The sequence below is a fragment of the Neovison vison genome, chromosome 7, assembly GCF_020171115.1.
Source record: "Neovison vison isolate M4711 chromosome 7, ASM_NN_V1, whole genome shotgun sequence".
NCBI classification, from domain to species: domain Eukaryota; kingdom Metazoa; phylum Chordata; class Mammalia; order Carnivora; family Mustelidae; genus Neogale; species Neogale vison.
This window is the reverse complement of record NC_058097.1, coordinates 58,089,135-58,159,591: the sequence shown is the minus strand read 5'-3', so window position 1 is coordinate 58,159,591 and position 70,457 is coordinate 58,089,135. Positions and strand designations below refer to the sequence as shown.

The 70,457-nt window shown below is 44.6% G+C and overlaps 3 protein-coding genes and 1 long non-coding RNA gene across 6 annotated transcripts in view; all 4 read left to right on the top strand.

Moving 5' to 3' along the window:
• The first annotated feature begins 11,977 nt into the window (after window positions 1-11,977).
• On the top strand, window positions 11,978-24,683 carry LOC122912101 (zinc finger protein 211-like). Of its 2 annotated transcripts, XM_044257452.1 has the most exons (4): window positions 11,978-12,223; window positions 12,805-12,843; window positions 13,699-13,825; window positions 22,682-24,683. In XM_044257452.1, the coding sequence occupies exons 1-4, from the start codon at window positions 12,191-12,193 to the stop codon at window positions 24,148-24,150; spliced, it is 1,668 nt and encodes a 555-aa protein (XP_044113387.1). In that variant the 5' UTR covers window positions 11,978-12,190; the 3' UTR covers window positions 24,151-24,683. The 2 variants fall into 2 exon arrangements, with proteins under 2 accessions (XP_044113387.1, XP_044113388.1); XM_044257453.1 differs by lacking the exon at window positions 12,805-12,843.
• Window positions 24,684-45,364: 20,681 nt separating this feature from the next.
• On the top strand, window positions 45,365-47,286 carry ZSCAN4 (zinc finger and SCAN domain containing 4). Its single transcript, XM_044260125.1, has 3 exons — window positions 45,365-45,760; window positions 46,308-46,473; window positions 46,559-47,286. Exons 1-3 carry the CDS (start codon window positions 45,365-45,367, stop codon window positions 47,284-47,286), a joined length of 1,290 nt encoding a protein of 429 aa, XP_044116060.1.
• A 3,593-nt stretch (window positions 47,287-50,879) lies between these two features.
• LOC122912105 (zinc finger protein 154-like) lies at window positions 50,880-57,129 on the top strand. Of its 2 annotated transcripts, XM_044257465.1 has the most exons (3): window positions 50,880-50,975; window positions 53,525-53,651; window positions 54,965-57,129. In XM_044257465.1, exons 1-3 carry the CDS (start codon window positions 50,943-50,945, stop codon window positions 56,371-56,373), a joined length of 1,569 nt encoding a protein of 522 aa, XP_044113400.1. In that variant the 5' UTR covers window positions 50,880-50,942; the 3' UTR covers window positions 56,374-57,129. The 2 variants fall into 2 exon arrangements, with proteins under 2 accessions (XP_044113400.1, XP_044113399.1); XM_044257464.1 differs by lacking the exon at window positions 50,880-50,975 and having other exon boundaries at window positions 51,207-53,651.
• A 10,762-nt stretch (window positions 57,130-67,891) lies between these two features.
• LOC122912124 overlaps window positions 67,892-70,457 on the top strand; it is a 7,188-nt gene continuing 4,622 nt past the window's right edge. Inside the window, exon 1 of the long non-coding RNA XR_006385549.1 lies at window positions 67,892-69,059. This is a non-coding gene — a long non-coding RNA (uncharacterized LOC122912124). The remainder of the gene's footprint in view (window positions 69,060-70,457) is intronic.

Below are 70,457 nucleotides of genomic sequence, written 5' to 3'. Positions count from 1 at the left end.
CTTAATCTGTAGAAGCGGGAGACCCAGGTGTTGCAGTGGAATCAGTTTTTACAGTTTCACATGCCATATACTGCACATACACGAAGTGTGCAATTTGTAATCCTTAATATCTGTATAAACGTAAGAAATCACCCAGCCGTTGTATTGGGCATATCCACCTCCAGCGTTACCTCATGGCCCTTCTTAAATCCCTCTCAGTGCCTTTCTTGATATTTCCTATCCCTTCCGTGAACAACCACTGATTCACTTTCAGCACAGATTAATTAGTCTTTTCTAGAGTCTTAAGTAAGTGGAATCTTAGAAGTTTATTAGGGTCCACTGCCTTCCAGGCAACATTATTTGGAGAATTCGTTGTGTAAATAGTTAATTCTCTTCATTACTGAGTAATCCTCTGGATATCCTGCGGTTATACCCCTTTATTATATTTGCGTGTGTGTACAAAATGCCGGTTTTATTGAAGCTCGGGGACAGGACCTGGGGGCAGAAAGAGCTGCCCTTTATCTTAATTGACAGCCCCCCACCTTGCAAATTCTAAGTATTAAAAACAGCTACTGCAGGGGCGCCTCGGTGGCTCAGTGGATTAAAGCCTCTGACTTTGGCTCGGGCCATGATCCCAGAGTCCTGGGATCGAGTCCTGCATCCGGCTCTCTGCTCAGCGGGGAGCCTGCTTCCCCCTCTCTCTGCCTGCCTCTGCCTACTAATGATCTCTGTCTGTCGAATAAATAAATAAAAATCTTTAAAAACAGCTACTGCAAATATTAATGTACAAGTCCTTATGTGGACACTCAGCTGAGGAAATTTCTAAGCAAACATTAAAATGTGTGTGGCCTTGTTTATTGTTTATGGTAAAATGTGATAGGGAAGAGAGAAACATACGGAAGAACTATTACACAGAAAGACCCCAAGATTTATGATTTGGGAAATTCTTATTTCATCTTAATTGTAGAAGACATTGAAATGTAGCTATACAGCCTTTTGTAATATCTCAGCAAGATCCAAAGACAAGTGTATTTAGTCATGTAAAATTTCTTTGAAGAGATTGTGACTATGCAGGACTCCTCAGTACAACCAGAGACCATCTAGGAAATTTAAAGTTATCCCTTGGCCATCTCAGCAAAGGCCAAAAAATTGATAGAGGATTATCCGGGGAAGGTTGGGGTGGGGGGATGTGTGAACCAGCCTCTTGTCTAATGGAATGAATCTCTGTGGTATATACAGAGGAACCACAATGTTCTTGAAAATTCCTTTCTACGAGAAACACCTTGGATCTTAAAGGGACAGAATATGAAATTGGGACCTTCAATATTCTGCACACATGAAACCAGCTAAGAAAATTACTAAGCTGCAAACCTTTGTTACCTGTCATAGAAAAGGAGGTGGAGGACAGTAGAATACAGGATGGGGACCTGAGGCCAGAGTCCTGAACTATAGAAGGTTTTCCCAGGCTTTGATACTTCATGAGTTTACTAAGCTTGATTGCAGCATTTCTTGGAACTTGTGGCTACTTTTTCATTCCCCCACCCCTTGAAACAATGTATATAACTATTACCCTATTTCTCTTCCACTGTCTTATTTTGGGAGCAAATACCTCGTCTTCTAGCTTTACAGATATACAGACAGGGTGTGTGTGGGGTGGACTATATCCAGAGCCTTGGCCATATCTGATTTAGACAGTTAAGGTGATGAGATTTGAGATTTGGGGGCTGATGAGATTTGGGCATTGAGTGGCTACTGTAATAGAATGAGACATTTTGTGATCTTGGAATGGGTAGAATATATTTTCCAAGCAGGACAGATAGGAATCTGAGGACCAGACAGCAGACTGTGGTAAATGGGATCACCGCTCCCAAAGATGTTGGTGCCCAATCCCCAGGACCTGTGAATGTTCCTGTAGATAGCGAGGGGGGCTTTGCATGAATAATGCACTTCATGATGAGACTTACCCGGAGGGCTCAATCTAATCACATGAGTCTTTATTTATTTTTTTTTAATTTTTAAAAAGATTTTATTTATTTGACAGAGAAAGCACAAGCAGGGGGAGCAACAGGCAGTGGGAGAGGGAGAAGAGGTACCCTGTTGACCAAGGAGCCTGATGGGGGCTTGATCCCAGGACCCTGGCATCATGCCTGAGCTGAAGGCAGATGCTTAACCGACTGAACCACCCAGGGGCCCCTCACATGAGTCTTTAACAATAGAGAACCTTTCCATCTATAGGAAGAAAGAAACAGGAAAGTCAGACAGGGCTGTATCAGGCTCTTTGATGTCCCATTGCTGGTTCTGAGATAATAACTAGGAGCTAAGTTGAGCACCATACCTCTGAGAGCCCAGCATCTCCAGTCCTGGCTCAGCAAGATCAGAGTATCGAGTAGTACCACAAAGAGCCCTTTGAAAAAATTGTTTGACTTTACAGATCACCTCTTCACAACCAGAAAACGCCCTGGAAGCTTAGAAGCAAACCTCAGTCCTACAACCATGTGGAACTGAATTCTGCCAACAGCACCTACAAGTAGGAATCCAAGTTCCCAGAGCCTCCAGAAAGCCAGCCTGCCGTCTTCGGGAGCAGCTGGAGCCCCAAGGACTGGGGGAGAGCCCCAGTGGCCAGGACACTGCATCAAAGGTGTGAAGGAGCTGGAGCCTGCCAGGGTAGGACTTGCCTGGAGAGATGCTTTGGTTCAGAGGGTAAGGAAGCCAGAGCCTTACATCCTGACCTGCTGGCTCAGAGGTGGGGTGTCGGGGGGTACCCAGGCAGAGTCCAGAGAGTGCTCTGGGCTAAGTGGCTGTACCTGTCTGGGCTCTCTGGCCCCCAGGCACCAGGTTCTGCTGCCTCCCACCTCTGCAGTCCCTAGCAGCCCAGCTTTGGGGCCTTCCATGTGCCCTGTAGGCCAGCCTAGGAATTTCCTCCTCACCTAATGGCTCTTTGGCGGTAGCACTGACTCCCTGGACCTCTTGCACTATGAAGACACCCAGTCCTAGTGGCTGTCCCTGTTGGCCCTCGGCAACCTGATCCCTCCATGGCCCAGCCTCTGTGCTGACCTCTGAACCACCATCCCCATGCTCTCCTCCTGCCCCTCCCCGCCCCACCGCATCCTCAAGGCTGCTACTTTCACCTCCTTATGCACCGCTGCCTCCTCTGCCCCAGGCCCCATTACCCACCTCCTACCATCTGGTCTGAGGCTCAGGCTGCAGACCCCTGGGCCCTATCGCTGGCATCTCAAGGTTTTAGCTTCTCTCTGACTGCTAAGACTGCTGCAAAATCACTCCTTCTCTGGGGCGCCTGGAGACTCTGGGTTAAGCCTCTGACTTCAGCTCAGGTCATGATCACAGGGTCCTGGGATCCAGCCCCACATCAGGCTCCCTGCTCAGTGGAGAGTCCGTTTCTTCCTCTGCCTTCTGCTCCCTCCCCTGGCTCATGCGCTTTCTCTCTCTAAATAAAATCTTAAGGGGCGCCTGGGTGGCTCAGTGGGTTAAGCCGCTGCCTTCGGCTCGGGTCATGATCTCGGGGTCCTGGGATCGAGTCCCGCATCGGGCTCTCTGCTCGGCAGGGAGCCTGCTTCCTCCTCTCTCTCTGCCTGCCTCTCTGCCTACTTGTAATCTCTCTCTGTCAAATAAGTAAATAAAATCTTAAATAAATAAATAAATAAAATATTAAAAAAAAAAATCTCTCCCTCTCCTTTACCCTATGACACAGAGGAAACACTGAAGTAAGAAGTGTAATCTGGGTGAGAGGAAATGTTCCAAAGGGCCCAGGAAACTGTGGACCTCTGGGTAATGAGATCATACTGGGGTTTGAGGGAAACCCTAGGATGTGCAATACAATACAATACAAGAGGGCTGCTTCTCACTCATGGGTACCAGGTAGGGACTTTTCCCATCACAAGCATACCTAATTCAGGGTGAGTTCTAAGGGAGGAGGTATTTTCCTGGGCACTAAAGTGATTCTCTAGGAACAAGTGAAGGTCACCCTCTGGGCAGATGCTCAAGTCTTTCCATCAGAAAGATGGCTCTCAGATGGTGAAGGTTTCATTCTCAGCATTCAGGTGTTTTTTTTTCTTCCTGGCAAAGACCCTCATTTCCTGTTTTCTGGTCGGTTTCTTTGGTCTTTGTTTCCCGTTGTTCAAGTATTAAGGAATTCTTCCGGAGATTTAGAGCTAGCCACTGGGACACTGTTTCCCAAATAGGAGTGGAGCCCAGTGATTTCCTGCCCTTAGAGCCTGGAGACCAAAATCAGGGTATAAAACTAACGTGACTAGAATTTTGGTGTGAAAGGTTAGGGAGCTAGAGATGAGGGGGCACAGGGAAGGAAGAGAGGCAAAGAACTGAGGAAAGATCCACTGAATTGTTGACTGTATCTGGATCCGTACAAGTGTGAGAGTAAACTGTCCGAAGTTTAGACAAGTACCACTAGAAGACAGTATATCAAATAATTCAGCTCATACAGGGCTGGGAATCATTTTTGTTCTTATCTGCCGGTGAATAGGTGAAACACCTATTTTACAGTATACAGAACAACAGGTAGAATCCTTGGAAATATATCACCTAGATAGTGGGACTTAATTAAACACAGGCTAAGATTTGCTCCGGACCCACCCTGAAAAGAATTAAAAGCAAACATTCAAAGGAAGAACTGCTACCATGTACCTTTACCTGAAAGCCATGACAAAATCAGACTAACGGGAGACAAGCAAATGCAACACTCAACAAGGTAAAATTTATCTTGTCTGGCACCCAATGAGTGATTTACTGGGCACACAGAGGAGCAGGAATATAAGACATACAGTGTATCAGGATTTTAAAAAGTGGAAACATGCACAAAAAGTGACTGAAATGATAAAACTAGATAAGAATATTAAAGAGCTTTTATAAATATCCTGTGTTTTGGGGCACCAGGGTGGCTCAGATGGTTAAGCTTCTGCCTTTGGCTCAGGTCATGATCCTGGAGTCCTGGGATCGATCCCCAGAGCAGGGAGTCTGCTTCTCCTCTCCCCACCCCTGTTCTCTCACTCTCTCTCTCAAATAAATAAGTATATATATATAGATATAGATATATAGATGTATAGATGTATACATCCTGCATTTGTTCTTGGAAAGATGGGGAAAACAACTTGATTAAGCAAGAACTAGATGTAAAAAACAGATACATGGTGGAATCTAGGGTTTTCTATATATTGTATCATGTCATCTGCAAATAGTGAGGATTTTACTTCTTCCGTGCCAGTTTGGATGCCTTTTATTTTTTTGTGTTATCTAATTACGTATGGACTTCTAGGACTATGTTGAATTAAAGTGGTGAGAGTAGACATCCTTGTCTTATTTCTGACCTTAGGGGGAAAGCTCTTTGTTTTCACCATTGAATATAATGTTGGCTGTGGATATTTCATATAAGGCCTTTATCATGTTGAGATATATTCCCTGTACTTTGTAGAGGGTTTTTTTTTTTTTTAAGATTATTTATTTATTTATTTGACAGAGAGAAATCACAAGTAGATGGAGAGGCAGGCAGAGAGAGAGGGAAGCAGGCTCCCTGCTGAGCAGAGAGCCCGATGCGGGACTCGATCCCAGGACCCTGAGATCATGACCTGAGCCGAAGGCAGCGGCTTAACCCACTGAGCCACCCAGGCGCCCCTTGTAGAGGGTTTTTAATCGTGAATGGATGTTGTACTTGGTCAAATGTTTTTTTCTTTTTCTTTTTTTTTTTTTTTAGCAGATTCTTTTTTTAGGTTTTTATTTGTTTATTTGACAGACAGAGATCACAAGTAGGTGGAGAAAGAAAGGGAAGCAGGCTCCCTGCTGAGCAGAGAGCCCAATGTGGGACTCCATCCCAGGACCCTGGAATTAAGACCTGAGCCGAAGGCAGATGCTTAACCCACTGAGCCACGGGCGCCCCTTCAAATGTTGTTTCTTCATCATTTGAAATGATCATATGGTTATTATCCTTTCTCTTTTTGATGTGCTGTGTCATTTTGATTGTTTTGCAAATACTGATCCATCCTTGCATCCCAGGAATAAATTCAACTTGATCTTGTTGTAAGATTTTTTTTAATGTATTGTTTGATTTGGTTGGCTAATATTTTGTTGAGGATTTTGCATCTTTATTCATGAGAAATATTGGCCTGTAGTTCTTTTTTGTATGTATGGTGTCTATGCGATACTGGCTTCACAGAATGAATTTGGAAGAGTTTCTTCCTTTTGCATTTTTGGAATAGTTTGAGAAGAATGGGTATTAACTTACCCTTTAAATGTTCGGTAGAATTCATCTGTGAAGCCATCTCTTGTAGGCAGCATTTGATGGGTCTTTTTTTTTTTTTTTCCTGTTACCCTATGTCTTTTGATTGGAACATTTAGTCCATTTACATTCAAACTAATTATTGATAGGTATGTATTTATTTCCATTTTGTTACTGTTTTGTTGTTCTTCCTATGGATTTTCTTTGATCCTTTTTTCTGCTCTTTCATGGTTTGTTGGCTCTTTTTAGTGACGTCCTTGGAATTCTTTCTTTATTCTTTACACATCTATTAGTGAGGGTTTGTTTTCTTTTTTAAGATTTTATTTATTTATTTAACAGAGAGAGAGAGAGAGAGAGAGAGAGGGAAAACAAGTAGGAGGAATGGGAGAGAGAAGAAGCAGACTTCCTGCCAAGCAGGAGCCCAACACAGGTCTCGATCCCCAGGACCCTAGGATCGTGACCTGAGCCGAACGCAGCTGCTGTTAACAGACTGAGCCACCGAGGTATCCTACCCTTGGCCTTTTTGTGACAAAACAATCATTCTTTATTTTTTAAAAACATTATTTCAAGGGGTGCCTGAGTAGTTCAGTCGGTTAAGCATCTGCCTTCAGCTCAGTCATGATCCTAGGGTCCTGGGATCAAGCATGGTGTTGGGCTCCCCTTGTTGGTGCGCTTTCTCCGTCTCTCTTTCTCAAATAAATAAGTCTTTAAAAAGAAAACCAGAAAAAATCCCAAAAAACCTTCAGTGTCTTCTGCTGACCTTCCCATGATACCTTATCATTTTTTTGGACACCTAAACTAAGGCTGTCCTCTAGTTATTTCTGTTCACCTCACCCTCTTGGATACGTTTATTTATTTATTTAAAAAGATTTTATTTATTTATTTGACAGATAGAGATCACAAGTAGGCAGAGAGAGAGAAGAGGAAGCAGGCTCCCCACGGAGCAGAGAGCCCGATGCAGGGCTCGATTCCAGGACCCTGAGATCATGACCCGAGCCGAAGGCAGAGGCTTAACCCACTGAGCCACCCAGGCACCCCTAACTTTATTTTTTTAAATAAGATTTTATTTATTTACGAGAGAGAGAGAGTGGACACACAGGGGGAGTGGCAGGCAGAGGGAGAAGGAGAAGCAAGAGCTCCGTTGAGCGGAGAGACAAACGTGGGGCTTGATCCCAGGACCCGAGGATCACGACCTGAGCCGAAGGCAAATGCTTAGCCACCTGAGCACCCAGGCACCCCTCTTGGACAACTTGACTATAAATGTTAAGAGCTATCAGTGTTATGCACAAATCACAGACGTTTTTCAGGGACGGTCTCAAATCCCTGTGCAGATACATCAGCGCAGTTACAGATGAAATGATAATTACTTTCCAGCAAGCAGGTGAGCTCGCTGAGTTTCCAACCTTTGACTTATTGTCCAGCTGACCCCTTGCTACACCTGTGTGAATGCTGCCCCTGAGGTCACCGTCCTGGCATCAACCACTGATTTGGTAAGTAGCTATCTTTTTCAAATACCTGTTAGACTCTTAGAAGAAACAGAATCCATCTAAGCATCCCACATTTCCAGTGGGAAACAGTGTACGGATTAAAGCCTTCTGCCTGTGGGCCGGAACGTGGACCCAGAACCAGGCAAGGTGGCGGTGTCCTGAGGGCTCTGGAGAAACAGCTGTCCCCGGTGTCCAGCTCCTCTGAGACTGCCAGGCATTACCCCTCCATTTTTTCTGTGCCCTGAAATCTCCTCCATCTTGTGGCCGACAAACCCACTGACCCTGCAGAGAGAGTGTTTGGCAGCTCCCACCCCCAGGGAACGCTGGGCGTCCGCGAACACTCGGTGGTGCTGGCGCCGGTTTCTTCATCGCTGGGAGCCAGTGCGCCTCACTGCTCTGTAACGGAGTGTCTCCAGAACTCCCGCCCTCAGTGGACCCTGGTATACTTCCAACTCCCCTTTTCAGAAATGATCTGCACAAACTGCAGCTTTGAACTGTGCTTTGGTGTCGCTGTTCACTGAGTCGCATCTTAGTCTGTCTGCACTCGCAGGGCCTCTGCGTCCGAGGGCGCTCCGGGAGTCGGCCCACCCGTCCACCCGCAATAATAAGGTGGCTTCTTATTCCCGCGTTCGGAGCTCTAATCTGCTGGGTGCTCTCCCCTCTTCCTGAAAGCAGGATGCTTTCCATGAAGGCCTACGTGGAAACTGATGAGCAGAGAGGAACTGAGCTTTGCCAGTCCTTAGTGGCGGATGGGATCCGTGACCACAGTAATTTCCAGACTCACGGGCTCAGTGGAATTAAAGGTAATGCAAACTTTGTTCATGTTCACATCAAGTCAACTGACCTATTGTCTAAATTCATTGCACGATTTAAAATAATTTGACTCAAAAAAGAAAAAATCAAATCAAAATCAAAATAAAATAATTTGACTCTTTCATTTCTCCCTTAGTTTGCTTCATTAGTTAATTCAATATTTTTATCCTAAATGTGCTTCCCTCTTTCTTTTTAAAGATTTTATTTATTTATTTATTTATTTATAGAGGAGGGAGGGACAAGCAGACTCTGCACTGAGTGCAGAGTCGGACACAGGGCTCCATCCCAGGCCACTAGATTGTGACCTGAGCCAAAATCAAGAGTCGGAGTCTCTACCAACTGAGCCACGCAGATGCCCCTCTTTTTATTTTAAGTGCTACTATGTAAATTAGAATATCTTCCAGAAAAGTTCTGTATGTGTTGTGTGTGTGTGTGAGAGAGAGAGAGAGACAGAAAGTGAGACTGGAGTAGATGTTGCTCTGTGAAGCCATTTGCAGCTCCCCATGTCTCCTCTCTATCCGTGTGGTGAGCACTGTTGTCACAGCGTGGGCTCTCTGAGAGGCATTTGGTTTACTTAGAAATACATGGTGCCTTCTCTCTTACTTGCCCTTCTGTCTTAATTAATCATTTTCTCATTAGCTCTATAAAATACACTCACTAAAGTCCCAGAATGCAAATCATTGCTTGGAGGATGTGTTGTCTCATACCCTCTGTTCCCACTGAATTTATCAAAATTCAGTTGATGCAGCGCCTGGGTGGCTCAGTCATTAAGTATCTGCTTTCAGCTCAGGTCATGATCCCAGGATCCTGGGATCAACCCCACATCTGACTCCCTGCTCAGCAGGAGGCCTATTTCTCCCTCTTCTACTTCCTCTGTTTGTGTTCCCTTTCTCGCCGTCTCTCTGTCAAATAAATAAATAAAATTTTAAAAAATTCAGTTCATTTCTTTGCCAAATTCTTAATTCCAATGTTACTTTTAAATTTTATTATTTATTTAATATAGTGTATACCAGTGGAAAGCAATTGCAAGTAAAAGTTTCTATTTAAGAGATTCCTTGGGGCACCTGGGTGGCTCAGTGGGTTAAAGCCTCTGCTTTCAGCTCAGGTCATGATCCCAGGGTCCTGGGATGGAGCCCCGCATTGGGCTCTCTGCTCAGCAGGGAGCCTGCTTTCCTTCCTCTCTCTCTGCCTGCCTCTCTGCCTACTTGTGATCTCTGTCTGTCAAGTAAATAAATAAAATCTTTTTAAAAAACTGTAAATGATTAGGATATAATATATAATCTATGACATCCTGTACTCAGAAGATCTATGAAACATTTTGAAATTTTTAGTCCACTTATTGTTTGTTTTTTTTTAAATCCAACTTTTTTTTTTTTTAAGATTTTATTTATTTATTTGACAGAGAGAAATCACAAGTAGATGGAGAGGCAGGCAGAGAGAGAGAGAGGGAAGCAGGCTCCCTGCTGAGCAGAGAGCCCGATGCAGGACTCTATCCCAGGACCCTGAGATCATGACCTGAGCCGAAGGCAGCGGCTTAACCCACTGAGCCACCCAGGCGCCCCCCACTTATTGTTTTTTAAACATTTTATTTATTTATTTGAAAGAGAGAGAGAGAGAGAGAGAGAGGGAGCACAGAGGGAGAGGGAGAACCAAACTCCTTGATAAGCAGAGAGCCTGATGCAAGGCCCCTTCCCAGGACCCTGAGATCGGGTCCCCAGCCAAAGGATTAACTGATTGAGCCACCCAGGCGCCCCTTTAGTCCACTTAAAGAGCTCTAGTAATTAAATAGTGATTGTATTTAATTCACTTTTGTTGGGGCGCCTGGGTGGCTCAGTGGGTTAAAGCCTCTGCCTTCGGCTCAGGTCATGATCTCAGGGTCCTGAGATCGAGCCCCACATCAGGCTCTCTGCTCAGCAGGAAGCCTGCTTCCCTCCTCTCTCTCTGCCTGCCTCTCTGCCTACTTGTGATCTTTCTCTGTCAAATAAATAAATAAAATCTTAAAAAAAATTTTTAATTCACTTTTGTTTTTCTATAAACACAAAGAATGGTATAAAATATTTATCAGGAGATCCATAATAAAAATTAGACCATATAAGAAATTATAGAAAATTAGTTCCTTAATGATGAAATATCAAATATAATTTATCATTTAACTTGTATTTTCATAAACATAATATCAGATGAGCATTTAATGTGTTTATTTTTCTCCTAAAAGAAGGAATGTTTATATTTCCTCCTAATATGTATATTTTCCTCCTAAAATACTTTTTTATAAAATTTGCAAGAATTTTTGTCTTTTGGGGCGCCTGGGTGGCTCAGTGGGTTAAAGCCTCTGCCTTCAGCTCAGGTCAAGATCCCAGGGTCCTGGAATCGAGCCCCGCATCCGGCTCCCTGCTCAGCAGGGACCTGTTTCCCTTCCTCTCTCTGCCTGCCTCTCTGCCTACTTGTGATCTCTGTCAATGTATAAATAAAATCTTTGAAAAAAAAAAAAAAAAGCTAAAGTCTTGAAAAAAAAAATTTGTCTTTTATCAAATTGATTAGTGGGGTACTGAAAATTGTCAGGAGAGCTTCCTATATACAATTTACATATTAAATATTTTAATTAGGTTGCAATAAAAAACCTTTCGGTATCCTTTTTTTTTTTTTTAAAGATTTTATTTATTGTTAGAGAGAGAGCGTGCAATAGAGCATCTCAACCATGAGGGAGAAGCAGACTCCTTGCTGAGCAGGGAGCTGGATTCGGGGCTCCATCCCAGGACTCTGGGATCATGACCTGAACCAAAGGCAGATGCTTAACTGACTGAGCCACCCAGGTGCCTCTCAAATGATATATTTCTTAAGTTCACTGGAAATGCTAGTAGCCATGCTGGACCTGATATGATTGATTGGTGCTATTTTCAGAATGTTCTTTTATTGACAAATAGATACCAAAAAAGGTCAAATGCTTTTCTTTGTCCCGGAACCAACGGACTGAAGCTCGAAACAATGACTAACACCTCAGGCCAATTGTGTGTAAAGACTGGTAAGACCATGCTCACTCGCTGCCCGCCACCAGTGGATGCTACCAGTGGACGTCTGCTAGAGCCAGCTTCATAGAGTCTGAAATAATGAGGAAACGCTCCAGTGATTGGTAGCACCAAAGACCCTAGAGGGCACTTTAAGACTCCCCAGAAGTTGTCCGCTGCCTCTTTAAGAGGAACCGAAGACCTTCCCGGACCCCAGAAGTAGAGTGTCATTTTCCTTGGGCCTGGCCTTCCTGTGTGATCTTTTCTTTGAGAGTTCCTGGTGTTGGGCGCCCCTCTTCCAGGCCTGCCTTGCCGAAGGAACTACATTACCCAGAAAGGCTTGTGTTGAGCGGCAGCCGCAGTAGTCCAATGAAAACCCAGAAAGGGGACACTTCCGGCAGGGCAATGCGCCTTGAGGCGGGGCTTCCGTCGTTTCTGTGGCGGTCATTTTAGCGGTTCTGGGGTCTTCGGGCTCGGTCAGAGGATCCGGAACACCAGTTGCGACCGATAGAGAAGGCACAAAAGGAGACTTTGTCTCCGCTGTAGAGAGGCGGGTCTGGGGTCGGGGACTTCGCCGCCTGCGAGGACCGCCTGGAGACCTCGGTGTCCGCGACTGCCGGGGCCACTCAGCTGTCATCACTTTGCTCCGCCGAGAGGCTCCGATGGCGGCGGCCGCTCCCAGGGACCCGGCTGAGGTAAACGCTCGTCTCCCGGGGCCTCCCCTCCGCCCCCCACCCAGACCCCAAAGGCCCGAGCGCGGGGCGCCTGCTCGCGGCCCTGCGGCCCAGGCCCCGGTGTCCGGAACAGGCAGGCGCTGGTGGGCGGGGGCGCGTGTGTGAGCGCCGGCGGGCTGCGTGCGGGAGCGGGCTCGGGGCTGAGGGGCCCCTGGGGCGGGGGCCGCAGGGGGCCTGAGGGGAAGGATTCTGCCCTCCCGCCCTCAGAGGGCGTGAGGCGGAGACCCCTGGACTGGCGGGCCGAGGTGCCGTACCTCGGTTCTGAGGGTCCTGGGACCTGTGGAGAATTTTGAGGAAAAGAGAGACGCGGTCTACGCTGGGATTTGAGTAGCCTCTTAAGTCTGCTCAATAGAAAAGTTGTAGACGGTGATGAGGACACAAGGGGAGGTTGAGTCTTTTCCTAAGGACACACAGCACAGAGGTTGGCCGGCCAGTCTGCCCCAGGTTACCTGGCTCTGGTGCCCCGCAGGGACACAGGGAAGGCCTGAGGCCCTGGAAAGTCGCCGTGGCCACATCTCTCGAAGACCTGCCTCTTCCCACAGGTATCCATGGTTGCAGAAATGCTTTTGGAACCTACACAGGTGAGTACCTGTGTAGGTACCAGTCCCTCCTGGTTGGGTACCAGTCCCTCCTGGTTCCGTACCACATGTTGTCCAAATCCGCGGCGTCATGAACTCTTCATCTGCCGTTCTCCCAGCCCTTGAGTTTGGGGACCCTGAAGAACCCGAGCTCAAAGTCGAGTCTAGGCCAGGACTTATAGGAAGGGGTTCCCATTTGGGCCGATCAAGGGAAAGAGATGTGTCAGTATGTGGAACTGCCTGGAGATGAGGCTCAGAGCATTCAGGTGATTGCAGGCCTCCTTTCTGGTGAGAAGAAACCGAGGCACTGCGCCAGAGTCGAGCTCGGAATGACTGCGTCTGAAGTTAGGCGTTCATCTGGAGGCAAGGGAAAAGTCTGGATCAGTGGAAGAAGGTGGTCTTTTTTTTTTTTTTTTTTTTAAGGTTCTATTCATTTATTTGAGAAAGAGGGAGAGACAGAGAGAGAGCACAAGAAGGCAGAGGGAGGGCAGAGGGAGAGAGTGAAGCAAACTCCCTGCTGAGCAGAGAGCCCCATGTGGGAGTGGATCCCAGGACCCTGAGATCCTGACCTGAGCCAAAGGCAGATACTCAACTGACTGAGCCACCCAGGCACCCCAGCAGGTGATCTTATATAGGTCTTAGCACATTCCATTTGGTTGCAGAATGGGAAACAGAGTGAACACAGCGATTAACGGGAGTTAAAGGAAAGAGCAGACACCAGTGACACAAGAGTCTGGTATCTCCTCTGATTTGGGGATCTTGAGAGGAGGAGGGACGTGAGATAGATCTGTGGGGATATGGAGTATGGGTCTTCAGGAGTGAGGCTTTTCGTGGTTTCACCTTTCTCTATCCTGGCAGGGAAGTGTGACTTTTGAAGATGTGGCCCTCTATTTCTCCTGGGAGGAATGGGATCTCCTAGACGAGGATCAGAGATGCCTGTACCATGATGTGATGCTGGAGAACTTTGCACTCACATCCTCACTAGGTAAGGCCCTCACACCTACCTCCATGCCCTGGGCGAGGCTCTACCTTTCTCTTTTCTGTAGGAGCAGCTCTGTCTCACCTCTGAATAATGGGTACTGCTGCCTTCCCCAATTCCTTGGGTAGATGCTGTAGTTTCTAGAGCTGGTCTGCATGTCCCCTTCTCTCCCTTTATTGCCACAACACCTATTGCTTCAGACCCTCACAGGGAGGGATTCAGGATCTGAATGGTCTTGGCCTCCTTGTAGAAAATAATTTGACCATATATGCAAGAGTTTATTTCTGGAGTGTTTATTCTATTGCATTGGTCTTTATTTGTCTTTATGGCAGTATCACAGTGTTTTGACTACTTAGCTTTGGAGTAAAATTTTAAATTAAGAAATGTGACTCCTTCAACTTTAGTCTTTTTCAAGGTTGTTCTGGCTTTTTGGTGTCCTTGAGATTCCATGTGAATTTTTCTATTACTACAAAAAAAACTGTACTCTTGATAGGGATTGCATTGAATCTGTAGATGGCTTGGAGTAGTATTGATAACAGTATTAAATCTTTCAATCCAGGAATATAAAATTCTTTCCACTTATTAATTTAATTCCTTTTATCAAAGTTTTGTAGTTTCTTGGGCACCTGGGTGGCTCAGTGGGTTAAGCCGCTGCCTTCGGCTCAGGTCATGATCTCAGGGTCCTGGGATTGAGTCCCGCATCGGGCTCTCTGCTCAGCAGGGAGCCTGCTTCCTCCTCTCTCTCTCTGCCTGCCTCTCTGCCTACTTGTGATCTCTCTCTGTCAAATAAATAAATAAAATCTTTAAAAAAAAAAAAAAAGTTTTGTAGTTTCTTGTGTTCATATACTTTACTTTCTTGGTTAATTTCTAAGTGTTTTATTATTTTGATACTGTTATAAGTGGAATTGTTTTTAGTTTCCTTTTTAGATTATTCATTATTAATGTACAGAAATACAACTGGGTTTTTTTTAATATCCTATTTGTATCCTCTTATTTTGCTGAGTTCACTTATTCTAAAAGTTTTTTAAGTCTTTAGGCCTAGTTTTCTATATAAGATATATTCACAAGCAAAGATAATTTTACTTATTCTGTTCGCTTTGGATGCCTTTCTTTTTCTTTTCCTTTTTTTTTTTCTGTCTAGAGCTTCCAATACCATTTTGGATAGTAGTAGTGAATGTTGGTATCCTTCTTCCTGATCTTGGAAGAAAAGCTTTCAGTCTTCCAGCATTGAATATATTAGCCATGGGTTGTGATCTTTTACTTTTACTATGTTAAGGTAGTTTCCTTCTGTTCTTAGTTTATTGACTGTTTTCATCATGAAAGGGTGTTAAATTTTGATAGACTTTTTTTTTTGCATCAGTTGAAATGATCATGTAATTTTTCCCTCATTCTGTGAGTGGGAGGTATTACATTGATTAATTTTTGTATGTTGAACTGTCCTTTCATTCTAGAAGTAAATCCCAATAGGTGATGGTGTATAATCCTTCAGTATGCTTCTGAATTCAGTTTGGGAGTATTTTGTTGATGATTTTTTTACCTGATGAGTCATCAAGTATATTATTGGTTTTCTGTGTGCTCCTAGTGGCTTTGTCCGTTTTTTATAAAGATGGGTGTTTGTTCTTCATTAAGTGGTTGGCAGAACTCACCAGTGCCAAGCTTTTCTTTTTCTTTTTTTTCCCCAAAGGAAAGCTGAATTTATTTTATTTTATTATTTTTATTTTATTTTATTTTTTTAAGGATTTTATTTATTCTTTGGAGAGAGAGAGCACGTAGGGGGAGAATGGGAGAGAAAAGCAGCCTCCCTACTGAACAGGGAGCCGATCCAGAGCTCAATCCCAGGACCCTGAGATCACCACCCAAGCCGAAGGCAGATGCTCAACCAACTGAGCCATGCAGGTGCCCCAAGTTTATTTTGTTTTTAATATTTTATTTATTTATTTTTAAAGATTTTATTTATTTATTCGACAGACAGAGATCACAAGTAGGCAGAGAGGCAGGCATAGAGAGAGGGGGAAGCAGGCTCCCCCCTGAGCAGAGAGCCGGATGCAGGGCTTGATCCCAGGACCCTAAGATCATGACCTGAGCCGAAGGCAGAGGCTTTAACCCACTGAGCTACCCAGGTGCCCTAATATTTTATTTATTTATTTGAGAGAGAGAGATATCACAAGCATGAGGGAAAGGTAGAGAGAGAAGCAGACTCTTCGCTAAACAGGGAGCCTGATGTAGGACTCAATCCTAGGACCCTGGGATCAAGACCTGAGCTGGAAGGAGACACTTAACTAACTGAGGGAGCATCCAGGTGCCCCAAGGCTTTCCTTTGTCAGGAGGTCTTTGATTAGTGATTCAGTCTCCTTCCTAGTACTCTCGTATGATCTCTTTAATTTCTGTAGACTTGGTAGTCATGTTCCCACTATAATTTTTAATTTTGCCACTTTGAGTCTTTTTTTTTTTTTAAGGCCAATCCAGGTAAAAGTTTGTCAAATTTTTTTTAGAGATTTTATTTTTAAATGATCTCTAAACTCAACGTGGGGCTTAAGCTCAACTCCGAGATCAAGAATCATGCTCCACTGACTGAGCCAGCCAGGTACCATAAAAGTTTGTCTAAATTTTGATAGCTTTTTGAAAGAACCAATTTTCAGTTTTGTTGCCTTTTCTTTGTTGTTTTTCTTATCTCTACGTCAGTTCACATCTTTAGTATTTCTTCTTTTTTTTTTTTTTTTTCCTACTAGCTTTGGGTTTATTGGCTCTTTTTTTAGTTCTTTAAGTTTGTAAAGGTAGGGGCGCCTGGGTGGCTCAGTGGGTTAAAGCCTCTGCCTTCGGCTCAGGTCGTGATTGCAAGGTCCTGGGATTGAGCCCCACATCAGGCTCTCTGCTCAGCAGGGAGCCTGCTTCCTCCTCTCTCTCTCTCTGCTTGCTTCTCTGCCTACTTGTGATCTCTGTCTGTCAAATAAATAAACAAAATCTTAAAAAAAAAAAAAGTTTGTAAAGGTAAGCTGTTGATTCAAGATCTTTCTCCTTTTTAATGTGTTTACAGCAATAAATTTCCCCCTTAGTGCTGCTCTTGCTGCTTCACATAATTATTGCTGATACCATCTTTTCATTTGTCTCTAAACCGAAGTATTTTGTGATTTCCCTTATGACTCTTCTTTGACCCATTGGTTGTTTAAAAATTATTTTGTTCTTTTTTTTTTTTTAAAGATTTTATTTATTTATTTGACAGAGAGGGAGATCACTAGTAGACAGAGAGGCAGGCAGAGAGAGAGAGAGAGAAAGAGAGAGGAAAGCAGGCTCCCTGCTGAGCAAAGAGCCCCATGCGGGATTCGATCCCAGGACCCCAAGATCATGACCTGAGCTGAAGGCAGCAGCTTAACCCACTGAGCCACCCAGGCCCCCAAAAATTATTTGTTTAATTTTCATAGGTTTGTGAATTTTTTTTTTAAGATTTTATTTATTTACTTGACAGACAGAGATCACAAGTAGGCAGAGAGAGACGGGGAAGCAGGCCCCGGCTGAGCAGAGAGCCCAGTGCAGGGCTCTATCCCAGGACCCTGAGATCATGACCTGAGCCGAAGGTGGAGCCTTAACCCACTGAGCCACCCAGGTGCCCCGGGTTTTTTTGGTCAATTTTCTGATGACTTTTCCAATTTTCCTTCAGTTTTTGATTTCTAACTTAACCCATTTTGCTTGGAATGATGCTTTGTATGACTTCTGTCTTTTTAAATCTAGTAGCACTTAATTTGCTGAGCATATTCTTTTTCCTGGAAAATGTCTAATGTGCAATTGAGAAGAATGTTTATTATATTGCTGTTGGACAGTATTCTGTATATTCTGCTAGTTATACTTGGTTTATTGTGTTGTTCAGGTCCTCTATTTCCTTACTTTGGTGTGTTTATTCTATATTTTTGAGAGTGGGGCATTGATATCTCCAGCTATTATTTTAGAACTGTCGGTTTCTCCCTTCAGTTCTATCAATTTTTATTTCATGGTTTTGATGGTCTTTAATTTATTTCTTTTTGTTTATTTATTTGACGCATCACAAGTAGGTAGAGAGGCAGGCAGAGAGAGGGGGAATCAGGCTTCCTGCTAAGCAGAGAGCTCGATGCGGGGCTCAATCCCAGGATCCTGAGATCCTGACCTGAGCTGAAGGTAGAGGCCCAACCCACTGAGCCACCTAGGTGCCCCAATGATCTTTAATTTAATAAGAGATCTTTATTTGGTTATAGGTGCCTAAATGTTTATAATTATTATCTTTTCTTGTGTCTTGAACCTTTTATTAATATATAATAACTTTCTTTGTCTCATAACCTTTTTTGATGTAAATCACTTTGTTGTCTAATATTAGTATAGCCACCCCTGCTCTCTTTTGATTACTATTTGCATGGTCACGTCCAAGCAGTCACTTTGAACTTATGTCTTTGGATCTAAAGTGAATGTCTTTTGGACCGCATATAGTTGGGTCACATTTTTTTTTTTAAGATTTTATTTATTTATTTGAGAGAGAGACAGTGAGAGAGAACCTGAGTGAGGAGAAGGTCAGAGGGAGAAGCAGACTTCCCATGGAGCTGGGAGCCCGATGTGGGACTCGATCCCGGGACTCCAGGATCATGACCTGAGCCAAAGGCAGTCGTCCAACCAACTGAGCCACCCAGGCGCCCCGGCTCACATTTTTTTATCCATTCCACCAATTTTGTCTTTTGTTTAGAGAGTTTAATCTATTTACATTTATAGTAACTACTGATGAGCAGGAACATCTGTCATTTTGCTATTTGTTTTCTGTAGGCCTTGAAGCTTTTTTCCCCTCATTTTCTGTATTACTGTCTTTTGCATTCAATTGATTTTTATTTATTTATTTATTTATTTATTTTTGGAGTGAAATGTTCTGATTTGTTGGTTTTGTTTTGGAGGGTTTTTTTTGGTATACCTTCTAGAGGGCTTTGTTTTTTCTTTTTTGGGTTTTGTTTTGTTTTGTTTTGTTTTAGTTAATTATGGGGTTACATTTAACATATAAAATTATAACAGTTAATTTGAATTTATGCCAGCTTAGCTTCAATCATATTTTTTTAAAGATTTTATTTATTTATTTGACAGAGATCACAAGTAGGCAGAGAGGCAGGCATGGGGGGTTGGATCAGGCTCTCTGCAGGGCTCAATCCCAGGACCCTGAGATCATGACCTGAGCTGAAGGCAGAGGCTTAACTACTGAGCCACCCCGGCACCCCTCAGTCATATTTTTTTAAAACTCTGCTTCTATAAGACTCTGTCCCTACACCCTTTCTTTAGTTACTGATGTCATGAAATTACGTCTTGTGTGTGTTGTATGTCCAGAAATTTGGATCAGTAATTGTTATTTATGTGTTAATCTCTTAAACATAGGAAACAAAGAGTGGAGTTGGTTTTTTTTTTTTTTTAAGATTTTATTTATTTGGCAGAGAGAGACACAGTGAGAGAGGGAACATAAGCAGGGAGAGTGGGAGAGGGAGAAGCAGGCCTCCCGGTGAGGAGGGAGCCCGATGTGGGGCTCAATTCCAAGACCCTGAGACCACGACCTGAGTGGAAGGCAGATGCCCAACTGACCGAGCCACCCAGGTGCCCCCCAAAAGTGGAGTTATTTTTTTTTTAATTTTTTAAAAAGATTTTATTTATTTATTTGACAGACAGAGATCACAAGTAGGCAGAGAGAGAGAAGGAAGCAGGCTCCCTGCCGAGCAGAGAGCCTGATGCGGGGCTTGATCCCAGGACCCTGGGATCACGACCTGAGCCGAAGGCAGAGGCCTTAACCCACTGAGCCACACAGGTGCCCCCAAAAGTGGAGTTATAAGCCCAAGTTATTAGCTTTTATAATTGTTTTTATATTAATTTAACAGAGATCTTTATTTAGTCAAATGGCTTTGAGTTACTGTCTAGGGTCCTTTCATCCTCAACCTGAAGGACCCCCATTACCATTTCTTGCAGGATACATCTAGTAGTAAAGAACTTCCTTGGCTCTTACTTATCTGCAAGGTCTTAATTGCTCTCTCCTTTTTTAAGGACATTTTTGCTTGTTATAGGATTCTTGGATTTTTTTCCTTCAATCCTTGGATATATCAACCCACTACCTCTTGCCTCTATGGATTCTGATGAAAAATCTGATCATCTTGGAGATCCATTGTATGTGATGAGTCACTTCTGTCTTGTTGCTTTCAAGATTCTCTCTTTGCCTTTTGCTTTTGTCACTTGGACTATAATGTGTGCCAAGAGTGAGTTTCAGAGTTTAGCCTGGTTGGAGTTCACTGGGCTTCTTAGATGTTAATATTTGTGTCTTCCATCAAATTTGGGACGTTTTCAGGCATTGTTTCTTCAAATAAGCTCTCTGTCCTTTTGTTTCCCTCTTCTTCTAGACTAATACATTGCATATATTGGTTTACTGTATACACATTTTATACCCATATACACATATACACATACTATATTACACATTGTATATATTGCATATATCGGTTTACTATACTATATATGGTATACTATAGAACACAAGAACATAGGTTCTTATGTTCTGTTCACTTCTGGTCAATCCTTTTTCTTTCTTTTCCTCAGATTTGATATCTTCAGGTTTGCTGATTACTTCTACCTACTCCAAGCTGTTTTTGTATCCCTCTAGTGAGTTCTTTCATTCAGTTATTATATTTTTCAGCTCCCAAATTTCTTTTTGATTATTCTTTATATTGCCTATCTCTATTGATATTTATGTTTTGGCCATGCAACATTTTCTTGAATTTGTCCATATTTTCTTTTAGCTCTTTGAGCGTCTTTTAGACAGATGTTTTAAATAAAAGTCTTTGTCTAGGGACACCTGGGTGTTTCATTTGGTTAAGAATCTGCCTTCAGCTCATGTCATCATCCCAGGGTCCTGGGATGAAGCCACACATTGGGATTACTGCTCAGTGGAAAACCTGCTTCTTCCTCTCCTGCTCCTTCTGCTTGTGTGCTCTCTCTCTCTCTCTTTCACTGTCAAATAAATAAAATCTTGAAGAAAAAAATAAAGTCTTTGTCTAATAAGTACACAATGTAGTCTTTCTCAAGGACACTTTCTCTTGTTTTTTTTTTTTCTTTAGAATGGATTAAACTTTCTTGTTGCTTTGTGTGTCCTCTGATTTGTTGGTGTTCTTGTTGAAAACCAAACGTTTGGAGGTTTTTTTTAATGGTTGTAGGGTGTCTACTGGAGATCAGTCTGAGGTATAAACTTAAGGTCTCCTCTGTTTTTTTCTAAGACTGTGCCTTTCCCTGGGCATGTATGATGATTTTCTCTATTCCTCCATATATGTGATTTTGAATATCCTAGTCTTGAATTTCTGCCTCCCAGAACAGGAATAAGAGAAACAGGAGGTGGTGGAATGGATAGACATCTGCCCTTTAAATCTCCTGTAAAATTGCCTGAGTCAGGGAGGGAGAGGTTTTGCAACAATGGCTGCCCACCTGTCTATTACACCTCTACCATCAGAAGCATAGATCTGTGATACTTGGAGGACAGAGTCCTTATTGCCCACCTGGACTCCAGCAAGCTGCTCTAGAAAAATGTGTATGACTGCCTGCTGTAGGACTCAAGAGTTAGACAAGTTGGGATGTGTATAACTTAACACATTGCTAAGAGCTGATATTGACCAAAGTTAAAGCAATTTAGCAAGTTGCAAGCATTCATTAGACTCTAGAGTTGCAAAATAGTTACATCAGATTGAGTCTATCAATGCATTTGTGGTCCTGGGTGAGGAGACAGGCTCCTGGTGCTTACTGCCCCACCATCTTCCCTCTAGCTGGGCATGGAGGTACTTTTTCTAGTGTGTTTTCTGTGATCCATTGTGTGCTGAGGTGTTCCAGGCCAGTATTAACCACTGACCTATACTATCTTATCCTTAGGATTTGGATCTTCCAAGTCCCATGCAGTTGCTCAGTTGGGGTTAGGGGAAGAGTCTCCTGTGCTTCACAGGATGGATATAATTCCAGTCTCCACAAGATGGGCCCAGAGAGGGCCTGATCTAGGTGAATGACAGCTGGGGGATAATGTGCTATCAGACCTTTGTTACAAATCACACCAGGAACCTGTTGTGTTTGACTTGTGTTTTGGTGCCATTGCTGGTGGCCACAACTCACTTCTACCTTCCCTTCTCCATTCTTGACACTTTGCTGACTTGTCATTTTTATTCATTCTCTAGCCCCAGGCCAATCTCCACCTCTCTGGACCTTTTTTCTTATTCATTCCTCACACTCTTCTCTCCACAGTGCTTTCCAACACTGCTGTATTCTAAAGTGTGTACATATCTTTTAATTTTTTTTTTTTTTTTTAAGAGAGGGGTGGTGGCAGAGGGAGAGGGAGAGAAAGAATCTTAAGCAGGTTCCATGCCCAGCGTGGAGCCTGCCCTGGGGCTCGATCTCACTAACCTGAGATCACAACCTGTGCTGAAGCCAAGAGTCAGACACTTAACTGACTAAGCCACCCAGGCGCCCCATCTTTTATGAATTCTTAAAGCCATTTACTTTGTTCCAGTCAGATTTTCCTACATGTGGACATAGACTTCTGTCCAGCATCACAGGTCACAGCAGAGGTAATTCTGCTAAAAGCCATTAACAGTAGAATGAGTTGTAGAACATGTGTTTCACCCCGGCCCAACCCTTTTCTTGTATCCTGTGCCTAATGAGGCCTCCCCAGTTCTGTGACCTTGGGGACCCAGTAGTATAATGTAGCTGTTTCCAAAACCTAATCCCAACTTCCTTTTCCTGAAAACAGTTCCTTATACTGGTTCTTTAATGTGTCAGATGTACATTTGTGATGGGTTTTGCCCCTTCCCAATAAAGTCAACATGTATTTCATCATCACTTCTTTGCTTTCAGGTTGTTGGCTTGGAGTGGAGGATGAGCATGCACCTTCCGAAGAGAGCATTCCTATAGGAGTTTCAGAGATTGGGACTCTCAAGGCAGATTCACCTTCCCAGAAGGCCCAGCCCTTTGAACTGCATGGCCCGATCTTGAGAAGCATTTTGTACTTGGCTGAGCACCAGGGAACATATCTTGGGGAAAAACCATATACATGTAGGAAACAGTTCTGTTTAGATGCCAACCTTCAGCAGTACCGGGGGCAGCACACTGGAGAGATACCCTTCAGAAATTCTGTGGACAGAGCCTCATTTATAAAGAACTGTACAGTCCACGTGTCAGGAAAGCCCTTTACCTGTCAGGAGACAGGGAAGGACTTCTTAGCTAGCATGGGATTTCTCCAACAACAGGTCACTTACACTGGGGAGAAGCCGAACAATGAGTGTAAGGCTGTCTTTCACAGTGATAAAAGTCATCACAACTGTGGAGAATGCAAGAAAGCCTTCAGCTGCGCAGACACACTTGTTCAGGACCAGGGAGTTATCACTAGAGAAGGACTCTATGAGTGTGGCAAATGTGGAAAAGCCTGTACCCGAAGATGTAACCTTATTCAGCACCAGAAAGTCCACACTGGAGAAAGACCTTATGAGTGCAATGAATGTGGAAAATTCTTCACCTATTACTCCAGTTTCATTATACATCGGAGAGTTCACACTGGAGAAAGGCCCTACGAGTGCAATGAATGTGGGAAATCCTTTAGCCAAAGCTACAGCCTCAATAGCCATAGGAAAGTTCACACTGGAGAGAAGCCTTATGAGTGCAGGGAATGTGGAAAATCTTTCAGCCAAAGGTCCAACCTCATTCAACATCAGAGAGTTCATACTGGAGAAAGGCCTTATGAGTGCAGTGAATGTGGGAAGTCCTTTAGCCAAAACTTCAGTCTCATTTACCACAGGAGAGTTCACACTGGAGAAAGGCCTCATCAATGCAATGAATGTGGGAAGTCCTTCAGCCGAAGCTCCAGCCTCATTCACCACAGGAGACTTCACACTGGAGAAAGGCCTTATGAGTGCAGTAAATGTGGGAAATCCTTTAAACAAAGCTCCAGCTTCAGTTCACATCGTAAAGTCCACACAGGAGAGAGGCCTTATGAGTGTGGGGAATGTGGAAAATCCTTTAGCCATAGCTCCAACCTCAAGAACCACTGGAGAGTTCACACTGGAGAAAGGCCTATTGAGTGCAGTGAATGTGGAAAGTCCTTTAGCTGCAAATCTAACCTCGTTAAACACTTGAGAGTTCACACGGGCGAAAGGCCTTATGAGTGTGGGGAATGCGGAAAATCCTTTAGCCAAAGCTCCAGCCTCATTCAGCACCGGAGAGTTCACACTGAAAAGAGATCTACTGAGTGCAGAAAATGCGGGAAATCCTTTAGCTCCAAATCTGACCTCATTCAACACCAGAGACTTCATACTAGAGAAAGGCCTTAGATAATTACACTGGAGGAGAGAAGTTGTGAGGAAGCCATCTACCTAAATTCAAGTCCATAAATCTGAAAATCCACAGTGGAGAGATCTCACTTTAGTATGTGGGAATCTATACAGGAGCTATGTCACACTTCTAACCTGTCCAGGGCTCTTGCCAGGTTTATGTCACTGCCAGTTTCTGTGGAAGAGTTGTATCACCTCTACCACTCAGCGTTTACAGTGTGCACTAGTGCTTCAGTTACCACCACAGTGTGCTCAGGGAAGCTGACCTCTTTCCCTCCCTTTTGCTGGAGGAAATCGTGATTACTCTTAGCCCTTATAGGGTCTTCATTCTCTTCTCTTGTAGAAGTTAGAGCATGGCCCAGAGGACCCAAGCTGAGTTCTGCTGGTAACTTGCCAAGAAGGACCATATTTTCAAGGATGTGTTTGTTCTGTGACACTCCTCTTGGATTTTCCTGACCTCCCAAGTCCCCAACCTGGGATCTCCCTGCCTCCTATTCCTTTAGATTTTGCAGTAATAAAGACTTTATTGTTAATCTTTGTTCTTGGGGTTCTCTTCACTATGTGAGGTGATTTGAAAATGGCTGGGTTCTGTTGGCATTACAGAGTGAACAGCTTTGTTGGGGTTCCTAATGCTTTGTGTGCCTCAGAGATGAGAGTCTGGAAAGAAAATAGCTCTCTTTCCACCTTTTCCAACAATTTACATTGTTGCCTGCGGTCTCCTAGGAAAGACTGCCAGGACTTGTCCTAATTTGTGGACTGGGTTTCAGGATTTTTTTGTGGGCTCAGAGAACACCCTGAAGAGTCAGGAAATTGTGACAGCCTTCAGTGGTTCTAAGAACTACAGGAATTGTTTTCTTTTTCACAGTGGATGTCACATAACGCTCAGTAGTGTTGAGTCTCTACCCCAGTTGCTACAAGGGAGCCATGTGCCCTGATACCATGGATTCATTAGGCAAGTGTCATGGTGAGAATACAGAGCCCCGGGGGAACTATAATTGGTACAATAACAATGGAGGAGTCTGAAGCAAAGTAGACGGCACGTGCCCCTTCTAGCATTGCATCAACAAATGCTCCAGTGACTGTGATTGTGCAGGATAGGTATGTATAGAAACTCAGGACCTCCAGGTTTGTGCATCTTTTGTCTCTGAGATCTTTGTCAAAGAAAAATAAGCTACTGGTTCTGGTATATTCACCTTAAGCCATTTCTACACACATATGAAAACAAGCATGCAGAGAAAGAAGATCCCTTAGTCCCTCGGTGTGGCTCTGTGACCTAGCCAGCATTCCTGTTCAGTGAGTGGTATGGATTTACTTAATCATAAGTATTCGCTACCACTAAGGCAAGGCTGCTTCTCCAAGGCCATCGGGAAAGAGATAGAGTCAATACAGGGCTGCAGAACCTGGTTTTATGAAAAGAGGGAGGGACGTCTTTTGTGTTTTTTTGTTTGGAACTATTTCATAGAACTTTATTCAGGTTTTGTTTTTGTATTTGTTTTGTGTTTTTTTGTTTGTTTGGAACTATTCTGTAGGACTTGATTCAGGTATCGTTGACATACAATATATTCCACCTATTTGAGGTGTACAGTTTGTTAAGTTTTGATGTACAGACATATCTTCAAAACTTCATCGTGATCATGATTTTGACCATGTCTATCAGCCCTAATTTGCTTCACATCATTTTATAATGTGTCTTTACCCTCTCCAGGCAACCTTTGATTTACCTTCATTTATAATAGTTTGTATTTTCTAGAATTTTATATGGACTGAGTCATAAAGTGGTTTTTTTTCTGGTTTCATTCATGATTTGTAATTATCTTAAGATAATTAATTAAGATAATTAATTCTTCAGTGTTGCTTATATAAGTGTTTCACCCTGTTGCTGCATAGTATCTTTTCTATGGATATACCATTTGTTTATCCATTCATCTGTTAGGAGCCTTTGGTACCTCGTTTGGGCGATTGCAAATAAAGCTGCTAGAACACTTATATATAATTTAATATGTACATATGTATTTTTCACTTCTCTTGGGTTAGTAACTCAAAGTAAAATGCCTGAGCCATAGGACAGGTGAATGTTTAACTTATTAAGAAACTACCAAAGAGGGACACCTGGATGGCTCAGTGGGTTGAAGCCTCTGCCTTCGGCTCAGGTCATGATCCCAGGGCCGCCCTGGGATTGAGCCCCACATCTCTCTGCTCAGTGGGGAGCCTACTCCCCCCACCTCTGCCTGCCTCTCTGCCTACTTGTGATCTCTGTCTGCCAAATAAATAAATAAAATCTCAAAAAAAAAAAAAAAACAACTACCAGAGTATCCAAAATGATTTTCTGTTTTTGCATACCCACCAGTAGCACATGAGCATTTCAGTTCTTCCACATCCTTTTTTTTTTTTTTTAAAGATTTTATTTATCTGCCAGAGATAGAGAGTACACACAAGCAGGCAGAGGCAGCGAGAGAAGCAGGCTCCCTGCCGAGCAAGGAGCCTGATGCGGGACTCGATCCCAGGATCCCGGGATCACAGCCTGAGCCGAAGGCAGTGGCTTAACCAACTGAGCCACCCAGGCATCCCTGGTTCTTCCACATCCTTGCCAATACATGGCATCCGTCTTTTTTTTTTTTTTTAAGATTATTTATTTATTTATTTGACAGACAGAGATCACAGGTAGGCAGAGAGGTAGGCAGAGAGAGAGGAGGAAGCAGGCCCCCTGCTAAGCAGAGAGCCCAATGCGGGGCTCGATCCCAGGACCCTGAGATCATGACCTGAGCCGAAGGCAGAGGCTTAACCCACTGAGCCACCCAGGCGCCCCGGCATCGGTCTTTTGATTCAGTCTTTGGAATTTACCTTTTTAACAAGCAAGCAGTAATTTTAATTACATTTCCCTAGGGATTTATGATGTTGAACATTTTTTTTCTTGTGTTTATTTGTCATCCATGTATCTTAATATCTGTTCATATCTTTAGCCTATTTTCTTTTTTATGAATTGTGGCTATTTCCTTTTTTGTTAAAAAAGTAATAGCTTACGTTTATCCTTCAGGTGTTTCTGTGGTAAGTAGAAGATAAGACTACATGCACCACACACTTTGAAGTTTAATCTGCATTATTTACATATTTTCCATCATGTTCTTAAGTCCAGACTTTCAGTAATACATGGAAGTCCTGGTTTGTAGTGTCTTTCAAGTTCGCTGGCATAAATACTCCCACTATGGCCGATCTCAAGCTGCCAGTGTGATGTCACTAAGCACAATTGGGAAGAATTGCCAGAGACATAGCATTCTGTTTCCACATTTCTAATCCAGTAGCTGCAAATAATTTGTAGAACATAGGCAATAATAAAACATACTAAACTGATTAAGACATGGGGCGCCTGGGTGGCTCAGTGGGTTAAAGCCTCTGCTTTCGGCTCAGGTCGTGATCCCAGTGTCCTGGGATCGAGCCCCGCATCGGGCTCTGCTCAGCAGGGAGCCTGCTTCCTCCTCTCTCTGCCTGCCTCTCTGCCTACTTGTGATCTCTCTCTGTCAAATAAATAAATAAAATCTTAAAAAAAAAACTGATTAAGACATGACAAGTTGAGATTTACTAGAGCTATTATTAGGAGCTATAAACTGCACCATAGTTAAGATATACATGTTAATGTTTTTGAATATCCTTAACACCCCTGAAACCAAAAATTTCATTGAAAACACAAAAGAATTTCTATAATACTGATGACAATTCAGTTAAATACTTCAATTGTTGAAGAAAAAAAAGCAGGCAAGATATTTGAAATACAGAAATTCTTGGAAAAAAGCCAAACTTTGAAATTGCTTTTCTTGCAAAGTATCAGCAGGAATGCAAACTAACAGTTGAGATGCAATTTCCCAACACTTTATTTTGGGGTTAAAGCATGTTTTTATTGTGAACTTTATATGAAAAATTTTTCACGTTTTTATTATGAACTTCATATGTTTTTATTATGAACTTTATATGAATTTATTATGAACTTTATGTGAAATTTATATCTTTGTTTTTGTTGACCAAAAAAACGTATGTAATCCATCATAATTCTCAGCTTGGGGTTCCATAAAAATGATTGGTAAATTTCAGTAAATTTGAAAACATTCAGAGGGAACATTTAAAGTGTTGTTATGCTCTCTACATTCTTGGTATTATCACCCATATTTTACTGAAGAATGAGTCTAATTTCTAAAGTTTTCCAGTGCATATAAATTAAGGTTTATTGAAATATGTCACATTTCAGTTGCCTGTATTTGGTATTTTTTTAATAACAAGAATGTTAGTAGCACTCATGTTTGGAGAAGATAATAGCTGTCTGTTGTCTCCCTGCCTCAGATCCAGGGCTGGATCTCAGAGAATACATCTCACTAGCTGTAATCACAGTTGTCTGCAGGCATCTGGCAGGGACTAAAATCATTTGTGTAAATTTGTCCTCATGTATTTAAATGAAAAATTTAAAGTAAGCACAAAGATGAAATAAGGAAAGGAAGTAGTAGGCAAAAGTCAGTAAGCAAAACAACAATTGAATCAATTGAATAAGAAAAAAGAAACTCGTGCCTGGGTGGCTCAGTGGGTTAAAGCCTCTGCCTTCAGCTCTGGTCATGATCCCAGGGTCCTCGGATTGAGCCCCGCATAGGGCTCTCTGCTCAGTGGGGAGCCTGCTTCCCCCTCTCTCTCTGCCTGCTTGTGATCTCAGTCTGTCAAATAAATAAATAAAATCTTAAAAAAAAAAAAAAACTGGAAAAGGGCCAGGAATCATTTTGAAGATATATCAAGAATATATATGTATATATATTTTTAAGATTTTATTTATTCATTTTTCAGAGGGAGAGAGAGCACAAGCAGGGGGAGCAGCAGGCAGGTGGAACAGGCTACCCACTGAGCAAGGAGCCTGATGCGAGACTTGATCCCATGGAGCCTGGGATCATGACCCAAGCTGCAGGGCACTTAACTGACTGAACCACCCAGGCGTCCCCAAGAATACATTAACATATAAATTAGGTAAGGTTTATTGACATATAGGATGTAACCAGTTTTGTTTATATCTGAGAAACCACAGTAGATTTTTTTTTTTAAAGATTTTATTTATTTGTCAGAGAAAGCGAGAGCAAGCACAGGCAGACAGAATGGCAGTCAGAGGCAGAGGGAGAAGCAGGCTCCCTGCCGAGCAAGGAGCCTGATGTGGGACTCGATCCCAGGACGCTGGGATCATGACCTGAGCCGAAGGCAGCTGCTTAACCAACTGAGCCACCCAGGGATCCCACCACAGTATTTAAGAATCCTCAGTGGAATGTCATTTCACGGTAAGTTACTACCACCTTAGTCCCGTCTGTTAAAATCGCTATACACACATAATTGAAATGAGTGAAGCCATCCAGTCGTCTGCTGGCAAATATTTTGCTGTTCTGTATGTTCTATTCAGTGCTTATTTTTTTTTTAAGATTTTATTTATTTATTTGACAGAGATAGATCACAAGTAGGCAGAGAGGCAAGCAGAGAGAGAGAGAGAGAGGGAAGCAGGCTCCCCGCTGAGCAGAGAGCCCGATGCGGGACTTGATCCCAGGACCCTGAGATCATGACCTGAACTGAAGGCAGCGGCTTAACCCACTGAGCCACCCAGGTGCCCCTCTATTCAGTGCTTATTTCAACACCCTTTCAATCACATTCAGTCTCAAAGGTGAATTCAACAGTTTATCACTTTACTCAGTTTCCCATGGGATACCTCAGAAGTTCAACCACCACATACAACCTCTACTGGCAAAACCCTGATTGGTTTTAGCTGTCCCCAGGCACCCATGTATTCCACTACACTGATGACATCCTCCTCTGAGGGAACTTGCTAGACACACAGTATATGCGAACAATCATTGTTGCACTTACAGAGAGCGAAGGCTCTCCCCCATAAAGTTCAAGGTCATGCCACCTCAGTGAGTCTTAGGTTCATCTAGTGTGCCTAAGGGCCACTGTACTCATGTTGTTAAAAGGCAACTTCTAATTTTGTCAGCTTCAGTCTTTTTTTTTTAAGATTTTATTTATTTATTTGACAGAAATCATAAGTAGGCAGAGAGGCATGCAGAGAGAGAGGGGGAAGCAGGCTCCCTGCTGAGCAGAGCGCCTGATGTGGGGCTCCATCCCAGGACCCTGGGATCATGACCTGAGCCGAAGGCAGAGGCTTTAACCCACTGAGCCACCCAGGCGCTCCAGCTTCAGTCAGTCTTGAGCGACCAAACCTAGTGAGTCTTTCTGGCTCTGAAGGCAACATATTCTCCATTTACAAATACTACTAAGGTTTATTATGCATTCACCCAAAAATTAGCCTACTAGTGGGATCTTTACAACAGAAAGCCCTATATTCAGTTCAGATGGCCCTACAACAGGCCCATCTTTTAGTTGCCTACTGGCAACGTGGTAGAAGTTCTGTGCTCACCTGTGTTTCTTAGAGTGTTTGGACCACTCGTGCTGACAGTTGGTTACCTGTAAGCCTTTCCGGTGCAGAAAGCTGCCTGTTTTGACCACACTACCTGCCCTTTGAGGAACAACTGCTGGTTGCATGCTGAGCCCTTTTGGAAATGGAAGCTGTCCCAGGACCTGAACCCTGTGACACTCTGCACTCAGTTACCCATTATTTCCTTGGTCATGAAGGCAACATCCCATAAACTCAGCATGACCATCAAGGCTTTGATAGGGGATGGAGACAAACCAGGACCTGCTGGTGGATCCCACCTGAAACAAGAGGGCTTTACCTGTCCTCAGTCTCTGGTCAGATCCCACAGTACTGAAGGAGGGCACCCTTCTCCTGGACCTTTGATTACCCGGGGATAGCTTTAGGATAACTAATTGAACAACAAAGGGAATCACATGCTTTATTGCTGATAATGCCACCAGTACATGTGATGGAATTCTCTGAAGAGCTACTGCTTTTCTTCCTTTAAACAGGACATCCCCAAAAATGGACCCAAGAGTCAATACAAGTGGCCTAACTCCAGACAGTCACTTACCATTGGGGAATGCCCTGGCCAACAGATGACCCCAAGGACACTTTACAGGCTCCTGTGTCATTGCCACTTCTAGTCCTTTGGTGCAATCAACGGCAATAATAAAACCTCATTCAAAACTTACTCCTCTGGGGTGAAGAATTTTACCCCAAAGGTACTAATTAAGATCACCTGTGTCTTTGCCATGCCAAATTTCATGCTGTTAGGGCCTCATTTAATTCCAAAGCTGATTGGGATAACTTTCAAATCCTTGGTTAAAAACTGTCAGACGACCCCATAAATCTTTCTTTGCAAAGCCCATTAGACCATGAAATATCAGTCATAGAGGAACTTCAAACCTTGAAATTTGGGCTAAACTCAGAGGGCTTCCCCCACTCTCCTGTCATGGCCTACACGTGACACGTCAATGCACTCTATCTGGGAACACTGTCATTGGCAATACAATGGAGGGGTGCCATCCCAGAGGGATCTCCTATAATCACCAGCAAATCAATTTTATCAGGCATCTGCCTGCCTCTGCCAATGCCACTTATTATTATGACTTGACAGTACTGAATACCTACTCATACACCTTATTCATCCACCCCACTACACATGCCACTGATGGAGCTACCATACAAAGCTTTACAAAAACACTCATGCCCTTTAGAGTTCCAGACATTACCAACATTGAATGAAGAATCTCTCACTTTAGAACAAGGCATTCAACAGATGTTTCACCTTCCCTATCTGTCCCAGGCTGCTGGTCTTTTTTTTTTTTTTTAAAAGATTTTATTTTATTTATTTGACAGAGAGAGATCACAAATAGGCAGAGAGGCAGGCAGAAAGTGAGAGAGGAGGAAGCAGGCTCCCTGCCGAGCAGAGAGCCCAATGCAGGACTCGATCCTAGGACCCCGAGATCACGACCCAAGCCGAAGGCAGCGGCTTAACCCACTGAGCCACCCAGGCGCCCATCCCAGGCTGCTGGTCTTATAGAATGCCTCAACACTTAAATCTTTTGGAAATTATAGACAACAAGTGATCTTATAAATGGGTCTGCCTCCTACCACTGGACCTCATGATAGTAAATCCCCAGGCCTTGGGTCCCTCTACTCAATATCAAAATGCACTGAAATCAGTTGCCTTCACCTCCTTTCTCCAGTGACACCTCACATATCAGCATCAACAAGGATCACATTGATTAGGCATTCCTCCCTCTTCCTCTTCCTCTTTTATCTGTCTTTTTTGGACTTTCCCCAGTCCTGAGCAGGATGGAAGCCAGGTCGAGGCTTGAGTTACTGTGGGATATGATCATCTCTCTATCGAGTGTCCCTTCGGCTATCTGCCAGAGTTATTTGGCACCCTGATAGGTGTTGATTTGCGTAGCCTATACCACACGCTTTGCTAAATATTCCTGGCTATAAAACATACTTAATTTCGAATGCCTATAAAAATCTCACTTAGGGGGCGCCTGGGTGGCTCAGTGGGTTAAAGCCTCTGCCTTTGGCTCAGGTCATGATTCCAGAGTCGTGGGATCAAGCCCTGCATTGGGCTCTCTGCTCAGCAGGGAGACTGCTTCCTTCCTCTCTCTCTGCCTCTCTGCCTACTTGTGATCTCTGTCAAACAAATAAATCTTTTTTTTAAAAAATCTCACTTAGGAAGTAGGGATCATGTGTCCAGAACTCATACCCACAGCAGTGTGAATACCAGAGAAGCCAAGAAAGACTAAAACCGGACTTATCTAGTAAGATACTCCACTAAGGAATGCAGGTTCCCTCCAACTACATAGACCTGAAATGGGAGTATTACCCAGTCTACACGAAGCCCATGTGGTCAGTGCACCCTCGATGCCTCCGGTTATAGCACTCCCACAAGACAAATATGTCCCCCAGCCTTCTGGCTTCTCATAGCTTGGCTATACTTACTTTGTGTAGATAATAACATGGGCCTGGAACACTGCAGGCCTTGAGCAGACCCCATCTGGCAATGCAACAGCCATCTAGCTGTATTTTGGCACACTGACACCCATGCCCTCGTAAACCCCACTGCCACAGCCAACCACTGGTTAGTGCCATAATTTTGTTCCCATCTCACTGGGAAAATTTTGTGCAGTTGGACATGCCATAAGTTTCCCTTAAACTGCCCGACCATGTTGAAGCCTACTCAGATGATCTTAAACTTTGCTCATAGCAATACCCACACCCAATTGATCTATTTGGATGGATACATTTCTAAACTTTGATTGTTCTCCTGGCCTTCCCTTCAAAAAACAACTCCCAGCTAGTCAGGATGGTCACTGTAATGTCATGACCAAAATGCTTACTGACACATAGAAATTTTTGGTTGCTCATGTCAAATGCTAAGACCAAGATTTGAGCCCCCAAGGACTATTTTTACGCAGGCATATTTTGCTCCACCTCAGACTTCTCTTCATTTGGTTTGCACCATCTCCATTTGGGGGCTAAATACAAACTTTGAACTTCTGCCAAAAAAAGTTCTGTATCTTGATTGTGGAGGTAGTTAATGAATCGACACCTATGATGAAAGTGCACAGAACTACACACACACACACACACACACACACACAAGCACGTGTAAAATGGTAACTTTGAAAAAGGTCTGAAGACTGAACCAATGTTAAATTCCCAGTTTTGATATGAAGATTATGTCAGATGTTACCATAGGGGAAACTAAGTGAAAGGTATTCTGCACTATATTTGCAACTCCCTGTGAATCTATAATTATTCTGAAATAAGACATTTTTAAAAATATGATGTGTCTGTCTTGCTAAATCTTTCCCACAGCTTCCTAGAACGGTCCGACTAAATCCAAGTTTCTCATCATAGCCTATGAAAACTTATTCGTCAGCCCCTTCCCTTCATCCTCCAACCATCACTCTCCTCTTCCAGCCTACTGGCCTTCACTTGATTCCAAACACACCAAGTTCTCACTAGCTTCGGAGTCTTGGTGCCTGCTTTTCTCTTTGCTGAGAATCTTTCCTCACCTTTGCACTGGGATAGGGTCTTCACTGAGCTGTATAATATCATCTGTTATTTAATGTCTGTTTCACTTTCTGTGCTGTACAGTTTTATGTCCATTTTTCCACTTTTACAGACATGAACCCTGAAGCCTGGGAAGAGTAGACGTGACCAAGGTCAGCCAGTTGGTAATGGTCACAATTTAGATGATTTAGAATCCGTCTGTCCCCACAGTCAAACACTTAGCTCCTCGCCCCCTCCTGCCCCTTTTCACACATGAACTGGAACTAGATAAGAAGATAAAGAGCCAAGCAATCCAGTTCTAAGCTTTGCCTTCAGTTATGTTATGAAGATAATAACATCTTGAGGTTATGTTTACTTAAAAAATAATGAAATAAAATTTAAATGGAAATGCAAAAGACCTATAAGAGTCAAAACATTTTCTTTAAAATAGAACAGATTTGGAACTTAAAGATCTGATTTCAAAACCCATCAATATCAAAAGCATTATAATTCGTATGGATGTGTGCATCATCTTTATCAACAACTGCCTGACAGAGATCTAAAGCTCTCCCACTGAGCTATTAATGACTAACAAGAAAACAATACGAAGCCTGGAATGTGACCCTGGGTGCCCAGTTCTGATGGGTCAGCCTGAGGTGAAGGAATCAGAAATTTGTTCCTTTCCTCTGAGCTTTACTAATTGGGGAAAGATTGAGGGCCACTGGGAGAAGGAAGAGAGCTTTTCAATTCACACCGTGGTCTCCTTCACCAAAATATCAATCTCTTTTTCCCTGTCCTGTCCCAGACCCTGCCCCATCTGCTTCCCTTTAAATGAGCTACACCATTTCCCAGTGAGGAAATTCTGGCCTCTCTTTACCACTCCTACCAACCACTATACATAGGCACTAAGGTCACGTTGTCATGGTGCCCACAACAAGGATCACATGCGCATCCTTCTTCTTGGCCCAGTCACCCATAGTGTGCGTCTCCTGCCTCATCCCTGAACTACTGCTGCCGCGTCTCACATGCCTCAGAGTCCAGCAACTTCCGGATCTCGTGTCCGTGCCCGATTCAAGACACTGAATCTCCTACCATGTTTCTTCTGCTGGGTCATCACATACTTTCCCCCTCATTTTGGTAATACTTACATCCAGATCTTGGTAACTGTACTTTCGTTTTCTTTACATATTCCAGAGTGATGTTTAGTACCATTGTGTGTTAGTCACTTTCACAAGCATAAACCAGAAGAATACCCATTCCCACAGGCCGGATCACGACCTTAGCTCTTTTATGCTTTCTGTTTCATCCTTTGCCTTTCAGATCTCATCTTCATTCTGATCGTCTGACTCACTAATTAGTTCTGTAAATATCTCATTCTATTTATTCTACAGAGTCCTGTCTTTTTTTTAAAAAAAGATTTTATTTATTTATTTGACAGAGAGAGAGATCACCAGCAGGCAGAGAGGCAGGCAGAGAGAATGGGGGAAGCAGGCTCCCTGCTGAACAGAGAGTCTGATGTGGGGCTCAATCCCAAGACCCTGAGATGACCCAAGCAAAAGGCAGCAGCTTAATCCACTCCTATCTTTATCCAGTCCTATCTTTATAAACGTTTTCCATGACCAATATTTTCCTAATTCTTTTTGGCATATCTTCTTCCTATGGCTTCTGTCTTTCTTCATCTCCTTGATTATTTTTTAAAAGATTTATCAATTTATTTTAGAGAGAGACAGCAAGCGGGGAAAGGGGCAGAAGGAGAGAGAGAATCCCAAAGCAGACTCCCCTTTGAGCGTAGAGCACGACGCAGGGCTCCATCTCACAACCCTGAGGTCATGACTCAAGCAGAAACCAAGAGTTGCTAACAACTGAGCTACCCAGACGGCCCTCCTTGATACTCTATTTGCTTATTTGCATTTATTTGTACTCTTCCATCACTGTTTTCCAGATGTCATATATTGTTTATTATGATTTTTTGTGATTTTTCCATATCTAATTACTTTCACTGGATGTATGAGATGCTCTGTCTCACGTGCGTACGGAGGAAAGGCCAAAATCAGGCTATGTGCTCTGGCAGATGCAGTGAATGTGGAACAAGGGCAGGGGGTCAGGGAAGGGAGTCCCTCTCCCTCTATACTAGGCAACCAGGTCATCGGTTTTCAGCTTAACTTGGCCAGGGTACAGGTATCACCTGAACTGTCACCCAATAGGTCTGTGGGAGGAGAGAGAAGGGCACAACAGCCCAGGGGCAGCTGATAGCCTGACTGACCACTCCTCCAATCCTCTTGACCTGATATTGCTGCCTATTCCAGCACCACAGACAGGAGGTGGTACATGAAGGTATTGGATGTCCGGCCCTGTAGGTGGTAAATGAAATGGCTTTCTTCAGCTGGTGACATAAAAGCCCTTACAATTTGTATGCCTTTGTTTTCTCTTTGGCTTTGCATTTCTGCTAACTCATTTTTATTGCATTTTTGTGAAACCATGAGTCTGCAACATTTTAGGGTGTGGGGAGGTCCTTTGCCAAGGGCGGTTTGCACTGTGGCAGAGTGACTCTGGAAGCCTTCAGGGAGTTCTGCAGGGGAAGGACGTGGTCAGATGGTTTATACAGGGTCCTTATGACAGCTACTTTGAGGACAGAAAACTGGCAGGAAGACAAGAGCAGACCCCACCAATGAGGTGTGGGGGGCTTCACAGTATGAGGTGGGGTCGTTTCACTGTGGATATGTGGATATGGCTTAAAAGTAAAGGATAGACATGATGTTTGGATTGCCCCATAGCTCTCTTCCCTTACTGTGCCTTCTGCTTCCCCAACTCTCCCTCATCTTGTACTGGTGGTCATTCCCACTACAAAGAGTCAGGAAACAGAAATGCTGGCTTTCCAAAAATCTATTCCTGCCACCCACCCAGCCTCGTTTCAAACCAGGGATCTCTCCCCGTTGTAACTCCTCCATCTCTGACAAATGAGTCTCAGACATTGTGCACTTTCTCAACATAAAATAAGAATCTGTCTCTCCCTTTCCATTGAAATGACCTTAGTCTCAGCCCTTGTGGTCTTTTTTCTGGACTAGGAGCACCTCCTGGAGGTGCAAGTCCCCTTCTCACCAGTCTGGGATCGACACAGGAAGAAAGAACAGTAGCCTTGTTCTCTGCCAAACTTGTCATCCACAAATCTCGGAAAATTAGAAAGTATTAGCAAGTTTGTGTGAGACTCCCCTAAGACAAAACTTGGCCACAATTTATGTGAGACTAGTGTTAATCTTTCTATTTCCATTCTGTGGCGGTGTTGTTACATTTCACTGCAGAAATAGTGTGTTCCGAGGTACCTGGGTGGCTCAGTCAGTTAAGTGTCTGCCTTCACATCCAGTCATTACCCCAGGATCCTGGGATCAAGTCACACAATCACGCTCCTTGCTCTGCAGGGAGTCTGCTTCTCTCCCTACTTCTCCCCCTGGCTTGTGCTTTCCTTCTCTCTCTCTCTCTCTCTCTCTCTCTCTTTCTCTCTCTCTCCCTCTTGCTCTCTCTCTCAAATAAATTTTATTTTTTAAAAGATTTTATTTATTTATTTATTTATTTGTCATGGAGAGAGCACAATCAGGGAGAACAGCAGGCAGAGCAGGCAGAGGGAAAAGTAGGCTCCCCACTGAGCAGGGAGCCTGATGTGGGACTTAATTCCAGGACCCTGGGATCATGACCCAAGCTGAAGGCAGATGCTTAACTGACTGAGCCACCCAGGAACCCCCATAAGAGACTCTCAGTCATAGGAAACATACTGAGGGTTGCTGGGGGTGGGGTGGGGGAGGCACGTGATGTAATGAGCTATGGGTATTATATAAGATTGATGAATCACTGACCTCTATCTCTGAAAATAATAATACATTATATGTTAATTATTGAATTTAAATAAAAAATAAAAATTTTTAAAAAAGAGAGTGTGTTTGTAGTCAGTTGTCCCTGCAGGAGAGATATTTTGGGGTTTTTAAAGATTATTTATTTATGTATTTATATGAGAGAGAAAGCAGGAACAAGGGGAGGAGCAGAGGGACAAGCAGACTCCCCACTGAGCATGGGGGTCTGAGCTCTGGTTAGGGCGGGGCCCAGGCCAGAGGCAGGCAGGGGCTCCATCCCAGGACCCTGAGATCATGACCGGAACCGAAGCTACACACTTAACCAACTGAGCCCCCCGGGGGCCCTTCCAGGTTGTTCTGTGATAACGTATTGGAGAGGTGGAGCTGGAGTCAGATGAAGATTCCATCAGGGATTTCATCATTGAGCCTTTTTATCCAATCACGTCTGTGAGTGCATCCTTGAGCCCACACCCTATAAAAGGGAGGAGCCTTAGGAAGACTGGTCAGATGAATCCAGCGTGGAGAGTGAGTCAGGGAGCTGCTCGCTTTCAGCCCAGGATTGCCCAGTTTGAAGTTCAGTCTTCTTGAGGTGAGTTTGCAGGATGAAAGGAAGATTTCTGATTTTGTGTATCAGTATCCATGCATGTGTATGTAGGCACAGCTCTGGGAGGAAAATTCCTTGGTGCAAAGTTATAGGGGTCCCTCAAGTGTGGGGGACGATCTATTGTGTCAACTTCTCTATAAAACCTGGCCTGATTGCAGGGGACCTCTCCTTGTGAAAGTCTTCTTGTATGACTCTGTTATCGTGTGAATTTTATGTTTCTAGTAATTCATTTTTTAAAAGATTTTATTTACTTATTTGGCAGACAGAGATCACAAGTAGGCAGAGAGGCAGGCAGAGAGAGAGGAGGAAGCAGGCTCCCTGCTGAGCAGAGAACCCGATGCGGGAGATCCCAGGATCAGGACCTGAGCGGAAGGCAGAGGCTTTAACCCACTGAGCCACCCAGGTGCCCCTCAAGTAAATTCATTTTTTTTAAATGAAGCTCTTTCTTTTCTTTTTTTTAAATATTTTATTTATTTATTTGACACTGAGAGAGAGATCACAAGTAGGCAGAGAGGCAGGCAGAGAGAGAGGGGAAAGCAGGCTCCCTGCTGAGCAGAGAGCCCAATGCGGGACACGATCCCAGGACCCCAAGATCATGACCTGAGCCAAAGGAAGAGGCTTAACCCATTGAGCCCCCCATGTGCCCCTCTAGTAATTAATTTTTATTACAACTTGTGGACATGTTGGCCAACAGCAGATTGGGACAAGTGGGTAGGAGCTAAAATTTTTAAAAGTGAGGTGTCAGCAGACTTTACTGAGTGCTTATCATGCACCAGCAAATACTCCAATAGGGCTTCATATGTATTAACTCTTTTCTCTCCCATCCCAACTCTGGGTGCTGGGTGTCATCAGAGATCAGAGCCCCCATGACATAGACAAGGACTGATGGGTAATGTGCCTATAGTCACAAAGCTCGTGAATGCCAGACTCCAGATTAAGAACCCTGCCAGCCTGGGCTTTGTTTTGAGATAAATTTTGATGTATAACATTATGTTAGTTAGAGGAGTACAACATATTATTCAATATTTGTATATATTGCAAAATGATCACCACAGTAAGTATGGTTAACGTCTGTCATCTTACATAGTTTCAATTTTTTTTCTTGTGATGAGAACTTCCTTTTTAAAAGATTTTATTTATGTGAGAGAAAGAGTGTGCGAGAAGGAGAGAGAGAATTAATGGGGGAGGGACAGAAGGAGAAGTAGACTTCCCACTGAGCAGGGAGTCCTGTGATCACCCAGGACCCTGGGTTTACAACCTGAGACGAAAGCAGACGCTTAAGGGACTGAGCCATCCGGGGTCCCTGTCATGAGACTTTTTTTTTTTTTTAAGATTTTGTTAATTTATTTGACAGACAGAGATCACAAGTAGGCAGAGAGGCAGGCAGAGGTGGGGGGGGAAGCAGGCTCCCTGCTGAGCAGAGAGCCTGATGCGGGAGATCCCAGGATCAGGACCTGAGCGGAAGGCAGAGGCTTTAACCCACTGAGCCACCCAGGCGCCCCTGTCATGAGACTTTTTTTAAAAAGATTTTATTTGACAGAGAAAGAGCACAAGTAGGCAGAGGAACAGGGAGAGGGAGAAGCAGACTCCCTGATGAGTAGGGAGCTTGATTTGGGGCTTGATCCCAGGACCCTGGGATCATGACCTGAGGCAAAGACACTTAACTGACTGAGCCACGTAGGCACCCCTGATGAGAACTTTATCATGACAGTCAGGTTTTAATTCCATGGTCTTAGCTCTAATAATGCTCTACACCTATGTCTGTGTAGGATTAAGTGAGGTCTACAAATGTAAGGTAATCCAGAAAGAGAACCTGGGGGAAGGGGCAGATGAAGAAGAGGACATGGCTTCTACAGAAGAAAGGAGAGAAAGGGAGGGAGGCTGATGTATGTGGATATAAAGAACCAGCCACAACACCTAAGGTGGGGCTGGAGGGGTGAGATGGCCCTGGCAAGACCAAGAAGGTCTTGGTATTTTTCTTGAGGGCTAGAAGGAGGAATAGAGGGAATAAAATGGAATGTGACCTGACCAGTTGAGGATTTTAGAAAGGGTTGATTTGCAGCCTTGTGATAAATGAATTAGGAAAAGCCAAGAATGTGTTCAACTTTCTCCTATTGGATTTTTCCAGAATCCGCTGCCTCATTAACTGATGGGATCAGGGTGGCTGGCTAGTCTGATCAGAGTTTGACACAAATCATGAAATGACATCGACTAACAAATTAATTAGGTCTTTGTGTTCCCACATTTTAATCCTGCCACTCATATTTTTCTGATTTTTGTGGCATGAAATTTGCTTTTTGTAATAAAGATTTTATTTATTTGTTTGAGAGAGTGCAAGTGAGAGCAGCCAGGACAGGAGTAGTGGGAAGGGGCAGAGGCAGAGGGAGGAGCAGACTCCCTGCTGAGCTGGGTTCAATCCCAGACGCTGGGATCGTGGCCTAAGCCAAAGGCAGACGCTTAACCAACTGAAAAATCCAGATGCCCCTGAAATTTGTTTTAAAAAAAAAATCTTTGGAATGTTAACTACATACAAAATGGGCGAGGGACACTAAAATAGAGCAATAATATAGAAGTAGAATTAAATCTGTTATTCATTTGACATCCCAGCAGTGTGCCTGCAGTTTTCCTGGTAACAGTGATGTGCAGACAGAAGTCAATATTGAGCAATGCAAACTCAATTTGATCTCTACTGGATCCTACACTTGAGTGGAAGGGATTAGAAATGAATCAACGTAACACTGTAACTTTGAAAAAAGCAGTGAAGCAGGGACAAATGTTTTTCACAAGGAAGGATAGTTGTTAATAGGGAAAAAAACAGCAAAGAGAAAGTTTCCTAAGTAATGTATCACCGGGCACCAGGGTGGCTCAGTGGGTTAAGCCACTGCCTTCAGCTCAGGTCATGATCTCAGGGTCCTGGGATTGAGTCTCACATCGGGCTCTCTGCTCAGCGGGGAGCCTGCTTCCCTCTCTCTCTCTCTCTGCCTGCCTCTCTGCCTACTTTTGGTCTCTCTCTGTCAAATAAATAAATAAAATCTTTAAAAAATAAAAAAAAAAGTGGGATGCCTGGGTGGCTCAGTTGGTTAGGCAACTGCCTTCTGCTTGGGTCATGCTCCTGGAGTTCCCACATTGGGCTCCCTGCTCTGTGGGGAGTTTGCTTCTCCTTCCAACCCCCCTTCTCATACTCTTGTTCCCTCTCTCTCATTCTCTCTCTTTCAAATAAAAAAAAAAAAACTTTGAAAAAAAATGTGTCGCTGGAGGGGCGCCTGGGTGGCTCAATGGGCGGGGTTGAATCCAGGGATCCTGGGATTGAGCCCAGCATCAGGCTCTCTGCTGGGCGGGGAGCCTGTTCCCCTGCCTCTCTGCCTACTTGTGATCTTGATGTCAAATAAATAAAATCTTAAAAAAAATAAAAAGAAAAAAGAAATGTATCACTGGACTGACACAGTGAGCATACCTGGGGGGCCGTGGGTGGGGTGGGTACATCGTACAAATGTTTGTGTCTGAGGTAGGAGGGATTTTGACACAGGATGAGGTCATTTGTATGAATTCCCATCTGTCTCTTCTGTTTCATTCACTTTATTCTCAACTTTTTTCTAAGAGTTTCTTTTCTTACAATAACTGGCAGAACGTATTTGTACCAGATCATTGCCTTTATTCAATTGTATGTCCAATTATAATTTTAGACTCCATTTGCTGTTTAAAATTGAACATTTTATTGCAGTGGAATGCTCATACAGAAAATGAAAACGTGAAAATAGATAGCTGGTGGATTTTTATAGAGAAACACTTCTGAATAACCACCTCTAAGATCAAGAGGTGGAATGTTGCCAGCTGAAACTGGAGGTCTGGCATCCCAGGAATCGTATTTAGTTCTGGGATGGGGTCCTTCTATGGAGCCCTCCATATATGTACCTACCCTGGGATCTACTATTGTTCCCAAAAGTAACCAACATCCTAAATAATACTGATAATATCTATATGCTTTTGAAGTGGCATAAGTGGGAATAAACAAAATGTACATATTGGTTTCTGCATTATTTCATTCAACATTTTGATTTATGGCTATTTCATGTTGTAGGAAACAGTTCATTCACTTTCAGTGCTATCAATGAATGATCATTCAATGATCAATGCTAGTCTTACAAATAATCATATGACTCTATGAGTTAATGATAATCTATTTCATTTAATGTTGGACACTTAGATTGTTTACAATTTGAGAATGTTATGAATTATAATGTTATAAACATTCAGATATGTCTGTGATGTAGGTGAGTACATTTTTCTGTTGCACAAATGCCCTGGAGTAACACTGACGGCCACATCCTGAATACATAAACACAGACTTAGTCGATACCAGTCACAGCATTTCCACAGTGAGTACTCACCAGTAGTGACCAAGAGTTCTAGGTGTTCCAGTCCATGTCAACACTCAGTCTATTTGATTTTTGTCTTTCTGGCAGTATTTTATAGCATGCTATGGTAGTTTTGTTATAAGATATCTGCCTTTGACAAGTATTTTGACCATTTTTGTAGAAATCAATCTTCTGTTTCATTTATTTGAAAAAGTTTTTGCAAACTCATTCTGTGTTTTACCTATATATTGAAAACATCTTCCCTACTGTGCTGCATTTTTTAAATGAATAAATGACTTCACTTGATGAACACTACCTCTCATTTTAATGTAGTCCAGTATGTCAGTCTTTTCCTTGGGAAAAGAACTTCCTGCTGAGTTCTTTCTGTATTGTCTAAAAGACAGCTTTTTCTTTTAAGATTTTATTTATTTATTTGACAGAGAGAGATCACAAGTAGGCAGAGAGGCAGGCAGAGAGAGGGGGAAGCAGGCTCCCCGCTGAGCAGAGAGCCCGATGCGGGGCTCGATCCCAGGACCCCGAGATCACGACCTGAGCCCAAGGCAGAGGCTTTAACCCACTAAGCCACCCAGGTGCCCCAAGACAGCTGTTTCTACTATAAGTTCTTAAATATATTCTTCCAGGTGGTCTTCTAGAAGCTCTATTTTACATTTCTCAGATTTTTAAAACCCATCTATAACTAATTTTTGTAAATGGGGTAGGATGGGGGTCAGGATGAATTTCCCCCTGTATGAATATTCAGTTGACATAGCACCATTTATTGAAGACAAAAAATAAGCTTTCCTGTCAGCACATGCACTTCAGTGTCATGTTTTATAGAAAGCAGGTGACCATATAGATAACAATCTACATCAGGCTAACATTCTGCTCTGTTGCCTTATTTGTCTATCCTTGTGCCATGGTCACAGTGTTAATGAATATAGTCTCATAATCAGTTTTGTTTTGTGATTATGTAAATCCTCAAACATTATTATTCCTCAGAATTATCTTGGGTATTTTTTCTAATTTATTATTTATTTTATTTATTTTAATTTATTTTTTTATTATGTTCAGTTAGTTTTGACTATTCTTAGCCTATTTATGTCTACATAATTTTAGAATCAGCTGTCAGTGTTCACACACACACACAGACAAACCACTTGTTGGATTTCTAATGACATAGCATTGAATTTATACAGCAACTTGGGGATAATTGATGTTTTCCAGTTGGAATTGAGTCTTGCAATCCACAAACATAGCTACTCCTTATACATATAACATCTGTAATATTGTGTATTTCTTTAAAGGGCTTGCACATTTTCATTGAATTTTTCTTAGATGTTTTATGTTTAATGGCGATATATAGAGTTGAGTATTTTTTTAAATTTAATTTTCAGCTGCTAGTGTCATAATATAATCCAAATGATTTTGGCAAATTGGTCTTGTATCAGACATCTTGCAAAAATTTACCTTGCCTAATATTTGTAGAATGTTTGATACTTTCTTGGAAACAAAATCAGGACATGTATAAAATAATGATATTTAATATATTTTCTTGCCTTTTTTACTGACTAAAGAGTAGTCCAATGTTGCATAAAATTGGCAGTGGCCATCCATCTCTCAGTTTTAAAGGGAAAACATTTAAGGATGAGTTTGGGTATATTTCATATACTTTATGACATCAAGAAAGTTCTCATTATCCCCAGTTTACTAATATCTTTTGGTAATGAACACCAACTTTCATTAAACACCTTTAATATATCCAAGGAGATGATTATATTGTGTTTTTCTAAACTCTATTCATGTGGTAATTGACTTTTTAATTTTAACCCAACTTTTCATTTTGAAAGTAAACCCCAGTTGGGGCACCTGAGTGGCTCAGTAGGCTAAATGTTTGCCCTCCACTCAAGTCATGATCCCAGATCAAGCCCCGCATAGGGCTCCCTGCTCAGCGGGAGCCTTTCCTCTCCCCATACATGTGCTCTCTCTCAAATAAATAAATTGTTTAAAAAACTTAAAAAAAGAAGGTAAACCACACTTGTTTTGTGATTTATTATTTTCTATATATGTCCTTGGATTTGATTTGCAAATGTTTTGCTTTCCATTTCTACACCTACCATTTGTGAAGATCTTGACCTGTAGTGTACCTTTCTTTAATGTACTTATAAACTTTTATTATTAGGGAGTTGCTAAACTCATTAAAAGGAGAGTGTTCCCATTTTTTATGCTCTGGGAGTGTTTGTGTAAGGTTAGCATTCTTTCTTACATGTCTTGTAGAATTTATGCATGAACTTATCTGAAACTGAATTTTTAAAATTATGCCTGTGCTGTAATTAGTTCTGTATCTCTTCTATTTCTAACTTGCACTCTTTAGGTACTGATGAGCTGGTGCAACAGACTTCCAGAGAAACAAATCAGGAGGAACTGAATATCTGAAGTTGAATCTCTCTGATAATTCCTATTAAGAATGGCTTTAGACCTCAGAATCTCATTTCAGGGAGAACCATCTAGGAATGATCCTGGATCAGAAAACCTAGAGCATAAACCCTGTCAAAGACAAGCCATTCAGGAGGAAGAGGAGATCTGGGAGTTCCCGAGGACTCAGCTCAGTTTATTACAAAACAATAATAACTTATGTGCAAGGCAGGAACTGCAAAATCTCTATAAGTTATTTCACTCATGGCTGCAGCCAGAAAAACACAGCAAGGATGAAATTATTTCTCATTTGGTCCTGGAACAGTTTATGATCAATGGCCACTGCAGTGACAGGGCCATGTTGAAAGAGAAATGGAATGCCAGTGGCAGAAACCTGGGGAAATTCATGGAAGATCTGACTGACGATGGCATGAAGCCACCTGGATTAGTGAGTAGAGGGTTTCAGCTCCTGGCCTGAGGGTCAGAGGTGTGTAAGGATTAAGTACAGCCTGTTGTCATTTCCCGGGAGTAGAGAAGGAAGAGTTATTGTAGACCCACTTACTAGTTCTCACCAAAGAGACCCTTTGCCATGCTAAGTAAGCAAAATGAGAGAAGATGTTTTACAGGCATCTGTTCAGTAGGACATAGAAGAGCCAACATATTAATTAATTTTAACCAGTGAGATGGTAGGAGGACTCACTAAGAAACTGACAGTAAAGCAGAAACCTCAAGAATGGGGAGAAATGCCTTAACACAAGCTCATTCTTCCCTCAGAAATCTTGAGTATTCATCTTTTCTCATTGAAAATGACACACTAGTTAGAAATTACCGTGAACTTTAAGGCCAGCAGGGATAAGGGCAGAATAGTGGATGTGGCAGCATGCGGTAGTGGGATCTTGGGAAAGCCACATGAGGGAAGGTCAAAGTGACAAAGGCTTCTGTCACTCAACAGATCTATATACCATAGTGATGAGGTATTTTTTTTTTTTTTACAGGTCCACATCCATATGCAGGGACAAGAAGCCCTCTTTTCTGAGAATATACCCTTAAGAGAAGTCATTGTTTATTTCACGAAACAGTTGTCAGCAGGGACCTCAACAGAAGAGAACATGGGGACACCCTCCTGGACTCCCCAAGATACTTCCCTGGAAACAGGACAAGGTGAGTGGGGTAAACCGAGGTACCAGAGGGATTCATGCGGCTCCTTCTTGGGCACGACTTCACCAAGTCACTTTATCCCCCACAGGAGAGAAAGCTAACGAAAATGGCGACAACATTTATCCCATAAATGACAGTATTACCAGTCAAAGCAGTGAAATACCTTCCCTTCTCATTATCCGGGAAGAGGACAGTGTTTCTTTGAAGAGTCCGCTTAGCTCCAGAAGAGCAGCTCTAGGCACATCCGGGTCCCAGGAAGGGGCCCTGGAAGGACCCTTCTATCAAGATGTCCTTACAGAGGGGGGACCAGGGTTTCTCTCTCAGCCGGTCAAGGTCACCCCTGAGGCTGTTCCTACACACCAGAGAACAGAGGGGAAATCCCCACGTGGAGGACAGCAAGGAGGATGCCGTGAAACCCAAAAGTCATACAGATGTGAAAAGTGTCCTAGGTTCTTCAGGTATCTCTCTCAGCTACAATCCCATCAGAGAAGACATAAGAACGAGAGGACATTTACTTGTGCTGAGTGTGACAAAGGCTTCTTCCAAGCGTCAGACCTACACGTGCATCAGAAGATTCATGCAGGAGAGAAGCCTTTCACGTGCAGCATGTGTGAAAAATCCTTCAGCCACAAAACCAACCTTCTGGCCCATGAGAGAATTCACACAGGAGAGAAGCCCTACGAGTGCTCCCTCTGCCACAGAAGCTACCGCCAGTCATCGACCTACCACCGCCATCTGAAGACTCACCAAAAGAGGGCCTCCAGAGGGCTTCCTTCCACACCAGGAGCTTCCTCAGGGGCAGCCCCAGTGGAATGACGTAGAAATACGAATGCAGATATGTGTATTTCCATGGCACTTCCCTGTTTAGAACGTGTCATTTCCTGATTATATTGTCCGTGTACTGTCTTCACTAAAATGTGAGGTGAGGGAGGAATTTCTCAGTTTGCTCACTAGAGTATCTCATGTGCCTAGAAAGGTGGCTTACAGATTTCAGGTAGCCAACAAAGAGTGTGCTGCATGAATGCACGAATGTGTAATGTTGGTGCTTATTCCTAAAACCCAGCAACGTTCTTCCATAGGACACCAAGAGCAGCTCCCAGTGGTCAAGGGATGCTTTCCCTCCTGCTCCCCTGTCCTCTGTCCTCACCCTTTGTCTTTACTGGGCCACATGAGCGTGAAAAGGTAGAAAGCAGAGGCAAAAACCCAGAAATAGGTCTTATCCTGTAAAAGGGAACCTTTATATTTAAATGTTACATCTCTGCAATACACTGGAAACATTAACAGCTAAACTGGACCTGATATGATTCGTGACCACAAGTCTCAGAATGCTATTTTGTTGACAAACACCATGAAAGTTCAAATGATTTCTGCTCATTTCTTCCAGAGATGGAAGGTATGGGGGAATGGGGAGCTTATTTGCAGAACTACTTTGAAGGGGCAGTTTGGAGGAAATGGAAAGATTCTGTGCACAGCTGGGGCAACAGCACTTGTGCTGGTTACTTGGAATGTATTTGTGAGTTGGTTTCTGCTAGGAAACTGGGCTCAATTACACTGACAAACTGGAAGGTACCATATGAAAATGGCTTGAATCACAGATGGGGGTATTCTATGGGGTAAATTGTGACATTTCTCGCACTGCTTCCATAAGAGGACTATGGGGCTGCAGATAATGCTCCATTGTGTGGAGAGGAACATTTATTTGTTCTCTTTCCTTGTTTGTCTCCAGGGGTTTGCTACTGTGAATATTCTTGCACATAACTCTTGGTACAAGGGAAAGATTTTGTTTGGAAAGACCTCTGTGAGGCAGGTTGTGAAATAACAGAAAATATATATGTCGATCTCTGTCCCTAGTTCCAGGCACAGAGCTCCTAAAGCCTTTGTAATTTCTTAAGTGATGAGAGCAATAGAAACATCTTTTGTTTTAATACTTGGTCTTCTAACTGGTTCCTGATACAGAACCCCTAAGTCATCTGGAATTTCCTGGGTGATAGGAATGTCTTCCGTTTCAGTGAGGCAGTTCCTGGATAGCTTCAGGATGGGGACTGGTCCCAGGAAGACCAAATCATGAGCTTAGAGCTTTCAGCCCCACCCTCCATGAAGTGGAGAGGAGCTAGAGATTGGGTTAATGATCAGTCATACCACACAGAGTTTGGAGAACTTGGTGAACAACCACGTGCCAGGATAGTGACATACCCCCAACTCCATGGGGACAGAAGCTCCTGCACTGGGGACCCTTTCAGACCTCACCACAGCTTGGCAACACAAATGCACAAATACAGAGACTTGTGAGACAGGCATGCAATATGGATGCCCAAACAACACATAGAATTGTACAGTCTCCAAGGACCAAGTGTGATGAGGGGAATGGATGTGGAGATAGTCTGGCCTGGAGAAAACAACCTATCCCATCTCTGCCTATTTGGTGATGGGCTGGTGGGAGTCAGAGCAGAAAGTTGGGTCCATACCTTAAGTACAGCCTGGAGCTCAGACAGGTTTAAAGATTGACAGGTGGGGGGGGCAAGTTGGAGCCTAGAAGTCTTTACACAGAAATGTTTGTCTCCAGGGCCGAGAAGCCTGTCTAGGAAGATGGGAGTTTTCTGGGCTTTATGGGAGCAATGGAAAATTTCTAGCAGGTTAGCAGCCATTGTTAGAACAATTTGCAATTTACCAAGAATGGTGAGGAAGAGCTGTAAGCACTACGGTCTCCTGCAATAGCTGCCGGCAGGGATATGTGAGGGTCTCAGTGGCTACTCTCAGTCCTTCAGGGCCTCACACTGTAATAGTGACAGTGATAACTGGGTGACAGCTTAGCATGGGGGCACAGAGTGGAGGGGCCACCCAGGAGCCATATTTAGGCTTCCTCCCTCCGAGGGGAGGAACTATTGCCAATAGTAGTGAGGGAACAGATAGTCTAAGGTGACATTGATGATGTGGAGAGCCTCAGGTGGAGATGTTGGGGTGGGGTTACTTGGTGGTCCCAGGCTCCATAGACAATCTGGCAGGTGAGGTGTTTGGGAATCCTGGCCCAAGTCCCAGGAAATTTCTGCTGGAGAAGAACAGAAGGAAGCAAGGTGAGTGGGTCCAGGGCAGTGTAACCTAACCTAACTAGCGGTTACACCGCTGAGCAGTGTGGAAGTCCCTTACCCTCTCTGAGAGATAGATTCCTCCTTTGAAAATTAGAATCATAGTCGGTCCACACTGTCTGGTTTTTGGGGCTGTTGAATGAGATAATCCTCAAGAGAGCCCATCAGCATTAGGTTCTCATGAAAAAAGAGTGGGGGCCTCAGCAAAGGGGAAGTGTGCATGTGTCTGTAGAGTGCCCTCTACAGGGAGGGAGACCATATTAGGACAAGGCTGCCTCTGTCGTGCAGACATCAGAGTCTGGGATAGTACTTGGTCCTGTTTGAATCAGCCACACATTTCCTAGGCAGCATATGCTGATTAACAATCAGAGAGGCAGAGATGATTATGAAGTAGGACAGGAAGGGGCTGTGGCTGTGGGAGTGCAGTTGTGACAGGTGTGGCAGGAAGAGTGATGTGCATTTGGGGAGGGAGTGTGAACTCCTGTCCAAAGGCCCTCAGTGCCATCACAGTGAGGGTGAGCCCGGGTATGGTGGTGTCTGGGAAAGGCGATCTGGGAAACCCCAGGAACACTGCCTGGAAAGCGGGGTGGGGTGGGGTGTTGTGGCCTTACGCAAAAGGTCCGGAGCTTAAGTGCCATCGGTCTGTCCACCTGCCTGTTGCTAAGGGGTGACGCAGCAGTCAGTGTACCATTATGAGACACTAATTGAAAAAAGATAATGTTTATTAGCTTCCACTAGGCGTGGACATATCAGTGTCTGACGAACACTATGAATGATGTGTCTGTCTGTTTGGTTTGTGGCTTTTGGGAGGATCCAGAGCGACATCCTTAGCCTCCAGGATTATGCTGACTTCGCTGGGTCCAAAATGTCTGCACACACTTGGGTGGTCGGCTGCAGAGAGCACTGCAAAGAAACACGATCACGTGCTCTCAAAAAAAAAAAAAAAAAAAGCGAAGCGGCACTTCGGCCTTTTCCCAACACCACTCCCACCAGACGCCCAACCTTCGCCGCAGGACGTCGCTGACTCCCCGACTCCCGGCCGCAGAGCCGTGGGGACTACACCGCCCAGAATGCCCGGAGCCGAGCGACAGCGTCGCTGTCCAATGAGCGCTTCAGAAGGGTTTTTCCGCGCGTGCGCGTGTCGCGCGGGTGGGACTTCCGGCTGTTTCCGCACGGTGGCCATCATAGCTGCTGTCGGTTTTGCGCGCCCGGCGAGAGGGTCAAGATTTCTGCGTCCATACTGACTTAACGCGACCGAGAAGCGGCGAGAGGAGGCTCTGTCCGCGCTGCACGTTCGCGGATCCACAGCTTGGCAACGCGGCTTGGGCTGCCCCTCGCCGGGGCGGAGACCGGGACCACCGGCCCGGTGCTCTCCGCCCACGGAGTCCGATGGCGGCGGCCGCGCCCAGGGACCCGGCTCCGGTAAGCGCTCGTCCCCTGGGCCCTCCCCGCCGCCCCCCACCCAGACCCCGAAGGCCCGAGCGCGGGGTGCCTGCTCGCGGCCCAGGCCCCGGTGTCCGGGACAGGGAGTCGGGGGTGACCCGGCGTGTGTGTGAGCGCCGGCGGGCTGGGCGCGGGAGCGGGCTCCGGTGAGGGGCACGTCGTGAGGGGCGATGTTGAACCCTGAGGCGCGGAGCTTGAGCTGCTGCCTTCCCGGTCTTCAGGGCCGGGCAAGGGTATAGGGAACTTTGAGCCGGTGGACCCCGGGTCTTGTTGGTCTAAGGCTGGGCTCTCCCCAGTTCCCGCGGCATCAGAGGCGCTTACAGAGGCTGCACGAACGAGTGGGAGGTGGCCTGACCCGACCCCCACCCGCCTGTCTTCTGCACTGTTGTGTCCCGGGATCTTAGTTGCCATTCCCCAAGTTTTGAGTCTGGGGACCCTGGGGAAACCCCAGGCCCGCGCCAGGAGTTCTGTGAAGGGGTTTCCGTTTCTGGCAACCAGTGTGCGTGCAAGGCTATGCGGGGACTGGTAGCGGAGTGTGCGCACGCCCGAGTTAACACTCAGCTGCACCTGTTCGGAACGCACCGTTCTGTTTTTTGGCGGGTGAGAGCAAAGAGCAGGGGACGGCAGTCGGGCCTGGAGTGACTGCCTGAGAAGTTGGGCGTGTCCTCTGGTGGTCATGCGAGGCTTGGGTGTGCGAAGCTACCTGATGTTACCAAGGTCTTCATAGGATCCAGCCCGCTGTGGCATGGAGTGTAGACTGCGGGCTGCGGGAGGATGCAGGAAGATCAGGGTGGAAGCTGCTGTCAGAGTTTAGGTGAGGGTTACTGGCCCAGAGTGCTGGCTTAGGTGTCATTGGATTCTGGATATGTGTTTTGAAAAAGTGACCACTGATTTGCTAATGTGGACCAAGACAGGGTGAAAGGGAGGCTTCAGGGATATCTGTAGGGTTTTTGTATCTGTAGCTGTAAGAATGGAAGCTCCATTGACTGAGATGAGGGAGTTGGTACTGTGAATGTTGTTGGTGGGAGATGTTCTGGAGAGCTCTGAGTGGATGCGTTGAGAGAGCAGCCAGATACACCAGTCTGGAACTCTGCGGAGCGGTTCAAAGGGGAACATCTAAAAACATCATGGCTAGTCTGTGGGCCCAGGTGAGTGAGCTGTGGGTCCCAGTTGTGAGAAGTTGTGAGTCTTCTGGTTGTGGTGGTAAAAATGTTACGGTGCCAGGAAGTTGGGGGAGGAAGGAGGACTAGGACTGGATACTTAGAAGATGGTATGACTTCGAGATGAGGGATGTGAGTGGCTATGAAGGGAGAGTGCGTCAGGAATAGGATACTTGGGGAGGTGGCCAAGGTTTTCAGTGGAGGAGTAGACATGAGAAGGACACAGAAGCTCAGAGGACATGATGACACTCGGGCCTGTGCTGCTGGTGCTTCTCCAATTTGAACTCCATCAGGGTTTTGTGAGGACTGTGGTAGGGCTTGGGGTGTCTCATCCTGGAGGAATAAGGTCAGGTGTATGTGCTGATGTGATCATCTGTGAGAGTCACTAAGCCTAGGGTAGGCCACCAAGGAGCCTTGCTTTGGAAGAAGGTCAGATGGACAGAGGAAGATGGTGATTGCTGAGTGGTCACGTGCTGCACAGGTGGAGGAGGACCTTGTCTGGTGCAAGGTGCAGTAACTCAAGGCCTGGGTGTAAGTTCTCCTCCACACTCTTCTGCTATTGGGAAGGCCTCCTACTAATTAAACAACTTTTTCATCAAAGGTGTGTTTCCTGCTTATCCCTTTGGATGGGTTTCAGTGCCCTGCCAGCCCATGGAGTTACTCAGACAAGCCAATCCCATCCTCTTACAGGAATCTCACCCTCTCAATCCTATGAAGCTTGCATTCCCCAGCTCCTGGTTATTCACTCTTTTTCAGAGTGCCACCCCATGTGGGCCTGTGTGGGATGTGGTGTCCCTCTCCCAGGTTGTGAATATCTGTGATCACTAAAATGTTGTCCATCTCCTCTGTCCGTGGTCAGGTGTCATGTGTTGACCATCCCCATAACCCTAAGGTGGGACTCCTGCCCTCAGCAGTGGGGTGAAGAGGAGGTGATAAAAATACCAGTGACGTGCGGGGGAACCCAGGGAGATTTCCGTGGTGCGGGACAATGAGTTGTGGTGACCATAGGCATGTGGCTGTGGAATTCAGGCTCGAGAACAACGTGTACTTGGGGAGGGAGTATGCCTCATTGATGCCAGGGCCCTGGTTTTCAGCAGAATAACCCAGATGGCCAGGAGGATCCCTCTGTGCCAGGTCCACAACTTAGATATTCAGTCGTCTACCTGCATCTTGTGTCAGCAGGACCCTCTGATCAGTGGGCCCACGAGGAAACAGTGGCATCACGGCATCCAGGCACTGGGGTGTGGTTTTTCTTCTCAGTTGGGATGATCGGGGGAGGATGGGTATAGGGTAGATGTGGGTGGGAAAAGGGATATGGGCTCTTGGGAGAGGATCTTTCTGTGGTTTCATCTGTCCCCATCCTGCCAGGGCAGGGTGACCTTTGAAGACGTGGCTGTGTACTTCTCCTGGGAGGAATGGGGTCTCCTTGATGAGGCTCAGAGATGTCTGTACCAGGATGTGATGCTGGAGAACTTGGCACTTGTAACCTCCTTGGGTAAGACACTCAACCCCATCCCTGTGGCCTGAGCTAGTCTCTGACCTTCCCTTGGTCCCCAGGAACAGTCTATCTTGACATAGGGACCATGAGCCACAGGTTCCTTCCCCAGTTCCAGGGGTAGGTGCTGTGGTTGGTAAGGCTGAGGTCAGTGCACCACCCTTCTTACTTGAACAGCCCCAGCAGCAGCCTTCCTGCTGAATTTCAGGGAAGGAATAAGGGTCAGGAGTCTTGCAGTGAACCCAGTGGATATCCCCTTATTTGCCCTTTCCCTGACTGGGTTACTTTGTCTCGACGCAAGATACCTGTATGCTCCATGTCTGTTTCCTTTCTCTGCTGAGGCTTCCTCTTGCCTCCCTGTGCCAGGACTTGCTGTCTCTGACAAAATTATTATGTCTATGGACCATGGGCTATTCTCATGAAACTCTCCTCCAGACTTGTCTGCGGACTATTTAGTTCTCTTTGCCATGGGCTGTTGTGTGCTGAGTTGTTCTAGGATACCAATGGCTACTCAACTGTCTTTTCCTTAGAATTTGTATCATGAAGTTGTCGTGGGCTTGCTGATTGTGGGAGTGGGGTTGGATTGGAGACCCCAGGGTGGTTCATGGTAGGTACATTGACGCACACACAACACAAAGGCTGCAGAGTGGTACCTGGAGGAGATGATGTCAGTGCTGTGTTCACATCAGACCAGAAGCCTATTTGTTTGACTGGTATTCTGATGCCAGGGGCCACATTTCATTTCTGTCTTTTCTTCCCTTTTCTTGGCACTTTGCCGATTTGTCAACTCTGTTACTTGCTTCTACTCTTCCTTCTGGTGTGGGGTTAACCTTGCATTTCTGGGATCCCTAGCCCACCCATTTTCTCACCAGGCCATCTGCAGCACTTTGCACACTGGCTGCTGTTGCACCATGAGGTGTGCCCGTGTAAGCAGTTCAGAAAACCACCTGCCAGGTTACAGTCCTATTTCCTTGGGACTTGACACACCCTTCTGCACGGAATAGGTGTGTCAGCAGGAGATAGGTTGCTTTGGAAAATTGTTGGCAGAGGAATAAATTGCAGACCACTTCTGTTCTCTGGGTCACACAGTGCATGTTTGCCTCCTTCACCTCATGAGGCCTCTCCCATTCTCTGCTCTTTGGAGCCTGCTACTGCTAAGCAGCCCCATCTTCCACCTGAGCCATCTCCCTGGTCCTGCAAACCATCCCAAGCACTGGTTCCTGGGTCTGCTAGACACACATCTGGAGCTTGCATAGTAGCTGCCCCCTCCCACCACAGGCAGCGTGCAGTTCACCAGCATTTCTTGCTTTCAGGCTGCAGGCAGGGAGCAGAGGATGACGAGGCACCTGAGCAGAGCATTTCTGTACAAAGAGCGTCGCAGGTCAGGACTTTCCGGGCAGTTGTGTCTCCCCAGAAGGCCCATCCTCGTGAGGTGTGTGGCCAGGACTTAAGAGACCTTTTGCTGTCCAGTGAGCACCTGGCAACACTTTGTGGACAGAATCTCTACAGAATTGGGGCACACAAGGGACAGTTGTATGTCGATGCAGACCATCCGTACCAGGAGCAGCACGCTGGAGAGAAATGCTTCAGAAGCAACATAGGCAGAGCTTCTTTTGTGAAGGACTACAAATTCTGTGTGTTAGGGAAACCCTTTTCCTGTGGGGAGGTGACATCTTGGCCTGTGAGGGACATCTTGGCCACCTCGAGATTCCTCCAGCATCAAGCCCCACCCAGCAGGGAGACGTCATACAGGAGGACTGAGTATGGGGCGTCCTCCCGTGGAAGGAAACTGCAATGCAGCTGGGCAGAAGGCACAAAGGACTTCAGTTGCAAACACACACTTGCTTATCACCAGAGAGACCTCACTAGAGAAAGATGCTTCATGTGCAGTGAATGTGGGAAATCTTTTAGCAAGAGCTACAGCCTCAGGGACCACTGGAGAGTGCACACTGGGGAAAAGCCTTACAAGTGTGGGGAATGTGGGAGGTCGTTTCGGCAGAGCTCTAGCCTCATTCGGCACCGGAGAGTTCACACTGGAGCAAGGCCTCACGAGTGTGACGAATGTGGCAAATTATTTGGCAACAAGTCTAACCTCATTAAACATCGGAGAATTCACACTGGAGAACGGCCGTATGAATGTAGTGAATGTGGGAAATCCTTCAGCGAAAGCTCTGCACTCCTTCAACACCGCAGTGTTCACACGGGAGAAAGGCCTTATGAGTGCAGCGAGTGTGGAAAATTCTTTTCCTACCACTCCAGTCTCATAAAACACCAGAGAGTTCACTCAGGATCAAGGCCCTATGAGTGCAGTGAATGTGGAAAATCCTTTACTCAAAACTCCAGCCTCATCGAACACCGTAGAGTTCATAGTGGAGAAAGGCCTTATAAGTGCAGCGAATGTGAGAAATCTTTTAGCCAAAGCTCTGCACTGCTTCAACATCGGAGAGTTCACACTGGAGAGAGGCCTTATGAGTGCAGTGAATGTGGGAAATTCTTTACTTACAGTTCTAGTCTCCTCAGACACCAGAGAGTACACACTGGATCAAGGCCTTATGAGTGCACTGAGTGTGGGATATCCTTCACTCAAAACTCCAGTCTCATTAAGCACAGGAGGATTCACACTGGAGAAAGACCTTATGAGTGCAGGGAGTGTGGGAAATCCTTTAGCCATAGTTCTAGCCTCATTAAGCACAGAAAAGTACACGCTGGAGAAAGGCTTTAGGAGGACAGTGACTTCGAAACGTTCACTGGGTCTTCCATTTCAGTGACCATTCAAATATTCATACTGAAACGGCTCTATGAGTTTTGAATGTGGGATATTCTTTACCTAGGAGTCCAAACTCCTAAAACACTACTGGGTCCCCCTTGACGAAGGCCCGTGAGTGCGGAGAATGTGGAAAATGGCTAACCAAAGGCTAACCGCATCACACCCCAGAGAACTCATGAAGAAAGCCCTTACAAAAGCCTCGAAAATGAGAAAGCCTTCTACTGAAGGACTTGACGTCATAGGAGTTCACAAATTTCAAATGGGACAACTACCTTAACTGCGCAGGTATTTATTTGATGAGAGTAACAGCACTGGAGGAAATCCCTCATGAAGGTGCCATTTGCCTGCGTTGACGTTCATACATTCAAACATCGACATAAATCCCAGGTATGTAGCAGCTGCACTGCAGTCTTTGAACCTGCCCAGGGCCGGATCCCAGTGTCAGGACAATTGCTGGAGGACTGATGAGCAGCCTGAGCACTTACTCCTTCCCCATTTTTCTTCTCTGAGGAGAGGGCATGGATCTCGCCCAGTTTTGTCCTAGAGGACTGTTGGTGATTTGAAAAGGAGGATGGCATATCAGGGATGTATCGTCCTTGTGAAACTCTGAAGGCATTTCCCCAGCCTCCAAATCACCAACCCAGGAACGGTCTGCCTCCCATTGCTCTTGCTGTACGACAATAAAGATCATATTTTTTAAGCCACCATTAATGTTGGGGATTCTGTTCACTCTGTGTGTGTTGAAATTAACTGTGTTTGTGGGCATGAAGGGGTGAAGAGAGTTGTGTGCCTCAGAAGGGACTGTATGATGGCAGAAGACAGCTCCGCAGCTTTGACCGAGTTTGCATGGCTGCTCCAAGCCTTTAAGGAAAGACTGCAGGGCTCTGTGGTCCTGATTTATAGCTGGATGCCAGGATGTTTTGTGGGGTCACCCGGAGTGGGAGCTGTTTTAGCCTGAAGTGGGGGCTGCTGTTGGTTGTTGTTTCACAGCCTTTAGTGCTTTTGAGCAAATGGTCTTGTTTTCTTATTCACAGGGGCTATTGATGGTGAAGGAGGTCTATTCTCCAGGCCCAGCAGCAGCGCCAGGGGCCTTGATCCTCTGAATTCTGTAGCATAATGTCACTGATTTTAAGATTATAAAGACTAGGGACACCTGGGTGGCTCAGTTGGTTAAGTGGCTGCTTTCGGCTCGGGTCCTGACCCCAGTGTCCTGGGATCGAGTCCCACATCGGGCTCCTTGCTTGGCGGGGAGCCTGCTTCTCCCTCAGCCTCTGCTTGCCATTCTGTTGCCTGTACTCACTCGTTCTCTCTCTCTGACAAAAAAATAAATCAAATCTTAAAAAAAAAAAAGATTATAAGGACCAGGGGAATGACCGTTGGTCCAGAAACACTGGATTAATAGAGAGTGCAGGAGACCAATAAACAGGTTGCAGTGTACCTGTTTGGAAAGGGCATGCACAGTGTTTAGGTGGGAGGACTGTGAAGGATGAGCGGGTAGAGAAATTCTCAGGACCCCCAGATGGATGTATCTTGTGTAGGGCCTGTCAGGAGAAAGTACGCTATAGGTTTTGTGGATTCCTTGGTCCATCTGGGTTGTCCACCAAAGGCCATGGTTGTGCATGGCAGCGAAGCAAGGACAGAGATGGGAGAGATCTCTTGGTGCAGCCATGAGGTCTTTGTGACTCAGCCAGTATCCATGTTGAATGAACTGGGAATGCCTTCACTGCTCACCTGTTTGTACAGGTGTCTTCTGATGAGGAGAAAGGTGGTGGAGTCCGTATTGTGGCCAGACCTAATCTTCTTCTTTTTTTTTTTTTTTAAGATTTTAGTTATTTTTTTTTCCAATTTATTTATTTTCAGAAAAACAGTATTCATTATTTAAGATTTTAGTTATTTATTTGACAGAGAGAAAGATCACAAGTAGGCAGAGAGGCAGGCAGAGAGAAAGGGAAGCAGGCTCCCTGCTGAGCAGAGAGCCCGATGCGCGGCTGGATCCCAGGACCCCGAGACTATGACCCGAGTCAAAGGCAGAGGCTTAACCCACTGAGCCACCCAGGTACCCCTAGACCTAATCTTCTAAAGCGTAGAGAACCCAACTTAATTTGAACCGTGTTGTTAAGTTTCAGTAAGGTACAAATGACATGCAACGCCCAACATTAAATTGTGCAGTTTGACACTGACTTTCACATAAGCCCATGAGGCCATCAGTCATGATAATAAAGTTTTCCATCACCCCCACATTTCCTTTGTGTTCTTTAATAATCTCTCCTCGAGGCGGCCATTGGTTTTTCATTATAATCAATGAGTTTGCACTTTCTAGAATTTGTATGGTTGAAGTTGTGAAGTGTTGTGTCCTCCTTTTCCTTGGGTCCCCTCGTGAGACACATTTATTTTACAGTTCATCAGTGGTGGTTACACGAACAGTCACTGTATCTGTGAGATATCCATATAGCACTATTTATTTACTTATTCATCTGTTCACGGATATTTTACGTGTTTCCACTTTTGTGGGCTGCAAGTCAGTCTGCTGCAGAAGGGGCGCCTGGGTGTCTCAGTTGGTTCCAAGTTCCAACTGCTGGTTTGGGCTCAGGTCACGATCTCATGGTTGAGACTGAACCCAGCGAGCCTGGTGTTGGGCTCCGCCCTGAGCGTGGAGCCTGCTTAAGATTCTCTCTCTCACTCCCCTCTGCCCCAGCCTCCCTCACCCCCACTCCCCCCCACCCTGCTTTCCCATGTGCAGTGGTGCTTTCTTGCCCCTAAATAAACAACTATTTTAACATATGACAAATGTTACTAACGCTCCATTTTCTCAATTTGACTCACAAATGTTGCTTCTTAAGCCATGAGTATTGCAGTTAAGATCCAGACTGTTTCCCGACGCCCTACAGTAGCTGTCTCACATGTCTGTTAACCCACGGGTCCCACTTGCCTTGTTACTGTTGGCTGAGGCCCTTGTACTTTAGAGCTTGCCGCGTCCTGGGCGCTGCTTATCGAGTCTCGAAGGCTGTCCAGCTGACCACCCGCGCCCACAGTCCTGCACACTAGCTAGTGAGGAGACAGGTGATGAGGTTTGTCCCCGCAGGCGTGTGTGGTGGTGACTGTCGGGATGTGGAACGGAATCTTCCTCCCCCCGTGGGTCCTCTCCACACTCCACTATTTGAGACGTGTGCTCACCAGCACCACCATGCAGTTAATTCTGCCTCTGACCACCGGGAGACAGCATCCCATCGCACGGGGTAAAGGCTCAGTCCCACAGGATGACTGTCCCCTTCGCATGCCAGGCACAAATCCAGGTTGCCCCCTGTGCTTCAGACTGACTGGCTATCAACCAGAGGCTCCCGACCCTTGCTCTCCCTCCATTACCTTGCTGGGGTGGTTCACGGAACCCTGGGAAGTACGTTCACAGGCCGATGAAGAAGAACATGGAGTGAGGTGCAGAAGGGCCTCCAATGCAGGAGCTTCTGTCCTCAGGGAACCTCAGTGTGCCACCCTCAGCAGACCTGGGGGCTCTTCAGCTGTCCCTGTTCAGGAGTATTTACAGAGCTTTCATCTCCAGCTCCAGCCCCTTCCTGGAGGCCAGTGGGTGGGGCTGTGAGTTCCAAGCCTCTAATCCCCGCCCTTTCTGATGGCCACGCCCCACGCTGATTCTGCTTAGGGCCCCCACCCTAACACACACACCTCTTTAGCATAAATTCAGGTGGACTCCAAAGGGGGCTCCTTAGGAATGACACAAGGTACTCCTATCACTCAGGAGATAACAAGGGTTGTAGGCGCTCTGTGCCAGCAACAGGGCACCAGGGACCAAGACCAGATAGATTTCTTACACCACATTATTGAATAGATATTAAGCCGGAATGTGATGTGCACCAGAAATGAGCTAGGAGGGCGCCTGGGTGGCTCAGTGGGTTAAGCCGCTGCCTTCGGCTCAGGTCATGATCTCAGGGTCCTGGGATCAAGTCCCGCATCGGGCTCTCTGCTCAGCAGGGAGCCTGCTTCCTCCTCTCTCTCTCTCTCTGCCTCTCTGCCTACTTGTGATTTCTCTCTGTCAAATCAATAAATAAAATCTTTAAAAAAAAGAAAAAAGAAAAAAAGAAATGAGCTAGGAAATGACAAAGACTTCCAGGAAAAAAGCTCACCGTGTCATACAAAAAGCAGATAGAACCCATTACATGCATATTTAGAAGAGAAATAGACTGTGTTCTCAAGTAAGGTCACTTGAGAGCATCATCTTCACACAAAGTTTATCCTAACTTCATGTTTGTAATTGGGGTGACCATGTGTGTTAGTTTATTCACCTTATTCAATGGAAAAAGAAACTTACTTGCATGACAGCAAGTACTTTCTGGAATTAAACAATACAGGTCATGAACGCAGGAGTAAGGGAGCCCTAGTGGCCAAAGGCCTGTGTAGTCTTCAAAGGGATTAGGAGGTGCTTATAATTTCTCTAAACTAAATGTTGTGAGAAAAGGGAGGCGGAGTGTCTCTCAATCAACAGGGAGAATGAGACTCTTATTTTTAATCTGCATTTCACAAAGCTGAAAACACAGAGGACACCTGACATTCTACCAACTGACGGACCCTACCGAAATAATCTCTCAGGTAAGCAACTTGGGAGTCTAAATTGCATTAGGAAGCCTATTTGGAAGAAATATAAAATGAGGGCCACTGGTTAACCAGAATTTTTCCTTTTCATCCTGTGTATAAACAGTATTTGCAGGGTCCACTTAGGAACTCTGGCATTAAGTACTTTATTATAAGCTCAAATCGTCCTCCTTGGTATTTCATTTTCAACTCTGTCTCTCTTTATCCTATTTGTAGACCTCCTGTCCTTAGTTTCCTTCAATCTGCAGAATTCTGAGCTGGCCAAAATTCTTAAGTGTCACTTGAGTATATACCTTTGTGCAGGAGACACGTATCTGGAGAATGGACAGTCAACTTGGTTTTGTTTAAGTCTATGGCATCGTCAAAGACTTCTCAGATTCCACAATGGAGAAGAAAAACTTGTTGAATCATTCATTCGTGTCTTTTTTTTTTTTTTAAAGATTTTATTTATTTATTTGACAGAGAGGGATTACAAGTAGGCAGAGAGTCAGGCAGAGAGAGAGAGAGAGAGGGGAGGAAGCAGGCTCCCTGCTGAGCAGAGAGCCCGATGCGGGACTTGATCCCAGGACCCTGAGATCATGATCTCTGTATTTACAGAGCTTAAAGGCAGCGGCTTAACCCACTGAGCCACCCAGGCGCCCCCATTCGTGTCTTTTGCATACACATACAGGAATTCCTCTCCATCTTTGATTGCACCAAGAGATGCAAAACCATGATTGGAGCAAGTCTAAAGACCTGATATGGAAAAGATTTGAAAGTTAATGAAAACTTAAGGCCTAAGATCAAATGAAAAATAAAACTCATTTCAAGTCTCCTTACTGATATATGAAGAAGGGCGTGTCTTAACACAGCATAAAGAAAGTTAACTACTAAGTTACTAATGCTTTACAAGGGATGAGCTCTTTCACTGCCAAAGATATCAGGCTCACAGTTATTTTACAGAAAAAACTGTCAAGCTGTGATTCTGAATCATCGCCTGACTTCTAGATCGTCAGATAAGCACCACCTCTTCTCAGGCACTATCCTCTTTGCAATATTCTTCCTGACACTCTACACTTAGCGAATGTTTTCTTCATCCTCAGACTAGTTCTTCTTGTACTTTATCACATACACCTAGTTGACCTTCCACAATTTATAGTAACTTAAATTGTGTAATAATTTGTATAGATGTAGGTTTATAGACTGTATTGGGTAGTACACAAATTTAGCTTTTTATTTTTTTTAATTATTTATTTATTTGACAGAGAGGGAGGAAACACAGGCAGGGGGAGTTGGGGAGGGAGAAGCGGGATAGGGAGAAGCAGGAGAGGAAGAAGCAGGCTTCCTGTTGAGCAAGGAGCCCAGCTTGGGGCTCGATCTCAGGGCCCTAGGATCATGACCTGAGCTGAAGGCAGATGCTTAACGACTGAGCCACCCAGGCGCACCCAAATTTAGCTTTTAAAAAAATTTCTGTCAAAGCTACAAGACATGCAGGGAAGACCCCCCCCCCGGAAGATTTTTAGAAGGTGAGCATATTAAATGGAATCAAGAGATTCAATCAGCCAAATAGAGGATGTGGCAAATTTTAATGGACAAAATGCTTATAACTTTATCCAATAAATAATAAAGAAGTGGCTTCCTTATTGCCCACAGTAGCCACAGTGGCTATGAGTTCACTGCAGTGGGCTTCAGGTGCTCTCCACCTGTGGCTTGGTGAAGGCTGTAGCTCCTGTGTGACACAGTGGAGACCATGTTAGAAGGCTAGTAATCATCACACCTTCTGGATTCCAGGATACCTGTTTCTTTGAATGTAATGAAATTCTACATTTTTGTGAGTGGGATTCCAGAAGCAACCGGTATAACTTTAGTAAATTGTACTGACTGGTGAAGCTGAGTTAGCAGGAAATCCAGAAGGCTTTATTAGAACACTGGCAATATTTCAATCCATCAAGATGGACTGTCTACTTTCTCTGATGGTCCTGAAAATAATTATGAAAAAACAATGCTATCCTGCAAATTAAAGCTGGACTATAGTTAAAAGAACTGGTACGATTAATTCGTGCCAGATGGTCCCTGGTAGCAGTATCTGAGCCTTGATAAGGCACTTACTGATCAGTCTTCCAAAGAACTCATAACAAGTAACCTTTTATTTCTCCAAACATGAAATGTGTTGTCTTCAGAGGAAAATAAGTTAATAAACATAGTCTGTATTCTTGCTCTGAGATGAAAGGAAAGATCCTCTTCAGTTGCTGGTTCTCAGTGTTCAGAGTAAGGTTTTTGCATGATTTCAATCTTATTTTTCCGTTACCTGTATCGAAGTATAATTGGCAAATGAAACTGTAATACAATTAAAGTGATGATTTCATATCTTTATACACTGACAAAGGAAGATTAAGACTTTTAATTTGGGGACTTCAGCTTTGTATTAAGAAAGTTTAAAAAAATTTTAAATGCAGAGAAATTGGGATTTGTAAACTTCTGAAGAAGTAACTTTAAGGGGCACCTGGGTGGCTCAATGGGTTAATGCCTCTGCCTTCGTCTCAGGTCATGATCTCAAGGTCCTGGGATAGAGTCCCACATCAGGCTCTTTGCTCCGTGGAGAGCCTGCTTCCTCCTCTCTCTCTGCCTACTTGTGATCTCTGTCAAATAAATAAATAAGCTCTTAAAAAAAAAAAAAAAGAGGGGCACCTGGGTGGCTCAGTTTGTTGACTGACTCAGGTCATGATCCTGGGAGTCCTGGGATCGAGTCCCGCCTAGGCTCCCTGTTCAGCAGGGAGTCTATTTCTCCCTCTGACCTTCTCCCCTCATGTTCTCTCTCTCACATAAATAAATAAAATCTTTCTCTCTCTCTGCCTGCTGCTCTGCCTACTTGTGATCTGTCAAATAAATAAATCTTTAAAGAATAAATAAATAAAAGGGGCGCCTCGGTGGATCAGTGGGTTGAGCCTCTGCCTTCGACTCAGGTCATGATCTCGGAGTCCTGGGATCGAGCCCCACATGGGGCTCCCTGCTCAGTGGGGAGCCTGCTTTCCCCTCTTTCTCTGCCTGCTCCTCTACTTGTGATCTCTCTCTCTCTGCCAAATAAATAAATTTAAAAATCTTAACAAAAAAAAAGTAGTAACTTTGAAACATTCATGTTTTATTTGACAAATGGAAGCAGAGAAGTCTAACTGTGTTAAGTACCAGGAGATACAATTGATATATATTTGTACTGTAGACAGACATCTGCACTATTCAAGGGCAACTTGGAATTTGAAATTACAGAAGAGATATTGAACTATATAAAATTATTAACACCTTAATTTTTCAGTGAACAAAATAAAAGAGGTAAGGTGAATACTCAAAAGACACATGTATTAAAAGCCATATGATTGGTATGATTGCATTCAATCTGCCTTCAGTAGCTAATCCAATCAATAAAATTTAGCATAACACTTATATTTAAATTTTTTGTTATGTATTCAAGTTATCAGTTATGGAAGTTCTGATATTTTTGAAATTCTTAAGAGGTTATGCAGTGACATATCTATGTTTACATGTAAAATAACCCACCAGTATGCATGGGGATACAAGAACCACCACGAAAATGATGATGATGGAAGGCTGTGTGTGATAGGGTTAATGGGACTTCTTAGCAGTCTTATTCACAGATATATATGTAAATAGCCATTACAAAAGTTAGAGTATCTCCTTGTATCAATAATTTTATACGTTGAAAAAGATTAATTGAAAAGGGGAGGAGGAACTTCGCTTCAGGAATACAAACATTTATGAAAACATCAAAATATATATTTAAAATGTGCAGTTTGGGGCTCCTGGGTGGCTCCAGTGGGTTAAATGGCTGCCTTCAGCTCAGTTCATGATCCCAGGGTCCTGGGATTGAGCCCATGTTCCCTGCTCAGTGGGGAGCCTGCTTCTCCCTCACCCTCTGCCTGGCTCTGCCTGCTTGTGCTCTGTCTCTGTCAAATAAATAAATAAAATCTTTAAAAAAAAATAAAATAAAGGGGTGCCTGGGTGGCTCAGTGGGTTGAGCCTCTGCCTTCAGCTCAGGTCATGATCTCAGGGTCCTGGAATTGACCCCACATCAGGCTCTCTGCACGGTGGGGAGCCTGCTTCCCCCACCTCTGCCTACTTGTGATCTCTGTCAAAGAAAGAAAGAAAAATCTTAAAAAAAAAAAAAAAGGTAAAATAAAGTATGTGTGGTTTAAGTCAAGCACACTTAAACTCTTTTTACAAAACAAATATTTAGGGGTGCCTAGATGGCTCAGTCCATTAAGTGTCCAATTCTTGGCTTCAGCTCAGGTCGTGATCTCAGGGTCTTGGGATTGAGCCCATTGGGCTCTGTACTTGGCAGGGAGCCTGCTTTCCTTCCTCTCTCCCTTTACCCCTCTCCCTCCCCCCACTCATGCACACTCTCTCTCTGAAATAAAATCTTTAAAAAACAAAACAAAAATAAAAAAACAAAAACAGAAACATCCACAAATATTTAAAACTTGCCACTTACTGGTCATTTTACAGTTTTATTACCTATGTTCTTAAAGTTATCTATGGTCACACTCTCAGTACTTTGGGAACAGAAACACAATGAGTTGCTACTGGAGTATTTTACCAACTCCATGTTTAGTGACATCACCTCGGCAATTTGACATTTACCATGAAGGTTACCATGGCAACCAGGGGTTGCCAAAGATTAAAACCTAGGCCTGATTTAATGTGTTACTAAGTTAAGAAAGCAGAGGAGAATATGCTGATGCAGACTAACATATTCATAAGTCTGGAGCATGTGGGCTTTCAGTTGTGAGAAGGACAAAAAGTTGAGGGAGAAAAATTTTCTAGTACTCAAAAACAATTGTTCCATGTAAGAAATACAGAAATACATAAAAAGAAAACAGGCAAACGATTACAAGCACACATTTTATCAAAGATAAACATAGAGCAAATAAATGACAAATGCTCAACATCACGAACACTTTGGGATATGGAATTAAAACCAAAGTGACTTACCACTACATACTTGTTTCAAGGATGTCACGGAACTTGAATTGACACGTGCTACTGGTGGGAAGGCCAAAGAGCATAACCTTATAGATCAGTTTCCCACTTCTTAGAATGTGAAACACTCACCTTCACTCTGGCAGTTTCAGTTATTACAACAAGAGAAATAAAACATCCACATAAAGAAATGAATGTAAATATTCACAGGAGCTTTATTTGTAAACACTCCAAACCTGGAAATAACCTGTATGTCCAGAACAGATGCACGGATAAAGCCATTATCCATAGAAGAGAATCCTACTCGGCAATAATACAAAGAATTCTAATGTACCTCACATTTAAGGGTTTTCTCCAGTGTAAACTCTCCTGTGTCTGAGGAGGTTAGATTTGCGGCTAAAAGATTTCCCACATTTGCTGCATTCATAAGGTCTTTCTCCAGTGTGAACGCTCTGGTGTTGAATAAGGCTAGCATTTTGGCTAAAGGATTTCCCACATTCCCCACACTCATATGGCTTTTCTCCAGAATGAACTCTCTGGTGTTGAATGAGGACAGACCGTTGCCTAAAAGATTTCTCACATTCACTGCACTCATAAGGTCTCGTGCCAGTATGAATCCACTGGTGTTGAATGAGGTCAGATTTTCGGGTAAAGGATTTTCCACATTCATTGCACTCATAAGGTCTTTCTCCAGTGTGAACTCTCTGATGTTGAATAAGGATAAATCTGCGGCTAAAGGATTTCCCACAAACACTGCACCAAAAAGGCCTTTTTCCAGTATGAACACTCTGGTGTTGAATGAGGTTAGAGAACTGTCTAAAGGACTTCCCACATTCACTGCACTCATAAGGCATTTCTCCACTGTGAACTTTCCCATGTCGAATGAGGTCAAAGATCTGTCCAAAGGATTTCCCACGTTCGCTACAATTATATGGCCTTTCTCCAGGGTGAACTCTCTGGTGTCGGAAAAGGCTAGAGCTTTGTCTAAAGGACTTCCCACATTCGATACACTCATAAGGCCTTTCTCTAGTGTGAACTCTATGGTGTTCGATAAGCTTGGATTTGTAGCTAAAAGATTTCCCACATTCACCACAGCCATAATGCATTCCTGTAGTGTGTAGTCTCCGGTGGTGAATGACTTTAGATCTCCAGATAAAGACTTTTCCACATTCATTGCATTCATAAGTTCTTTCTCTAGGGTGAATTCTCCAGTGTTTTATGAAACTGAAGTTATGGGTAAGAAATTGTCCACATTCTCTGCATCCGTAAGGCTCTTTATCACTGTGAATTCTCCAGTCTTTACTAAGGCCAGAGATCTGGCTAAAGAATTTCCCACATTCACTACACTCATATGGCCTTCGTTCAGTGTGAATTCGCTGGTGCTGCACAAGTCTGTAGTTGTAGCTGAAGGCTTTCCCACACTTGCCCCCCTCATAAAGCCCTTCTCCGGAGCAGACACTCCAATGTTGATCAAGAGCACAGTCGTGGCTGTTAGCTTTTCCACACTGACCCCCATTGTACTGACTTTTCCCGCTGCAACAGGCCTCCCCACTCTGGCTGCCACCATGTGGCTCCTCAGTGTTGGAACTGTTCTGGAGCTGTAGATGTCTCAAGGTGGCTGGGGAGCTCTCTCCAACCTTCCTACATGTGAAAGGCTGCCCTGACACACAGAAGTTGCAGCTTGTCACACACAAGGTCCTGTCCACATCTCTTTTCCAGGGCTTCTCCTGACTGCCATGCCTCTGTTGCTGGTGAAGGTCTGCATGGAAAGAGAAGCATCTCACACATGTGGCACCCAAGTATGGTTTCTGCCAAGGGTATACTGTTTGGCACTCAGCAATGGTGTGAAGTATCTTTCGACACTGGGATACACATCTCACAGGGCTGATCTTCTGTGTGGACAGACCTGCCTGAGAAGCCCTGATCTGGGACTCTCCTACAAACAGCCTGCTCAGAAGGGGCCTTCTCATCCCATGCCTACAACATGAAAGCAGAAATGCTAAAGAAATGCACATTGACTTCGGTGGAAGGGGGGAAGCCCCATTTCAAAGGTGTGTCTGACACAACAAGTTGTGTCCAGGTGATTGCTTTGAGAACAAGGCAGCTGGGGGCAGGTTGAGGTAGGGGCTGCTTGGCAGTACTAAGCCTCTGAAGAGACCAGAAGAGGAGACCCCAACAGACAAGACACAAGCATAGGGTGCACCACATAGAGGAGGGGCTCCTGCCTCCTCATTCCTCCTCCAGTTGGACCTTATCTGCCAGCGACACGGGCACACTGTGTGGGAGGCTGGCTGTGGCCTGTCCCGATAAAACTCAGCTGGACCTGAAGAGCAGGTTCAAGGATGACGTAAGGACATGTGCACACCTCCTGACACCACATGCAGGTCACTGTTGGAGGACATCGTAAAGGGAGCAATGCAGAGGAACTGGTAGCCGAGGAAGGCCACAAGGGTGTAAGGAGCTGCAAGTCTCTGGTGAAATGACAAGTCAGCAAAGTGTTAAGTATGCAGAAGAAAAGGTAGAAACAACACGTGGTTGGTGGTACCTGCACCAAAACACTACTGAACACATGGCAAGTCACCAGTATGATCTGAACACAACCCTGATGTCATGCCCTCCCCCAGCTGACACTCTTGAGGGCCAGACCTCCTCTGAGACCATCTTTGCCACGTCTACCCTGTAAAACCAGTGTTTTCCTTGCACTCTCCACTGTGTAACTCCTCAGAACCTGAATGATGCAAGTCTTAATGAAAGACGCAGAATGAGTGGCCCCAAGTGGCCCCCACTGGCCCCGTGCAACTTGTCATGCAGTAATATTCAGGAAAGAAAATAAAAATACAATTGAAGGAGGGTCTTACAAGAACGGCCCATGGTTCATGTGAATGATGATCATGACCTGGCACAAGCAGTTGCAAAGAACTGTCAGCTAGAGGAAAGGGGCACAGCTGGAAGCCAGGGATGTGGACACAGTCACCCAGCCAGGGAGAAGGCAAACAAGGTGGGATCCATTAAGTTAACTTCAAGACTCCTGACTTCCAGACCCTTACCTGCACTTTTTGAAGTAACAGGTATGAGGGATGCTTGGGGAGTTGATTGCTCTGGGCACTCTACATAGCTCAGTACAGGGACCCACAGCACACATAACAAGAAAGTCACAGAAATGAGCAGAGCCCATGGTCCAGCTGTGGGAAAGAAAGAGCGAATTCTGGGGAAAAAAGGAAAAGCAGGACATCACTTCAGGACACGAGGAGCAAGGTGACAGTCTTACCCAGTGAGGCCACAAGTGCCAAGTTCTCCAGCATCACACTGCAGTAGAGGCGCCTCTGAGGTTCATCAAGGAGTCCCCACTCCTCTCGGGAGAAGTACACGGCCACATCCTCGAAGTTCATATCCTGTTGTAATGTGGACAGTTCATTCTATGATCAACATCTCTCCTAGGAGTCCAAATTCATTATAACCCCATCCTCCACATCTACCCTCAGCTCAGTCTACTCCACACTTCAGAGGAGATACCAGGCCTGGGTGTGTCCTTGGAGTCACCTACTCCACACACTCCTACTGATACTGTGTCTTCCCACAACAACAGGCAGACGGACAGATAGACATCTGAACTGGACGTGGCATGGCAGTCATGCTACCTCTTGTCAGTGTAGTTGGTGTCACAAACACAGGTTAGGGAGAGAAGCTGGCTATAGGGAGGGTGTGCACAATCTGACTCTTGTATTACCAGGCAATACCACCAAAAACTCCTGGATCATCCCTCCAAGATGCAAAAAAATGTGGCAATATCCTTCATCCTTATGACCCCAATTCTAGGGTCCTGTGGTCATGTGTTTACACTCTCTTTCTGCCACACTTCTCACAGCTGCACTCCCACAGCAACAGCCCCCTCCTTCCCTATACCAGAGTCAGCTCCTTGGCCTTTCTACATGTTACTCAGCATATATGGCCCAGAAAAAGCCTTGCAGTTTCAAGTAGGATCAAATACTACTCCAGACTGATGGTTCCTACTGACAGAGGAAGCCTTGAGTGCTACTAGGAAAGCCTCCCTCCCTGTTCTTGCTTTAGCCTCACTACCAACAATACCAGATTTCAGATACCCACAGCTCTCCTCCACCTGTGTGACACACACACTTGATGTGCTCTCTCCAGTCACACTGTCCTCTCTCCATCTAACTTCATCCAACACTCAGCTCCACTGGCCTCGCACCAGACCTCCAGCCAGTCTCATAAATGACCACTTATACCCCAAGCTAATGCACCAGCCTCACCTGAATACTTGGCCCCACCAAGGGACACAGTGAAATCCTGGTAAGTCTGCAGAACAGAGAACAAGCACCAGCCCCCATCTCAGCATCATATTGTTTGAATTACTCCTACACCTCCACACCCATCTCCTGTCCACTTGTTCCCTGGAGCTCCTGGCCACATACCAAACCATACACTCTCCCCTCCTTCTCTATTAT

Coding starts and splice junctions, on each gene's coding strand:
- ZSCAN4 (XM_044260125.1), top strand. CDS start 45,365: ATGGCTTTAGACCTCAGAATCTCATTTCAGGGAGAACCATCTAGGAAT. Junction 45,761..46,307: donor GCATGAAGCCACCTGGATTA/GTGAGTAGAGGG, acceptor TTTTTTTTACAG/GTCCACATCCATATGCAGGG. Junction 46,474..46,558: donor TTCCCTGGAAACAGGACAAG/GTGAGTGGGGTA, acceptor TATCCCCCACAG/GAGAGAAAGCTAACGAAAAT.
- LOC122912101 (XM_044257452.1), top strand. CDS start 12,191: ATGGCGGCGGCCGCTCCCAGGGACCCGGCTGAG. Junction 12,224..12,804: donor CTCCCAGGGACCCGGCTGAG/GTAAACGCTCGT, acceptor CTCTTCCCACAG/GTATCCATGGTTGCAGAAAT. Junction 13,826..22,681: donor TGCACTCACATCCTCACTAG/GTAAGGCCCTCA, acceptor CTTTGCTTTCAG/GTTGTTGGCTTGGAGTGGAG.
- LOC122912105 (XM_044257464.1), top strand. CDS start 53,471: ATGGGCTCTTGGGAGAGGATCTTTCTGTGGTTTCATCTGTCCCCATCC. Junction 53,652..54,964: donor GGCACTTGTAACCTCCTTGG/GTAAGACACTCA, acceptor TCTTGCTTTCAG/GCTGCAGGCAGGGAGCAGAG.